The following is a 72,089-nucleotide window of genomic DNA, read 5'->3' as shown; positions in this document are numbered from 1 at the left end:
TGTCTCTCAAAAGTTTTCTGACCGGAAAAGTTTTAGTACTGAGATGTGGCAAGAGGTTTATTCTTGTGTCAGCGTAGCTGAGTGTGATGATAACGACATGAAGCTTTTGATTGAAAAACTGAGAGATATTAGATTGGATATGATTAGTAACAGAAGAGTTCCAGCAAAGAAGAAAGACAAGATGAAATAAATAGAAAAGTATGTGGGCTGCAAAATACCTGAGATGTTGGTGATTCATATTCCGAAAAAGTCTAAAAACAAGGATAGGACCAAGGGCAAGAGAATTGAATCACAAATGTTAAAAGCCCTAAAGAAGAGAGGAAAAGAGAAGAGGTACTGTAAAACATGTGGCTGCCAAGGACACAACTCTAGGACTTACAAAGAAACAAACCATCTGACAGGTATGTATAATTTGGTTTCTTGTTAAAGCATATTACATTAATGTTAAATAATTATTAAATTATACAAGTATAGCGCATAGTGTTTACCTTCCAAAATCATCACTCTTATATGGAGGCACATAAGCTCTTTGTGCAATGAACATTATGGTTGTTCTGAAGGCACAGATGAGAATTTCAGCAATGTATATTTGGTTAACATTAAATCTATATCAATTTAGTTGTTCATTTTGGCCATTTTCTCCTTATAAAAACTAATATTTAATTTACATTTTGTTCCATATTCACCAAATACTACCATGAAGATGACGACGATGAAGGAGATGAATCTGATGATGTGGAGGACGATGATGAAGAAGATGAATCTGATAATGAAGTGGAAGGTGCAAATTTTTTATTCAAGGATAGACATCCATTATATACACTACGAGAACATTCTTAAAGGCTTGTATGTACAATTCGATTTTACTGCCAAAGTACATTACTCTTATAGGGAAAGTATATTACATTTGTATTAAAGGATAATTATTGTTGTTCTGCAAGGAACATTCTTAAAGGCTTGTATGTACAATTCGATTTCACTGCCAAATTACATTACTCTTATAGGGAAAGTATATTACATTTGTATTAAAGGATCATTATTGTTGTTCTGCAAGGAACATTCTTAAAGGCTTGTATATACAATTCGATTTCAGTGCCAAAGTACATTACTCTTATTGCCAAAGTATATTACATTTGTATTAAAGGATCATTATTGTTGTTCTGCAGGGACATCATCAACTTGATTGGAATTGTTTTCCCAGAGTACAATAATTTTAAGGCGTTTTGCACAATAAACATTATTGTTGTTCTGCAAGAACATAATAAACTTTATTGAAATTTGTTTTCGGAATATTACACTCTCTTGAAATAAATTTTTTTCAAACTTCAGGTTGTTCGACTCGCAGCTTCCTCAATATATGTTACATTACTCACACACATGTCACAAACGAAACTAAAAAAGTTTTTACGACTTCAATTCAGCATCTTCCTCAACTTCATCGTTGTATTCTTCCCATGGCAGTGGGTTTGAACGGAAATCCATTGCCTTCTTTAGTACAGCATCAAAACATACATTGCCTTCTGTTGAAATCATATATGAAATGTATTTCTTCCGCAGAATCAATAGGGGAGCATCCTAGGAAAGTAAAGAAAACATGGGGTTAGAACATGTACAAATGTGTACTGAATTATGTATTAAAAATAATTATATTACTTCTAAAACTCACATCGTCGTTTTTAAGCCCACAGGTCCAATTTAGATTACCCTTAAATGTCTCCATATGTCTCATAACATAAACACCACAATCAGTCTTGTTAGTGTTGTTTCTCCACTTCATCTTTGCAAGAATAGGCTGCAGTTTTTTGATGCAATCAACTTTTACCTTTGAAACACCGATGTCTTTCAAGTATTCTGCTAGAACATTACGCTGGCGGAGAAGGGGGGGAATAAAACATTAGGACACTAATAATTATGAGCTACAATATCACAAAAATAAGAAAATTAAGACAGACACAAAATTTTTGGGGAAGGTACACTCTATGTAAAGTCACTGTACATTCACAATAATGAATAGGAACAGCATGTAGTGCTGTTAAGCAAAAGAGAGCATAAAATCTTACAAAAGACCGTGGTCTATCGTGGAAAAATTCTTCTGGTTTTCCGTCACGATGCACATTATCAATGATGATGAACTTATACTTGTTGCTGTCAATGACTAGTAAATGGTAATGCCTTTTATATATAATCGGGAAGAAGAATCGTAGATTTTAAAAGATTTAATTAGGCAACAAGCAAATTAAATATAACATGCAGAAAGAGTGTATATTGTCGATGCTAACCAAATCAATTCTATCTGGGTTAACCGAGAATTGGATAAACTCTTCATTCATTATATCCTTAATCACCATAAAATTTTCAACAGTGTCCAATTCTCCTTGAAGCATCATCTGTATGCAAGACAAGTAAAGTTTCTGATGTTAATCAAGGGAAAAAACATTACAAAATTTACTTGTTGAAATAAGTTTATATAAATATTTGACTTACACACACAGCTGTGGTGAAAAAAAATCGATATGGCTCTGAAGAGTTTCTTCTATATTCCTTGGCATTCAAAAGTTTTGCCCAACAATCGATCACATCACTCGTTAAATACTTAGATTGTCGTAGCGTTGCCATTTCAATACGCCGAAGAGAAATTTCACCTACATGCACAAGAAGTTCCTTGGTTCAGGACTACCAGTGTTAATTCAAAACAGGATACAGAACATTTTAAATTTAAATATTGTACATTAGTAGAGATATATATATATATATATATATATATATATATATATATATATATATATATATATATATATATATATATATACCTAGCTAAATCGGTATGTTTTCCTCTACTATACGACACATAATCAGCAATGCAATTCTGAAAGTCAGTAAGAGGAGTAATAATGCATGTATCTGTGCTTAGTAAATTACGATTTGCAAGGATGCTCAGAGACTCTGGTTGACTTCTTTCATGTTCATGAACATTTTCATTGTTGATGACTTTGCCCTTGGTAGTGTCAGACTTTGTCAGCAGGACTATGCTCATTTGTACTCTTGTCTTTTATCCTAGGTATGTCGTTTGTATTACTCACATCTCATCATCTTTGTCATTGTTCTCACAAGCATCATAACCATCTGGTATATTCCCTTCTGTACAACCTACCTCCATTGTTCTCTTCTTAACCCTAACAGTCTCATTGTTGTCAGGGACACCAATATCATCGGTACTCTTCTCTTTCTTTCCAACTACCTCCTCTCCTATCTTCTCATCCCCAACAGTCTCATCACCCTCGTAGAATTCTTCATCAGACGAATCCAGTTTCTTTGGGAAGGGCTTCTCTTGATACTGCTTCACCTTTGTTAAAACGTCATCACAAACAATAATGCATTTGGATGAAACCAAATTGCAAAGATATTTGATTCTCAATATTCGAAGTCCATCCATCTACAAAAGTTAGAATATCTTCAGAATAGGTAACTTATAAACAAGAATGTGCTTTTAATACTTTAAGAAAGATCATTTAATTAAACCAAAAGTACATTTACAATTATTGGATATGAAACTTACGTTATTTTTTGTCAACCCACAAGTCCAATACTGACCCCCCTTGTACATTTCCATGTGTTTCATTGTGTAAATACCACAGTTAACAACATTTTGATGGTTTCTCCAAGGTATTTTCAATACAGCGGGCTCCATTGCTCTTACTCTTTCCTTCAAATCACCAATGTCATTGAAATATTATGCCAAAGCATTACGCTGCATGCAAAAATTCAGATCAAACTGTCTAGAGAGACCGTGCAAAAAATATGACATTGTAAAAAAAAATAACCAATGAAAGGCAACTGAACAATTACCATATTCCAAGGTTTGTTTCCATAACGAGTTTTTGGGGTTTCATCATTCTGTTGATTATCAAGAATGACAAACTTGTTCTTCTCCATATTGAATACGAACACGTAAAAATGCTTGTCGGATATTATTGGGAAAAAAAACTGTTTTATATAAGAAAATATTGGAAGATACACAGACAAAAAATTTGTTACGAGAGTAAATTAGCATCAGAAAACACTATGTATTGACTATATATATTGTTTGAGCTAACCATATCAACTTTTGTCACATCAATAATCCCAGCATGATTTAACTCATTTCTAAGACGCCTCTTGAATACTTCCAATTGTCTTTCAAATTTGAATTCTTTCCTTTGCCCTTGAAATGCTTGCTGCACACACAGAACATAATATTCTTCTATTAATATACACTTGTATAACATAAAATTATTGTAATATAGAATGAAATAAAATTTTACTTACAAATACGAGGGTTGGAGCAAAGAATCGACGTGGTGCTGAAGATTTTCTTTCAAGTTCAATGAAATTCAAGTAAGCTGACCAACAATCAACCACAGCATCTGCTATATACCGAGGTGGTTTTAGAGATGCAAAAAGATATCGGGTACCCACGACATTCTTAAACTCAAAGAGCTTTTCACTAGTTCAGACATTACACAAAACAAGTCAGTTAATTACACATATGTACATTATCTTTATTAAATAATGCACATAATACCCAAACGAAATGTACAAAATGATTAAATAAAAGAAACATAATGAGTAGAATAAAATATACCTAGCAAGAACAGTGCCTTTTCCCTTAGTGTAGTAGACGTAGTCAGCAATACAGTGCTGAAACTCAGATGGCTCTGTACATGGGTCAGTGCCTCCTCTTAGTAAATCAAGTTCAGTACTAATATCTAAACTTGGGTTGGGATTGGTTGCCTTGGGTTCTTCACTATAATCTTTGGATAACATGCTACATACAAGGGTATTTATAAGATTATCCGTATTGGCTTCTTGCTCATTCTCCCCGTCACTATCAACATAAAGATGGTTCAAATCATTTCGTACATTCTTGTCATTATTAGACGTTTTGGTTTTATCACACTCCCCTTATGACACCTCTTCCTTGTTGTCTTCATTCCCCTTTTCAACTGTTTCAACTTTGTTTTCCTCAAACTCCCCTTCCGACACGTCTTCCTTGTTATCTTCATTCCTATTTTCAACTGATTCAACTTTGCCTTCCTCTGACTCCCCTTTTGACATCTCTTCCTTCTTGTGTTCATTTCCATTTCAAACTGCTTCAACTTTGTTTTCCTCTGACTCTCCTTTTGACACCTCTTCCTTGTTATGTTCATTCACATTGTCAACTAATTCACCTTCTTTTCTCAATACACAAGGCTTATGGAGTAGTTGAAATGTATCAAATTAAAGAACAATACACTTATGCACGAAGTTAACATAATATAACAAAAAAATATGATCAACATATTTACCTTTTTGTATGTATAAAAAATCGGCCTCTTCAATGACATGCTTTCAACCTGAATACTATTTTTTAAAGTTATGTTTACATTATTCAAAGCTTCAAGAACCAAAGGATGATTACTAACATCATTCTCGGCGAGAACAACATTTGGAATATCAAGCAACATTAGTACCAAAAGAACTTTCACTATCAGCGGAGCTGTGCTCATTTGACAAATTGAGTAAACTAAATGCATGATCACAGAGCTTCTTAGCAGTCTTGTTCTCCTTAATTATTGATGCTCCTTTTTGTAACTTAGCCTTTACAGATGATATGTTCTGAGCTAACTAGTTATACATTTAGCAAGATTAAGAATATACTCCTCGGTGTAGTCCGTTGTTTCATAGACAGATTCGACACCTATATTGTCAACCACCTTTTCCATTGGTGCTTCCAACTTACCATTTCCAAACATACCGCTTTTTATCTCATCCTTCTCTCTGGATGATAACAAACTACTAGTCCAACCTACCAACGTATAATAATCTCTTTCAACTTTTCGTTCCACATGAACAACGCGATCAACATAGATGAGCTGCAAAAAATAAAATAAAATAAAAAATAATTAGAAGAGAATGAAAACGTACCTTGCAATGTTAAATTAATTTATGAATTTCAAATATATTTTTTGAGACTTCTTACAGTGGCCCGCCGAAGTGAGTCTCCTTTTCCACCCACTCAATCTTGCTTTCTTGGAGACTTTTTAACAAAAAGGAACACCAATTGTAATCTTTGATTTCATCAACATTCATCAACAATTTCAAAACATGATGATTAACCAAAGGCTTTTGGGTGTTTCTCATTAGCAAAGAAACATCAAACACAACAAAGTTAACCTTGAATTCATCACCACCATGATCATGATTTATCAACCAATTCTCAAGCGTTTTGAGTGGAACTTGTCCATCTTTTATACCAAATTGTTGTTTCCATTTGCCATAAAACTCTTGAAAGTCTTCTGATTCAGTATGAGTATTGGATAATTCAACTGTTTTAGGGCCTATTGGAAATCCAAATGTTGATCTTACATCAGAAACCATCAAGAACAGCTTCTCACCATCAAGAAGATCAATACAGTTTTGGTATGGGTTATACTGCTTAATTAACCAGTACCCAAGCTTTAAAGGAATGGAACAAACTCTTAACCAAAACAGCCCACTAAATCCAATCTCTTCTAGCGCGCACCACTGTTCGTATGACAAACGTTCAACTACTCCAGTAGGAGACATCCTCGTATATGCACTTTTAAACGAAGAGAAATCAAACTTCTGCTTACACTTGGAACCCAACACCATCTTATTACCTACTTTACCCTTTTGAGGATTTTGTTTCTTTGCAGTAACAATTTGTTTATCATCAGAAACAATTTGTTTCTTAACTGCAAGATCATCGTCACTTTCTTCATTTATCTTCTTTGCGAAAGATTGTATAGACTTAGATTTACTGTTAATAGTAGCTGATTTACGCTTTCTTTTAAATGGACCACACTAATTTTTACCATGAGTGCAACTTTCAGTTGGTGGAAAAATAAAAGTAACTTTTCTTCGCTTTTGAGATTTTTTACCTTCCTGCTCCATAGTCTGTAATTATAAAATGAAATTACAAAACAAGTAGAGATAATCAGCAGTTACTTAATTTTAGGAAATGTACATTAATCACAAATATAATGTTCTTTTAGATGATTCAGAACAATTTCTATATTAATAACAAACAGCACATTAATTTAAGCTGAATGTACATTATATTATTACCTTCAATTAAAAATCAAAAAATTAACACGTAGAGATAATCAGTGATACGTGCATATTGTATAGTCTTTTTAGCCTACTTTAGCACGTATTTCTATGCATTTTTGTACTGTTTATATAGTATTATGCCCCGAATTGGCTACTTTGGTTCGTTTTGTCCGTTTTGTAGAAATGAACGCGAAAGTAGTGGAATCGTACCTTTTTTCGTCCTTTTTGCATGCATTTTGAGGAGACGGGATTTTCCTGAGTGAGATACTGCATTGGAATGCGTGAAGGCACGGTTTATGAGGCAGTCGGTGACGACTTTAGGCTGATTTGAAGGAAGAAGACTCGATCGAGTAGTTTTATTACTCGATCGAGCGGTTTTTATGGCCTCAGTTGATCGATCGAGCAGTTATTTACTCGATCCAGAAGTGCTGAAAAGAGAGGTTACTCGATCGAGTAACTATTCTGCTCGATCGAGTAGATTTTCTGGTGTTTTGCTCGATCGAGTGGATTTATTCTACTCGATCGAGTGGTTTCTGTTGGCGTGGGCTTTAATTAGCCCGTGAGTTGTTTTAAGTTGATAAACTTAGTTATTTTCCTATTTAAGCACGCATTAGCTAGGTCATTAGTACCTATTCTTTACTTAGCTTTTATCTATTCTTCACAAAAAAAAGACTGCGTTACTTTTCCTCTTCACTGTAACCTTATTTTCGGGATTATTTCGCTTGGGTTTTGTCGTTCTTTACGCCGGATTCGCACGATTGTAATCTCTTTCTCCTTTCTTAATAATAATCGCTCTTTTGTTTACTTTAATTCTTTGTTTTACTTCATTTAATTTCTGCCCTAATTTACTTTTATGCAATTTAATTATAGCTTTAATATGTTGAATGTTAGCCATTTATCTGCTGTTAGGTTAGATAATATTAATAGCGATATGAGTAGCTAAATCTATTTCATGTTGGGATTAGGGGATCTACGGTAGAAATGTGACGATGTAGTAAATAGGTTAGATGAATTAATTGTGAAATTCTGTCACCATAGCAATTTAATTGTATTTTACCGACTTAGTTGAGTGCACGATTCTGAGTCACCCTTTAATCTGGCTAAATTTAATCCTGGATTGGAAGATTGGACTAAATAGGCCTGCTATGAACAGTAGACTACCTGACGAGGACGGAAGTTAAGTTAGTGGAAGTTTAGGGTAGAAAGTGGACCGGAAGGACCTTTCCATATCCGTCTCGCATTAATTTATCTAAGTTGTTTACAGTTGAGTCACTGGACTACCGTAGTGAACCGAAATCCTGACATGTCCTTTCTCTATCTGATAGTTTAATTCTATTTTCTTGCCTTTATTGCTCTTATCTCTGCTTCTCTTTCCTTTTAACCTTTTATTTTAGAAAACCAAATTAAACACCCCCCATTTGTGACCAAATAGACGGACTTCTACAGATATCTTGCCTCCCTGAGGAGATCGACCTGACTTCCCTAGCTATACAGATATTTTTGATAGGTACACGACAGACGTATCAAATTTTGGCATCATTCATGGGGAAGCAATTGCCCTATCTGTCTTTCTTTAGTTTATTTTATCCGTCTCAGGGAATTTTTTTATTCCTTGAGGCAGTTCTTATTTATTTTCTTTCAGTGTTGTTTATGCCCAGGTCAGACAGGTTTGAGTTAGTTGCAGCTGATTTAGAGCCAGAGAGACTATTTAGGCATAGACGTCGTCTGCGAAGAGAAACACGAAAGGAAGCCTTGAGTACTTTCGAACCAGAGCTACATCATTTTCTTTTCGCAGAAGACCAGTCTTTAGTAGAAGACATTCCTATTTCTGCCGATCAACAAGTAAAGATGCCGAAACTTTCTAGTCACTCGGAGCCTAAAGCAGCCTCAATTCCAAAGGGTTTCAATCTCCAGACTCAGGATGGGAATACATTCGACATCCGTCCTTCCTATATCAATCTAGTGGAAAGAAATATCTATAGAGGTGTGGCAGGTGAAGACCCGAGAATGCACATGAAGGTTTTTACAGACTACTGTTCTACTATCCCCGCTACAAAGGGGGTAACTCAAGACAAGATTAAGGAGGTTCTGTTTCCTTTTTCTTTGACTGACTCAGCCAGGGAGTGGCTGACTGATCTGGACCGCACAGCTGCAGGGGTTACAGATTGGGAGTCTCTTGCTCTTGCCTTTTACAAGAGATATTTCCCTCCACAACGCACCAATCAGCTGAGGGCCAAGATTACCAGTTTCAAGCAGGCTCCCGATGAGACTTTATATGAAGCATGGTCCCGATTCAAGAAGTTGGTGAGGTCTATTCCTCACCATGGTTTTTACCCGTGGTTTCTGTCTAACCAGTTCTAAAATGGGTTGTACGATGATCATAGAGCCATACTTGATGAGTCATCTAATGGGAGATTCCAGGAAAATACCGATGATGATAAGGGATGGGCCCTTATTGAAGAGATGGCGAATCACAATGCTGAGTATGGAAACCCGAGGGATGGTATTAGAACAGTTCATGCAGTTAATAAGCAGGTTGTGGCTCAGCTGGAAGCCATGAATGCTAGATTTGACAAGTTGGAGTTATACTCTGCTGGGGAGCCTCAGACGGTCCATATGCTTACTAGAGGGGAGACCGTAACATGTGAGAGGTGTGGGAGCAATGACAGTCACATTGCTATTGGCTGTCTTACGGAGAAGGAACAAGTCCTTGCCTTTCAACAATGTAGGCAAGGAGGGGGTTCTATTACAACAACCAAGGGGCGATCCATCCCAATTTGAGGTGGACTAGTCAAAATGTGCTCAATCCTACCCCTCCTCCGCACCAGCAGCAGCCGTACGTTCCTCCACATAAGAATCAACAAGGCTTTCAGAAGCCTCCTTCCTTCCCTCTTCCCAATCACAGAGCATCATCTTCTGGAGGGGTGAGTGAGATTGGTGAGCTAAAGACTATGCTGCAATGTTTTACAAAGCAGTGGCAGTTGAGTGATCAACAAAAAGATGCATCCATCACGGCACTTGAAACTCAAGTTGCCCAATTAGCCGCGAACCAGTCTACAAGGAAACCGGGTCATTTACCGTCACAAACAGAGAAAAATCCACATGAGACGGTAAATTTAATTAATTTGAGAAGCGGTCGTTCATATGAGGGACCGGAAGTGTTGAGATCAGACTCGAGGAAGGAAACAATAGCTGATGAACAGTGTTCTGTCAAAGGAAATGAGCTGACGGCTAAGAAAGTACTCGATCGACTAGTTTCTGGAGGTCGATTGAGTAGATTTGCTGAAGAAAGTGCTCGATCGAGTGGAATTTCTACTCGATCGAGTGAATAGGAAAATACGACTGCTCGATCGTGAAATTTCTACTCGATCGAGTGATGCTGTTGAAGAAACTACTCGATCGAATGGGAATTTTGATCGATCGAGTAGTATGGATAATGGGCAGCTTGATCGAGAGCCTGCTAGTGCTCGATCGAGTGAAATCGCCTGAAAGACCTCGTTCGAGAGGAAAGAAGCGTCCAAAGGATACAGAGCTTGATCTGGCTGACACGTTGGAAGAGAGAAACAAGGGACTCGAGATACCCATCACGGTTCCCTTCCTGAGGCGTCTGCAGAGTACTAAAGCTAATCAACAATTCGGCAAATTTGCCGAGATCTTGAGAAGCTTGCAGGTCACTGTGCCATTCGCCGAACTGCTGACACAGGTACCCTCTTACCTTAAATTTATAAAAGAAATTTTATCGCGTGAGAGGCACATTAGTGATAATGAGACGGTAGCCTTGACTGAGGTAGGGACGGCCCTAGTTCAGAATAAGTTACCTCCCAAACAGTTAGACCCGGGTAGTTTTTCGATTTCGTGTCATATTGGTACCTATTTGATTGATAACGCGTTATGCGATCTTGGCGCTAGCGTGAGTGTCCCACCGTTGTCTCTGGCTAAGAGACTTGGTTTGACAAAGTTTAATTTTTCCAACATGACTGTTCAGATGGCCGATCGTAGCATATCACGACCACTAGGTGTGATAGAAGACGTACCTGTTAAGATCGGGAGGTTCTTTATTCCCATTGACTTCGTTGTACTTGACATCCCCGAAGATGCACATACCCCTATTATTTTAGGGAGACCATTCTTATCTACTGCCCGTGCAGTAATAGACGTCGGGGGCAAGACACTGACTTTTCGGGTTGGGGACGAGGAGCTGATATTCCATCAGTCTAAGTTCCGGAGGGCTCCCTTGCAAGCTCAGCCTTGCAATGCCCTCTCTTCTATTGACCCTATTATTGACACTCCAATTGAAAATTTGGAGCATTGTGCTGCTATTGTGACCCCTCCGCCTCAGGTTGAGAGCAAAAAGGAGGAAAGTTCGTCTGTTTTCCTTGCTGCAGGTACAGATGAAAACAATGAAGGAGCTGTCAAAGGGCATTGTGCAATTAATGTCAGTCAAAGTGGGAGTGACAGTGTTAAAGTCGGTGAAAAAGGAGCAAGGGTGAGAAAAGTTCGCGCATACGTGGATGTGAACTATTCTCCTCCTAGTGATTTAGGTTCAAACTCATGGAAGCTGAAGAGGACGATCAATGTTGCTGAGGTGACGTCCTCTACTCAGGAGCCCTTCGAGGGGCTACTGAATTGCTCTTGGAAGTGAGCGGGGAAATGCCCCGTGTACCATCTTGTATAAACGAGTTTTGAATTTCTGTTGAATTTCTTTTATTGCTTTTAATTAGGACAATTAGAATTTAGACAATTTTTAGCGTAGATAAAGACTATAGACTGTTACTTTGCGTATTTGGTATTTTGGGATATTTTTGCAAGTGTTTTTATGCAGGTTTGGGGAATTTTACGCAAATTTAAAGGAAGAATGACGAATTCAAGAGCTTACACGAGAAAAAGAGCTCGATCGAGTACTTTTGTACTCGATCGAGTGGATTCTGTTCGATCGAGTAATGCCATATCAGTCGATCGAGTAAAGCAGAAATGGGGAGTTCTCGATCGAGTAAAATTATACTCGACCGTGTAGATGGATCCATAAAGTCCTCGATCGAGTAGTTCTAAACCACTCGATCGAGTGAAATCGCAAGAGACGCAGGGATTTTTTCCTTTAACTCCTTTACTTTTGATTCTTATTTCATTTTTCCCCCAATTTTTCGACCTCCCTTCCTATTTGCGATTAAAAACACCCCAAATCCCCCATTTTTCTTGCCCTTTTACCAAATCCGTCACCTTCATTGTGTTCATTGTTAATTAATCGACAAAAGCCCTCTACTTTCCCCTTTATTCGTGTTGCTTTACTCGGTTTATTGAAGGAATTAGGGTTCCGCGGTTTTCGTTCAAAAATCGCCTAATTTGCTTATTTCTTTTCGATTAATTGTTCTTTGTAGGACCTCTAGCATCAAGTAAGTAATTCCTACACCTCATTGCATTTTAATTTCATTTATTTCGAATTTTTATGAGGTGAATTAGGTTAGGGTTTCGAAATTCCTTGCTTAGTCGAGTTTTTCGACTATAACTGTCATTGCTTGCCCTTCTTTATATTACTGGATGATCAATCCCCATTCCTCGTTGCTTTTACTTGATTAATTTCGAATTTTGCGAGAAATATGCGATAAAGGTTCAGTACAGTCGAACCTTTTCGACTGTCAGACTGGGTTTTCATACTGTCAACTGGGTTTCATGCTTTCATGCTTAATTTACCTCAGTTGTTGCTTAATTTCATGCTTTGATGCCTGCTACCTCGTTCTATCGCCGTTTATACGCTTTTATTCGAATTTCTTGAGGAAAGTTGGGAATATTTGTGCTGTAAGTCGAATTTTTTCGACTGGTTGGGGAATTTTCATGCCGAATTCATGCTGTTTCACGCTGTTTCATGTCTTATTCTTATCAAATTCTCCTGCCTAATTTGTTTAGGATGGACTCTAGCTCAATGCCTTCGTCGAGCTCTTCTGCCAGTCCATCCTTATCTCTGTCTGAGACGGTAGTCCCTGCTGTTACTACCGTCTCCGCACCGGCCAACACTTCTGTGTTCTTAGTTTCAGCTACCGGTACTGTTTTTACACCAGCTAGCACTGCTGCTAGCTCTGTTTCGGCTGCCACTTCAGTCACAACCACCACCACTGCTACCACTGCTGCTAGTCTTTCTTCGTCAGTGGTGGTCACAACAGCCACAGCCTCTACTCCAGCCACAGTGAGCACACCTGTGGCAGACTCACCTGCAGTTGCAGCTACCTTTAGAGCGGCCCTAGTTCCTCGCACCGTCTGGACGGGCTTCTACTTCGGGTTCTAGAGGCCGGGGCCGAGGTCGTGGACGTTCCCGTTCTACACCAGCTCCTGCTACCTCTACTTCCGCCGCTCCCTCGACTTCAGCTGCTCCTTTTGGCACGGTCACTGTTCGAGGGGACAACTCCCTCGACTCTCACCCAGACTACCCGCATGTAATTTTCGTTAACGGTGTACATCGTAAGAGGTTTTATAACCTCCTAGGCTGTGAGTTTTTACCTACCCGGTTTTTAGATAAACGGGCACTTGAGAGACTCGGCATCTACGAGTCAGTTTGTGAGCTTTTACGGGGCACGAGGATGGCCGGACTCATTACTATGAGTGGCCATACCTTTCTGGAGCTGAGTCTTGAGTTCCTCAGCTCCTTCACCTTCTCCTCTGGGGCACACGACGCTGCCCCCACTAATTCTTATGTGTCTTTCCGGTTGTTCAACCGGACTTTTTCGATGACTTTGGAGGAGTTTGGTAGCAAACTTGGACTTTCCTCTACGGGGGACGCTACTGCCCCTAGGAGTGTCATTGTCCAACTTTGGCGGACCTTGGCCCAGACCACCTTTCCCGAGCGAAAGCTCGCACAGGTACACCTTCCCCCTACCCGTTACTTTCTTAGACTGATGGGGAGCACCATTTTTGGCCGAAAGGAGCCAATGAATTGTCTTTCATTTTTGTTGTATGCATGCTATGTAGGACGCAGTTAGGTGAGTGACTGTCTTGCCTTCTCTCTTTCACATATAACATTCACCCTTTGCTTCATGAGAGAAGAGTGACCACGAGAGAGTCCGATTTTGTTGGTCTTGTAAGGTCGATAGGTTGGCTATATTTCTGAACAGCTTATAACTCGTTTGCGTATTGACTGCTTAGCTATAACTGTTAGTTTTTGTTGCATGAAATTGGTTCAAGTAGACAAGTTAAGCTAGCTCTGAGTTATCATTTCCGTTCCAATAGTTTCATTTTAGTTTAATCGAGGACTAGTAAAGGTTCGGTTTGGGGAGATTTGATATGTGCATATTGTATAGTCTTTTTAGCCTACTTTAGCACATATTTCTATGCATTTTTGTACTGTTTATATAGTATTATGCCCCGAATTGGCTACTTTGGTTCGTTTTGTCCTTTTTGTAGAAATGAACGCGAAAGTAGTGGAATCGTACCTTTTTTCGTCCTTTTTGCATGCATTTTGAGGAGACGGGATTTTCCTGAGTGAGATACTGCATTGGAATACGTGAAGGCACAGTTTACGAGGCAGTCGGTGACGAGTTTAGGCTGATTTGAAGGAAGAAGACTCGATCGAGTAGTTTTATTACTCGATCGAGCGGTTTTTATGGCCTCAGTTGATCGATCGAGCAGTTATTTACTCGATCTAGAAGTGCTGAAAAGAGAGGTTACTCGATCGAGTAACTATTTTGCTCGATCGAGTAGATTTTCTGGTGTTTTGCTCGATCGAGTGGATTTATTCTACTCGATCGAGTGGTTTCTGTTGGCGTGGGCTTTAATTAGCCCGTGAGTTGTTTTAAGTTGATAAACTTAGTTATTTTCCTATTTAAGCACGCATTAGCGAGGTCATTATTACCTATTCTTTACTTAGCTTTTATCTATTCTTCACAAAAAAAAGACTGCGTTACTTTTCCTCTTCACTGTAACCTTATTTTCGGGATTATTTCGCTTGGGTTTTGCCGTTCTTTACGCCGGATTCGCACGATTGTAATCTCTTTCTCCTTTCTTAATAATAATCGCTCTTTTGTTTACTTTAATTCTTTGTTTTACTTCGTTTAATTTCTGCCCTAATTTACTTTTATGCAATTTAATTATAGCTTTAATATGTTGAATGATGGCCATTTATCTGCTGTTAGGTTAGATAATATTAATAGCGATATGAGTAGCTAAATCTATTTCATGTTGGGATTAGGGGATCTACGGTAGAAATGTGACGATGTAGTAAATAGGTTAGATGAATTAATTGTGAAATTCTGTCACCATAGCAATTTAATTGTATTTTACCGACTTAGTTGAGTGCACGCTTCTAAGTCACCCTTTAATCTGGCTAAATTTAATCCTGGATCGGAAGATTGGACTAAATAGGCCTGCTATGAACAGTAGACTACTCTGACGAGGACGGAAGTTATGTTAGTGGAAGTTTAGAGTAGAAAGTGGACCGGAAGGACCTTTCCATATCCGTCTCGCATTAATTTATCTAAGTTGTTTACAGTTGAGTCACTGGACTATCGTAGTGAACCGAAATCCTGACATGTCCTTTCTCTATCTGATAGTTTAATTCTATTTTCTTGCCTTTATTGCTCTTATCTCTGCTTCTCTTTCCTTTTAACCTTTTAGTTTAGAAAACCAATTTAAACACCCCCCCCCCCCCCCATTTGTGACCAAATATACGGACTTCTACAGATATCTTGCCTCCCTGAGGAGATCGACCTGACTTCCCTAGCTATATATTTAGTTTAGTTAGTTTATTTTTAATAGGTACACGACAGACGTATCAATCAGCAGTTACCTAATTTTAGGAAATGTACATTAATCACAATTATAATGTTCTTTTAGATGATTCAGAACAATTTCTATATTAATAAAAAAACTGCACGTTAATTTAAGCTGAATGTACATTCTATTATTACCTTCAATTAAAAATCCAAAAATTAACAAGTAGAGATAATCAGCAGTTACTTAATTTTAGGAAATGTACATTAATCACAAATATAATGTTCTTTACATGTTTCAGAACAGTTTCTATATTAAAAACAAACGGCACATTAATTTAAGCTGAATGTATTATATTATTACGTTCAATTGAAAATACAAAATTGACAAGTAGAGATAATCACCAATTACCTAATTTTAAGAAATGTACATTAGTCACAAAGATAATGTACTTTTAGATGATTCAGAACAATTTCTAAATTAAAAACAATACGCACATTAATTTAAAGCTGTATGAAATATATATTGTTACTTTCAATTAAAAATCCAAAATTAACAGAAACTAGAAAGTAAATGTTGAAAGAATACTTCAGAGATATAAAATTGGGGAAGAACAATGGGAATGTATTTCTAAATGTAGAAAAATTAATTCATGCACATTAATCCGAATGAATTTTTAACAGTAAAGCAGTATAAATATCTGAAATCAAAACATCAAAATTATACTGTTGTTGAACAATTAAGTGATCCAAATTAAACATTATATTAGAGTTATGATAGAGAAGAAACGAAATTGAAAAGAAAATACCTTAGTATAACGGAGGAAAATTGGGCGTAACGTCAAAATTATACTGCTGTTGAACAATTCTCCTATGACAACGTCTATACTGGTAATGTAAAACGACTGAGCTAAAACCTGGTTACTACTTTTATTTTTTTACTCCGTTTCTTTTTTCTTGTAGGTAGTTAATTACAAGTGTACTGTAACTGTTTAAAAATAAGGGAAATGATAAATTCATTTAATACACTAAAATATTTGGCATTAGTTTTGAAATTAGAGAGTAAATTACACATAAATCATACAATTAATGCATATATTAACTATTTATTTCCTATTTTAGTTGTTACTTGCTTTTTAATGTATGTTTTCGTTTTTCTTTTTTTTTAAGCCTTAAATAGCTTTGTAAATATTTGTAATATTGATAAAATGAAATATGTTGCTAAATCAGGGTTAAAAGTACGAAGTTGGGTATCCTAAAACGGGATGGGATTAAAACTACGAGGTCCGCAAGATAAAAAGACACCCGACGGACGAAGTAAATCCTTTTTTTTAGGGGGGGGGGGGGGGGGTGTATCCTAAAACGGGATGGGAAACGGTTTAGGGTTCGATTAGGCGGACCGCTACCGCGGATCCGCCTAATCAGCGGCAAGACAAAAAGACACCCTAGAGGGACCGAGTGAACCATTTTTTTTTGGGGGGGGGGGGGGGACGGGTATCCTAAAACGGGACGGGAAAGGGTTTAGGGTTTGATTAGGTGGACCGCTACCGCGGATTCGCCTAATCCAACCCTAAACCCTTTCCCTTGCTTCTCATTTGAAGTCGGCAAGACAAAAAGAACCCTTAGAGGGGCCTAGTGAACCCTTTTTGGGGGGCCGGGTATCCTAAAACGGGACGGGAAAGGGTTTAGGGTTTGATTAGGCGGACCTCTACCGCGGATCCGCCTAATCCAACCCTAAACCCTTTCCCTTGCTTCTCATTTGAAGGCGGCAAGACAAAAACATACCCTAGAGGGGCCGGGAATCATAAAACGGGACGGGAAAGGGTTTAGGGTTCGATTAGGTGGACCGCTACCGCGGATCCGCCTAATCAAACCCTAAACCCTTCCCTTACTTCTCATTTGAAGGCGGCAAGACAAAAAGACACCCTAGAGGGGCCGAGTGAACCCTTTTTTTCGGAGGGCCGGGTATCCTAAAACGGGACGGGGAAGGGGTTTAGGGTTTGATTAGCCGGACCGCTACGACGGATCCGCCTAATCCAACCCTAAACCCTTTCCCTTAATTCTCATTTGAAGGCGGCAAGACAAAATGACACCCTAGAGAGCTGAGCGAACCCTTTTTGGGGGGGCCGGGTACCCTAAAACGGGACGGGAAAGGGTTTAGGGTTTGATTAGGCAAACCGCTACCACGGATCCGCCTAATCCAACCCTAAACCCTTTCCCTTGCTTCTCATTCGAAGGCGGCAAGACAAAAAGACACCCTAGAGGGGCCGAGTGAACCCTTTTGGGGGACGAAATTAAAACTATGGGGCTGAGTATCGTAAAATGGGACGGAGAAGGATTTATGGTTGGGTTAGGCAGACCGCGGTCTGCCTAATCCAACCTTAAACCCATTCCCTTATTTTAAGAGGATAATATTTGAAAGAAATGCGGGTTTAAAGCTTTGGTACATCGTTACATAATAATATGGACATTTGTAAAATGTTGAAGGTACATTATAGTTGCTCACCTTTGTAACTGTCTTTAAATTAGAAAGGGTCAATTCTAAACAGTTAAAGCTTAGGTACATGATAATAATTTAGATTCAAATAAACATTCATAATAAACTGCAAATATCTTCTGACAATAATAGTTAATGAAAACGCATATGTTTCTAAACTTAACTGTAGAATATAATTATACATAAATTAACATCAAAGTTCTGAACCCTTTCTGGGTTTACTGCAAACAGAAGCATGAACACTGCTCTCACCCTCAAGCAACTCCTCCCTTAAAAGTTTCTTATAACCGTCCATTAATTCCATAGCCTTCACTACTGCTGGCCAAGGTATAGTATTTTCACGATCAAGAAGAGCATATGATTCTCGTACAGCTGTGACACCGGTGAGAAACTGACGGTCCATGTCAGCCTCTGTGTACTGTTTTTGTCTATTAGCTTCAAGTTGTCGGGCTATGCTGTCTCTTTCAGCCGTGATAAACTTCATCTGCGCTTCTGTAATGTCCAGCCTTTGTTGTAGTGACTTTCCATTCACTTCAGCTATATCCAGCTTCTCGTACAACCCTTCCTGATGTTCTTCTAATACTTCGTTTTTACCAAGCACCTCAATAAGATATTGATCCAGTGAATCTCTTTCGTGTTTCATTTCAGCGAGATCATACTCAACGTCAGCGAGTTTTTGCTCGATATCCGACATTATTTCCACATTGGTAACAGAGCTCAGATTCTGGTTCAGGCAAAAAATAAATGTATTTTAAAAAGAGTGACAATAAACTTAAGGCATTATGGGAAGTACCAACTTCAACCATATTTAAGGCCATACTATAGGGTAAAACAAATTAACGTGGGCTTTGACATTGTATAATCTTGCAAAGAGCAATCAATGTTATTTTACAAATAGATTACAGCAAAAGGTAAAATAATCTTCTCCTGCAAATATTAAGCACGTTGCCAGATTGAAATATTTACTATACTTAATTTTGGCAAAATAATCCAGCCACAAATGCAGTTTGATTTTTAGACCTGAAGCAACTTTTAATTCGTCTGGGGACTAAAGTATATATTTCTTTTCACAAGATAAAAAAACATACTGATTAATCAAATAATACTTATAAATGAAATAATCTGAATGTTATATAGGCTACTATTTACATAAATATATGCATTTCTTTTGAAGGGATAAAATAATAAGAACAAAAAAAAAACCAGAAACCAGAGCACCTTTTCAAGAGAGTGAAGACGTTTTCTATATGATTATTCCATAGATTTTGTAATTAGCACACTAGTTTAGACAAGTATTTATAGTGAGTTTTATATTTAAACTGATTATGACACAGTCTTGAATGGCTTTTGTAAGTATTTCTTATATTAATTAAATAGTATTATGTCGTTTACTGTCATTAACATTCAATACATTTTTTATATATGCTATATCAAAATGCACAACAATATTTCCTATGAACATTATTAATAAAATAAATGTTTCTTTAAAGGCATGACAATGGACATTGGCAGGAATACATTATATATGAACCTTTATTTGTATGAAATAAATTACCAGAGCATATTAGAATTCCATTACTGCATTATTTTTCCAATAATATTCAATATACTTATTTACATAAAGATATTCAATATACTTATTTACATAAAGATATGCATTATTTTTCCAATAATATTCAATAAATTACCAGAGCATATTAGAATTCCATTACTGTATGTTCTTATATTCTGAATAGACGTTGAAAATCAACAGTAGGTACAAGGAGTATGAGGTAAATGTAAAACTTATACTCAAATGTACCTCAGCTGTTTATATATAGTATTACTCGGTTTGATTTAATAGAATAAAAGCAAGTTCGACCGCTGGTCGGGAAATTGATGTCGGGATAGAGTCAAAATCTTCTTCTTCACTGTGTACAACAACAAGATTTCTTAACTCGGGTGCCAAATGATATTGAAACAGGTGCAATGTCCTCCTTGTTAAGAGATTGTCTGTCAAGTAACAAAGACACCTTCGAAAAACCACTATATTATCTCTGGTAGTCGTTCTAACCCCAAATGAAATGCTTGTCTGTAATCTCCTTTCATATTCCTGTCTTAAACGGGCTTTCTCATTGTGTAAGATAAACATCTTAGCCCAACACTTGCATACTGCTTCCATGTTATGTTTGTCAGTTTGATTAACTTTTTGAAAGATTTGTAGCATGTAAGTTTCATCTTGTAGTACTGTGTTTTTTGCATAGTTGTCCTACACCCCTGTAATTATGACGTCCTTCCCATTAAATAGCCATCCTAGCATTGTCTTCTTTGCGCTAAGATGATGTTCAATGAATTGTTTTCTGTCTTCCTCTTCAGAATTTGTTACCAATCCCAAGCAAAATAATGACATGATTTCCTCTGTAGACAGATTAAGAATGGTTATTCCAAAATGTTCATTAAACGATAGCATTTAGAACATCATACTGTAAACTTTAAAAACACTGTTAATTGAATGATGAACACTGTGAGCAATATTCGAAATTGAGTAAATTGTATAATTAGTATTTTAATTTACCTATTACTCGTATTTCATATGTTGTACACAATTTTCCTACTTGCCCCAATTACCCCAACACACGTAAATCTCACACAATTGTAATCAATAAATAACAAATCTAAACGAACATCCCATTAAACTTGACATGAACATCCCACTAAACTGAAAACGACGAAAATGTAACCAACAAAAGAGGTGGGATTTTCAGGTGATTTTGTCAATGATTTAAATCAACCAAGAATAATTACCTAAGAAATACACCAAAATAATGGACGAAATTCAGGACAAGTTAGTAAATGAACGTGATTACCTGGCAATGAAGAAGTATTGAAAACGAAGGTGGAGTATAATCAAAATTTATGGAGAAGTTACCTAATACACCGTAGTTGAAAGAAGTATTTTCTTTGGAAAGATTGTTTGAAAGAAGTATTCCTTTTATCTATTTTAGATTTACACCTAATTGTTTGTTTTATAATTGAACATAAATTGGTTATACTTACATAATAGGTATTATTAGGTCCACCTTAGATTTACGTGTGTTGGGGTTATTTGGGCAAGTAGGAAAATTGTGTGCACCATATGATATAGAAGTTATAGTTAAATTAAAATACTAATTGTACATATTCACTCAATTTCGAATATTGCTATTTCCCTTCTCTTTTCTGCCCTCTTCTCATATGATTTGTTTAAATATTAGTGTATACGGAGTATATTTTTTTGTTTTCCTTAAAATGAACATTCTCGTATTAAAATGACCACGCACGATATAAATTAATTGTATCAATTGTGAGATCCTAAAGCAAGAAAGTTACACAGGATGTAAATTTGTTTTCCTTAAAATGAACATTCTCGAATTAAAGCAAGAACATCATTGATTTTGGTGAACATTTGTTTTCCTTAAAATGGACAATTGATCAATATAGAATGTACATTATAACAAGTAGCTTGGGATGAATGCACAACCAGTACAACTTTGGTGTACATACGCCAAAGATCAGAAGTACATTATCAATACAGCAAACCCAATAGACATCAACTAACGCCAGATATGTCGACAGCATAAAAGAAAACTAATAAATCATATTCAGGAACTATTTGTGAGTGTTGTGACACGCTAATGCATGTCTAATAATACTGTTACGATGTTTGTTGTGCTCAAATGTTAGTAGCGTGCATAGGTACTTGAATCTCAGCATTGTCAACGATCTCATCTGCAAAAAAAAAAACAAAAAAAAACATGAAATTAGAATTTAATAACCAACAAGATAACATTGATTTGGTCTAAATAAGTCAAAATTGAAATGTAAAACTCACATCAAGTTTGGACAGTCCACAGTCCCAAGTGGCTATTCCTTTAAATGTTTACATGTGCCTCATGGTGTAAATACCACAGTCAAAAATATTTCTATTATTTCTCCATGAAAGCATTGCTATTGTAGGATCCATGCCCATTACTATATTACTTTTCTCCATAGTTGATTAATTTTCACCCAAAAACCGTGCAAAAGCATCACCCTGTAACACAATAATAAAAATTAGACGAGATGAACCATAATGTACATGAATTTACCAATGCAACTGAACTATAATAATTCATATTTGAGGAGAATGTAAATTTACCAGTTCAAGTACACTATCACCATACTCTTCTAAGACACTCCCCTTTCTAATGTGATTGTCAAGAATCATGAGACATTTCCTTGGCAGGTCGAAAACGTACAACACAAAATGATTCTCAAGTGCAATAGGGAAGAAGAATTAGCATCAGGGAAAGAAACAATTGTAAGATCACTGACAGGTAAAGGTTAATTTCATGTTAAGTAATAGCACATTTTGAAAACTTTGACAGTACATTCACTGACTTTTATTCAAATAGACTACTACAGTAATACTGAATTTAATTTCAATTACTAAATAAAGTGAGGGACTGACTAGTTCAATGGATGGTAGATCAATCCAATCAAACTCATTTAATTCTACTTCGATGCGACGCTTGAAAGGTTTGTAACGATGATCATCAATAGAAGCACCTGTGTTCTTCATTAATAACAACTGCACAATGAAGATAAAATTTTAGTAATGTGAAAATGTTGGAAATAGTAAACTGAAATACATGAAAACAATGACCAAACTTCCATACGTAAGTGTACTAAAAAAGAATCGTGTGGGATTGGTTGGATTCCCATCCTTTTCTTTGTAGTTTAGATATGTTGACCAAGAATCTATGACAAAGCTTGAGATATAGTGATACGGTTTTAATGACAACAGTTGATCCCAACCAATGACATTATATTTGAACTCAAATAACGTATTACTGCACAAAAAACAGTAATAGCATTATGAGAAGATATGTAAACATGAACTATGTAAATGAATATAAAATATTAAATCATCTGTATGTAATTACCAACTGTTATCCACAGAGCCCTAGCCAGTGAACACATAATTTGAAATCTAATATTGCATTGATGTCAAAGGTTTGAAGGGATTCGTGTCATCAATAGCATCAAGGAGAGGTTCACAGGAAGAACTCCTACTAAAATGATATTGATTCCCTGTTTTCGGATATAAAGGTGGACGATCAGTAGACAATTTCTTTCTTTTTTTATCCCGCTCTGGTGCTGCATAAACAGAAGAGTCTTCATCTTCCGGGAAGACACCTAAACTGAATGACACATCAGCGTTTGTAGGCGCATCCTTATTCCTCTGAGCATTCAATTTTCTCAATTTACGAAGAGCCGCTATGTGTTTGCTAGCAGAAGTGGGTTATTTGTTGAAAACCTGGTCTGTTTGATATGACGTTTGAATTGGTGTTTCAGTTAAATGAGCAAGAATTTCTATCGGTGGCACTTTTGCACAACTTGTTCCTAAGGTGGCCCTAACAATGTGATGTTTAACCCTCACAATCTGTTTAATGCGTGGCCAGTTACAAGATAAATCAACAATCTCATCTTCAATAGGGCTGTCAGGAACATCAATCAACAAAGGATAAGAGGAGTTTTTTAAGATGCTACACGAAGTGCGGCGAACTCTAGGACGATTATCAATCTCTTCTATTGTAGGGCTATCAGGAACATCAATTATCGCAACAGAAGAAGAGTTTTTGTCAACTGTATGTAAAGTATGACAAATGCTAGGATGATGTACTACTCCCATTGTAGGACTGTCAGAAACTTCAATTATCACAGCAGAAGAAGAGTCTTTTGTGAATCTCGATGGAGGTTGACAAACAGTAGGTGAATCCGGACTGATTTGCACAACCATAGTGACATCTGTGTTCTTCAGTTTTAAATGTTTTTTTAAAAAAAAAAACATATAAGACAGAAACATAAAGCCATTAAAAATACAGATATCCAGAAAGCACATGCTAAACATTAAGAAAGTACATGAAGAAAATACATCCTAAATATTAAGTCATAGCAAAGAACATCAAAATTATTAGGAAATAATGCGTACAAATTCCGTCATATTGATATGAAGCACAGGTATCAAGAAAGTAAATGCTAAACATTAACAAACTAAATCAAAATCATTAGCAAACAATGCGTATAAATTCCGACATATTGATATGAAGGACACGTATCCAGAAAGTAAATGCTAAACATTAAAAAAGTACATGAAGAAAATAAATCCTAAACATTTAAAAAAATTAAGCCATAGCAAAGTACATCAAAATCATTAGGAAACAATGCGTATAAATTCCGACATATTGATGCACCTGAGAAATAATATTAGGACTGATTTATAATGAACCTTCATTCCGATAGAGAGCGATAAAGAGTAAGTGAACGATCTGAGAATGAGAAAACGTGTAGCTACAATTTAATTGACAGGTTTATCAAAAAGTAGTAAGATGTTAAAGAGAAGAAGTTTAAAGTGGCGGTATTTTTTTTAAAAAATTGGGTCATACTATAATGCTATAAGTCCATTCTTTTTTTTTCTTTTTTTGTTTATTCCAACTGCTAGAACCGTTTGAACTTCTACTTTTATATACCCATTTTATACTTAAAAACTTCAGAATAGGTCAAATTAGGATATATGGCCATTTAACACAATGGTAATGTTATAATTTGTCAATGTATTTTCTAAAAGTTCTAAATGTGCTTTTTCGACATTCATAATGTACAAATTAGCTCAAGTTGTTGGATTACGAACGGCCACAAGATCGAAAGACACCCTGAGGGGGCGAGTGAACGCTTTTTGGGGACGGGATTAAAACTAGGGGGCCAAGTATCCTAAAATGGCATGGGAAAGCGTTTAGGGTTGGATTATGAACGGCCACAAGACCAAAAGACACCCTAGAGGGGGCGACTGAACCCTTTTTGGGGACGGGATTAAAACTAGGGGGTCGGGTATCCTAAAACGGGACGGGAAAGGGTTTAGGGTTGGAGTAGGCAGACCGCTACCGCGAATCCGCCTAATCCAACCCTAAACCCTTTCCCTAATGTGTGGTTTGTACGGCCGCAAGACCAAAAGACACCCAACAAGGGGCGAGTGAACCCTTTTTTTGGGAAGGGACTAAAAATAGATCTTTGACAGTTTATTAAACAGGTTTTCCTATTTACACTGTATTTATTACGTAATTTATGTAAACAGTTTAATTAAATTGTCCATTATCTATATTCATAATGTGCATGTTCTGATAATTAGGTGCAACTAAAATATCATTAAGCATTGTTTCGCAAATGTACATTATATTATATTTAAAGATACATTAAATTATTTTTAAAAGAACATGAAACATTAATTAAATTGTAATGCATGTGATCGTTTAATTAGATGGAAAACTTCAAAAGTTCATTCATATACTTAGATTATGATGTCGCTATAGATAGATCTTTGACGTGATTTTAGACCTATTTTCCTGTTTTCAATGTATAAAAGAAATAAATGTGCTTTCAATTTAATTCAAATGTCCGTTATGTATGTTCATAATGTGCATGTACTATTTTACATAATAGATTTAAAAGCAGACCTGAAATGTACATTATATTATTTTGCTAATTCAGTACATCATAAGTCGCTATTCGAGGAGATATTAACGTTCAAATAAATAGCACGCTTAAAATAGACAAAGAAGTACTTTAATTAAGTGCAATTGCAAATCATTACACATACTAACGTACATTAGAATTTAAAACATCATACTACATGAACAGGGGTGTCATCAGACAAATTCTAACGTACTGCGTAGATAATATTTGAACATTAAATGTAATCACTAGCTTTAGAGAAATGACCCTTCTTCACATGATCAGCGACAGTTTCACGGCAATCGTTGTGGTCGAACATTAGTAATGTGCATAGATATTTGTATTGTAACACTTTAAGCACGCTCCGCTGCAAAACAGAAGCCAACAATTAACGAGATAGGCTAAACACAATGAACATGAATTTCTTTAAAATAAGAACCAACACTCACATCATTTTTCATCAGCCCACATTTCCAAGAGATTAATCCCATAAATGTTTCCATGTGTCTCATTGTGTATATACCACAGTCATCAACATTGTAGTTATTTATCCAACTAAGCTTTGCAACAATGGGATCCATAATCAACACAACGTTGCTAGAGTCAGAAGTTTTTGGGTTCTCACCCAAAAACCTTCCAAGAGCATCAATCTATGACAAAACATTTTAAACCAGTGTTAAGCATGACTAATAGTCCCAATTCAATACAACAACAAGAATGTGTCAAATTCAAACATACTGTTAACAGTGGAGATACACCATATTTCTTAATGGCGTCTTCATCTGAGAATGAGTTGTCAAGAATGATGAAACGCTTCCTCACCAGGTCAACCACGTATAAGAAGAAGTGTTTCTCGTGTACAATTGGGAAAAAAAACTGAAATTGCAAAACAAATGACGTACAACCATAAGTACAGTCAAACTCTTGGAAGGGTACATTTTAACTAATCGTGAGGCACATGTAAAAAATGAGAACGGTACATTGCAATATAAAGTGACCTCATTTAATACAAATGCAAAGAAAATTCCCTTTGACTCAAATAGTTGAAATAAAACAAAAGCAGAATGCAGACATGTAATGATAGTATGACTCATGGTCTATGTTCTCCACGTGTGCATATAGTTGCAACTGCTCTTATACATATTAGATATTCCCCACATTGAGAAATTACAACATTAACATTGTAAATGTTTAAAAATTACATTTAGTACGTTTAGAAAGTTCATTGAGAAATTATACCATTAACATTGTGTTAAATGGCCATTTATCCTAATTTGGCCTAATCTGAACTTTTTTAATATAAAATGGGTATATACAAGTCGAGGTTCAAATGGGTTTAGTAGTTGGAATTAAACAAAAAAAGAAAGGACTTATGGGATAATAGTATGACTCAATTTTTCAAAAATGCAATACAACAATGGCAAAGAAAATTGCAAAGTATTTCAAGCAAACAATAACAACTTACGAGTGCGATTGAAGTTATGTCTATTCCCGGGAAAAGCTGCAACTCTATTTTTACACGAGCCTTGAATAATTCATAAATATTTTCATCACTTAAACATGGGCTGGGTTTCGCTAATACAGACTGCATAGGAAAGTAACGAAAGAAGGAAGTACAATATTTCAAAATACATATTACACTCAGAATTTAAGAGTGTATGTAAATGTACTTACATGCACAAGCGTGGTAAAAAAGAACCGCTTCGGAGTACCAAGATTATTTTCTTCCTCTTTACAATTCAAATATGATGACCAGCAATCAATTACAACACTCGAACCGTGTTCAGACGGCTTTAATGACCACAAATGCATTCGCGTTGCAAAATAAGTCTTGTACGAATATAAGTGCTCACTAGAGCAAAAAATATATCAAATTACTTGTCAGGTGTGAAACAGTGAAAATGACCTTCAGAAAATGGTAATTTAGCAAGTAAACATTTTAGATTACCTGGAACGACGATTGTTAGTGACCCGGTCACTGAAAACATATTCAGCCACTTGAAGGTGCACCGCAGTAAGAAGTGTTAACACATTGGTGTCGTCTTGGATAGCAGAAAACAGCGGATCAAAACGAGATGACTGTTGCTTTTTCCTGGATAGAGGTATATAGGAAGGACTTGCCATGAAATGAACCCTTTTGGCAGGTGAAGAAGATTCACTAGTGACAGGGCAATCCCGTTTAACCCTTTTAGCTGCGACTAACCTTGCCTCACTCTCAGTAAATTCTTTCTCCAACCCTAAATCGAACGAAAATTCACCAGTGACAGGTACTGATTAATTTCTCCACTTAGCACATTGTTCTCTGTGTTTCGCACGAGCAAGTTTCAATCTGTACGCTTTCTCCGCTGTATTTTCTACAGCAATAAACTGTTCATCCTCATCCAGTGTGCTGGATTCCCACGGCGATGCACACGACACATCTTCGGTACCACCACCATATGTCAAATATACAAATTCAGTTGCTGAATGGGCCTATTTGACACACTCTTCACCTGGGAAACATTGCAAACCAACCGCGTATTTCTCATATAACACAACCATATCTTCCATGACTCTCTTTGTTGAAGCAGTGTAGTCATTTGCAAACTCCTGGACAAGGGACAGTATGAAGGTACATCTTTAGTACTATGAAGGTACATCTTTAGTACTATGAAGGTACATAGAAAATATTTCAAAGTGAATCTTGAAAAGGAATAGTGAATACTTCTAGAATCAATGGATATACCTCCGGAGACGAGTACGAAATTGGAGATTTTGTATCAGTACTAACATCCCTCGACACTCTCCGCACTTTTTCAACCACTTGTCTACATGGATGAGAAAATCTAATTCTTTCAATAAGTCGACCTTTTACACGACCAAGACCAAACTGACCAGCTTCCATCTCCTGCTTTTCCCTTGAGAAAAGTGCAGCAAATGTCCAATTCAAAAGAGTATAGTAATCTCTTTCTACGAATTGTTTTTCATGGACAATACGGTCAACATAAACAAGCTGCAAGTAAAAATAGGATTATGACTGGAAAATGGCAGGTTTTAAAACCATAATAACTAACAATAGATGTAACTCAGAAGATTTGTACCATTAGAAATAGGAGAGGTCCACCAAAGTGATTCTTCTTCCCCTTCTTGACCCAATCCTTTGTGTTATACCACAAACTCTCCATGACAAATTGACACCAATCAAGCTGACCAATGGCAGAAACATTCCTCAGTGATTTTAGTACATGGTGATTGACGAACGGCTTCTGATTGTTGCGCATTAACAAAGAGACAACAAGCACCACAAAATTAATCTTAAATTGATCACTGTAATCATCATGACAAATAATATGCTCTGCAAGGGTCTTGATATCCACTTGACCATCAACATGAAATTGAGCTTTCTAATGCGCGTAAAACGCATCACATTCTGCATCTTCGTCACTACAGCATGAAAGTAAAACAGGTTTTCCTCCAATTGGGAGGCCAACAACATCATGAATACAAGAAGCAGAAACACGAAAGCGTTGTTTATCAGGTAGAATGATGAAATCCGAATACGGATTGTAGTTCTCAATTAACCAATAACCAAGGCGTAAAGGAAGCCTTGTAACCCTTAGCCAGAACAATGAAGAAAAACCAATCTCTTCCAGAGCACACCATTGATTGTAATCAAGGTGTCGAAGGACATCAACAACACTTTTAGGTGACATCCAGGTGGTAATATGGGAGAACGTTGGAGTAGGATCATCAGCAGTAGGACTGAGGTTGTTCAACCTCGGAGAAATACGGCGTGTAACAGTTCCAGGATCGCTTTTGCGCTTCGATAACTGAAAATTGTTTTGCATGTAATATTAATGAGTTGTGTTGTATTGTACACGTTTCACGAAGAAATGTCCTATCAGTTTTATTGTAATGTGCATGATCTACAATAATAATCTGCACGCAATTATGACCTTTTGCATGTGGTCTAAAATTCAACAAAAATCCAAAAAAGCACAAATTAGATCAGACTAAAAAACAACAAACAAATCGAAATGTATAAGCAAGGTACGAAATCAACAAATAATACGACAAATACAAATTCCGATAGCATGCAAATGAAAACGCAAATTTCGATTTTAACAACAATATTGAACTCAAAATTCATCAATAAATGAATAATCCGGCAAAATGAACATAAGAAACATTAATTTAGGTTACAGTAGAGTTACATAAAACGGACTAAATAAATTAAGGACGAAATCGAAAAAGCTTGAAGCTAAACAGTATATACCTTCATGACGAAATAGGAAAGAGAAAATCCAACAGAAAGACAAAAATGCAACTCTACAGAGAATAAAGAGAGAGAAATAGTTGAAAGCTTAACAAACAAGATCGGAATCCATGGTTGAAAGCTTAACGAAGAAGCGCGAGGTAAATTTCAGGAAAAAAGAAAGACAAAGCCCTCAAGTCTTGGTAAAGGAGCGCGCGGTGTAGGCCCTTAGATTAGCCGCGTCAGACAAGATCCAACGACTGACGCGCGTTCTCACGGTTCTCACGCTTGTGCCATTCTCATATGATCCAAAATCTTCTTCTTCTTCTTCTTCTTCTTCTTCTTCTTCTTCTTCTTCTTCTTCTTCTTCTTCTTCTTCTTCTTCTTCTTCTTCTTCTTATTATTATTATTCTTATTATTATTATTATTATTATTATTATTATTATTATTATTATTATTATTATTATTATTATTATTATTATTATTATTATTATTATTATTATTATTATTATTATTATTATTATTATTATTATTATTATTATTATTATTATTATTATTATTATTATTATTATTATTATTATTATTATTATTATTATTATTATTATTATTATTATTATTATTATTATTATTATTATTATTATTATTATTATTATTATTATTATTATTATTATTATTATTATTATTATTATTATTATTATTATTATTATTATTATTATTAGACTAGTTAGCTTATATTTTCTCTGAACATTTTAGAACCCTAGAGGGGCCGAGTGAACCCTTTTGGGGGGGGGGGGTATCCTAAAACGGGACGGGAAAGGGTTTAGTATTTGATTAGGCGGACCGCTACCGCGGATCCGCCTAATCCAACCCTAAACCCTTTCCCTTGCTTCTCATTTGAAGGCGGCAAGACAAAAAGACCCCCTAGAGAGGCCAAGTGAACCCTTTTTTTTGGGGGAGGGGGGGTATCCTAAAACGGGACGGGAAAGGGTTCAGGGTTTGATTAGCTGGACCGCTACTCCGGATCCGCCTAATCCGACCCTAAACCCTTTTCCTTTGCTTCTCATTTGAAGGCGGCAAGACAAAAAGACACCCTAGAGGGGCCGGGTATCCTAAAACGGGACGGGAAAGGGTTTAGGGTTCGATTAGGCGGACCGCTACCGCGGATCCGCCTAATCCAACCCTAAACCCTTTCCCTTACTTTTCATTTGAAGGCGGCAAGACAAAAAGAAACCCTAGAGGGGCCGAGTGAACCCTTTTTTTTTGGGGGGGGGGGGGATGGGTATCCTAAAACTGGACGGGATAGAGTTTAGGGTTTGATTAGCTGGACCGCTACTACGGATCCGTCTAATCCAACCCTAAACCCTTTCCCTTGCTTCTCATTTGAAGGCGGCAAGACAAAAAGACACCCTAGAGGGGCCGACTGAACCCTTTTTGGGGGGGCCGGGTATCCTAAAACGGGACGGAAAAGGGTTTAGGGTTTGATTAGCTGGACCGCTACCGCAGATCCGCCTAATGCAACCCTAAACCCTTTCCCTTGCTTCTCATTTGAAGGCGACAAGACAAAAAGACACCCTAGAGGGGCCGAGTGAACCCTTTTTGAGGGGGTCGGGTATCCTAAAACGGGACGGGAAAGGGTTTAGGGTTTGATTAGGCGGGCCGCTACCGCGGATCCGCCTAATCCAACCCTAAACCCTTTCCCTTGCTTCTCATTCGAAGGCGGCAAGATAAAAAGTCACCCTAGAGGGGCCGAGTGAACCCTTTTGGGGGACTGGATTAAAACTAGGAGGCTGAGTATCGTAAAATGGGATGAGGAAGGATTTATGGTTGGATTAAGCTGACCACGGTCTGCCTAATCCAACCTTTAACCCATTCTCTTATTTTAAGAGGATAATCTTTGAAAGAAATGCAGGTTTAAAGCTTAGGTACATCGTTAAATAATAATATGGGCATTTGTAAAATGTTGAAGGTACATTATAGTTGATCACTCTTATAACTGGCTTTAAATTAGAAAGGGTCAATTCTAAACAGTTAAAGCTTAGGTACATGATAATAATTTAGATTCAAATAAACATTCATAATAAACTGCAAATATGTTCTGACAATAATAGTTAATGAAAACGCATATGTTTCTAAACTTAATTGCAGATTATAATTATACATAAATTAACATCAAAGTTCTTAACCCTTTTCGGGTTTATGAAATGAAGCATGAACACTACTCTCACCCTCCAGCAAGTCCTCCCTTAAAAGTTTCTTATAACCGTCCATTAATTCCATAGCCTTCACCACTGCTGGCCAAGGTATAGTATTTTCACGATCAAGAAGAGCATATGATTCTCGTCAAATTTGTGACACCGGTGAGAAACGACGGTCTATGTCAGCCTCGTATCTTGGTTTTGTCTATTAGCTTCAAGTTGCCGGGCTATGCTGTCTCTTTCAGCCGTGATAAACTTCATCTGCGCTTCTTCAATGTCCAGCCTCTGTTGTAGTGACTTTCCATTCACTTCAGCTATGTCCAGCTTCTCGTACAACCCTTCCTGATGTTCTTCTAATACTTCGTTTTTACCAAGCACCTCAATAAGATATTGATCCAGTGAATCTCTTTCGCGTTTCATTTTTTGAGATCATACTCAACGTCAATGATTTTTTTGCTCGATATCCGACATTATTTCCACATTGGTAACAGAACTCATATTCTGGTTCAGGCAAAAAATAAACGTATTTTAAAAAGAGTGACAATAAACTTAAGGCATTATGGGAAGTACCAACTTCAACCATATTTAAGGCCATACTATAGGGTAAAACAAATTAAGGTGGGCTTTAACATTGTATAATCATGCAAAGAGCAAACAATGTTATTATGCAAACAGATTACAGCAAAAGGTAAAATAATCTTCTCTTGCAAATATTAAGCACGTTGCCAGATTGAAATATCTACTATACTTAATTTTGGCAAAACGATCCAGCCACAAATGCAGTTTGATTTTCAGACCTGAAGCAACTTTTAATTCGTCTGGGGACTAAATATATATTTCTTTTCACAAGATAAAAAAACAAACTGATTAATCAAATAATACTTATAAATGAAATAATCTGAATGTTATATAGGCTACTATTTACATATGGATATGCATTTCTTTTGCAGGGATAAAATAATAAGAAAAAAAAAACCAGAAACCAGAGCACCTTTTTAAGGGAGTGAAGACGTTTTTTATATGATTATTCCATAGATTTTGTAATTAGCACACAAGTTTAGACAAGTATTTATAGTGAGTTTTATATTTAAACTGATTATGACACAGTCTTGAATGGCTTTTGTAAGTATTTCTTATATTAATTAAATAGTATTATGTCGTTTACTGTTATTAACATTCAATACATTTTTTATATATGCTATATCAAAATGCACAACAATATTTCCTATGAACATTATCAATAAAATAAATGTTTCTTTAAAGGCATGACAATGGACATTGGCAGGAATACATTATATATGAACCTTTATTTGTATGAAATAAATTACCAGAGCATATTAGAATTCCATTACTGCATTATTCTTGCAATAATATTCAATATACTTATTTACATAAAGATAAGCATTTCTTTTGCAGGGAAAAAATAATAAGAACAAAAAAAAAATAGAAATTAGAGTACCTTTTTAAGGGACTGAATACGGTTTGTATGATTATTCCTTAGATTTTGTAATTAGCACACTAGTTTAGATAAGTATTTATAGAGAGTTTTATATATAAACTGCTTTGGATAAGAATAGGAGAAGTTACAATTTATGAGTGTTGTATTATTTGTCTTTTCACATGCATTAGTTTACAACTGCCATTTGACACATGTCTCATTTAATCAAATAATCATGAATAGTGGTGTCTTTTCACCTGAATTATTTTACAACTTGCATCTGAGAGTGTAATTATTAGATACATTAATTTATATTATTTAATTTAAATGGTACATTATTAATGCACGTAATGGACAATGTAAATACAATGATGGGGCAATTCTTTTCATGATGTATCGAAAATCCAAAAATTACAAAAGGTACTACGTCAATATAATGAAATATCATTAACAAATTAGAGAATGTACTTATATTCTTATATTCTGAATGGACATTGAAAATCAACAGTAGGTATAAGGAGTATGAAGTAAATATAAAAGTTATACTCAAATGTACCTCAGCTGTTTATATATAGTATTACTCGGTTTGATTTAATAGAATAAAAGCAAGTTCGACCGCTGGTCGGGAAATTGATGTCGGGATAGAGTCAAAATCTTCTTCTTCACTGTCTACAACAACAAGATTTCCTAACTCGGGTGCCAAATGATATTGAAACAGGTGCAATGTCCTCCCTGTTAAGAGATTGTCTGTCAAGTAACAAAGACACCTTCGGAAAACCACTACATTATCCCTGGTAGTCTTTCTAACCCCAAATGAAATGCTTGTCTGTAATCTCCTTTCATATTCCTCCCTTAAACGGGCTTCCTCATTGTGTAAGATAAACATCTTAGCCCAACACTTGCATACTGCTTCCATGTTATGTTTGTCAGCTTGATTAACTTTTTGAAAGATTTGTAGCATGTAAGTTTTATCTTGTAGTACTGTGTTTTTTGCATAGTTTTCCTCCACCCCTGCAATTATGGCGTCCTTCCCATTAAATAGCCATCCTAGCATTGTCTTCTTTGCGTCAAGATGATGTTCAATGAATTGTTTTCTGTCTTCCTCTTCAGAATTTGTTAGCAATCCCAAGCAAAATAATGACATGATTTCCTCTGTATACAGATGAAGAATGGTTATTCCAAAATGTTCATTGAACGATAGCATTTAGAACATCATACTGTAAACTTTAAAAACACTATTAATTGAATGATGAACACTGTGAGCAATATTCGAAATTGAGTAAATTGTACAATTAGTATTTTAATTTACCTACTACTCCTATTTCATATGTTGTACACAATTTTCCTACTTGCCCCAATTACCTAAACACACGTAAATCTCACACAATTGTAATCAATAAATAACAAATCTAAACGAACATCCCATTAAACTTGACATGAACATCCCATAAAACTGAAAACGACGAAAATGTAACCAACAAAAGAGGCGGGATTTTTAGGTAATTTTGTCAATGATTTAAATCAACCAAGAATAATTACCTAAGAAATACACCAAAATAATGGACGAAATTCAGGACCAGTTAGTAAATGAACGTGATTACCTGGCAATGAAGAAGTATTGAAAACGAAGGTGGAGAATAATCAAAATTTATGGAGAAGTTACCTAATACTCCGTAGTTGAAAGAAGTATTTTATTTGGAAAGATTGTTTAAAAGAAGTATTTCTTTTATCTATTTTATATTTACACCTAATTGTTTGTTTTATAATTGAACATAAATTGGCTATACTTACATAATAGGTATTATTAGGTCCACCCTAGATTTACGTGTGTTGGGGTTATTTGGGCAAGTAGGAAAATTGTGTGCACCATATGATATAGAAGTAATAGTTAAATTAAAATACTAATTGTACATATTTACTCAATTTCGAATATTGCTATTTCCCCTCTCTTTTCTGCACTCTTCTCATATGATTTGTTTAAATATTAGTGTATACGGAGTATATTTTTTTGTTTTCCTTAAAATGAACATTCTTGTATTAAAATGACCACTCACGATATAAATTAATTGTATCAATTGTGAGATCCTAAAGCAAGAAAGTTACACAGGATGAAAATTTGTTTTCCATAAAATGAACATTCTCGTATTAAAGCAAAAACATCATTGATTTTGGTGAACATTTGTTTTCCTTAAAATGGACAATTGATCATTGTAGAATGTACATTATAACAAGTAGCTTGGGTGAATGCACAAACAGTACAACTTTGGTGTACATATGCCTAAGATCAAAAGTATATTATCAATACAGCAAACCCAATAGACATCAACTAATGCCAGATATGTCGACAGCACAAAAGAAAACTAATAAATCATATTCAGAAACTATTTGTGAGTGTTGTGACACGCTAATGCATGTCTAATAATACTGTTACAATGTTTGTGGTGCTCAAATGTTAGTAGCGTGCATAGGTAATTGAATCTCAGCATTGTCAACGATCTCATCTACAAAAAAAAACATGAAATTAGAATTTAATAACCAACAAGATAACATTTATTTGGTCTAAATAAGTTACAATTGAAATGTAAAACTCAGATCAATTTCTTGACAGTCCACAGTCCCAAGTGGCTATTCCTTTAAATGTTTCCATGTGCCTCATGGTGTAAATACCACAGTAAAAAATATTTCTGTTATTTCTCCATGGAAGCATTGCTATTGTAGGATCCATGCCCATTACTATATTGCTTTTCTCCATAGTTGATTGATTTTCACCCAAAAACCGTGCAAAAGCATCACCCTGTAACACAATAATAAAAACTAGACGAGATGAACCATAATGTACATGAATTTATCAATGCAAGTGAACTGTAATAATTCATATTTGAGGAGAATGTAAATTTACCTGTTCAAGTACACTATCACCATACTCTTCTAAGACACTCCCCTTTCTAATGTGATTGTCAAGAATCATGAGACATTTTCTTGGCAGGTCGAAAACGTACAACACAAAATGATTCTCAAGTGCAATAGGGATGAAGAACTAGCATCAGGGAAAGAAACAATTTTAAGGTCACTGACAAGTAAGGTTAATTTCATGTTAAGTAATAGCACATTTTAAAAACTTTGACAGTACATTCACTGACTTTTATTCAAATAGACTTCTACAGTAATACTGAATTTAATTTCAATTACTAAATGAAGTGAGGGACTGACTAGTTCAATGGATGGTAGATCAATCCACTCAAACTCATTTAATTCTACTTCGATGCGACGCTTGAAAGGTTTGTAACGATGATCATCAATAGAAGCACCTATGTTCTTCATTAATAACAACTGCACAATGAAGATAAAATTTTAGTAATGTGAAAATGTTGGAAATAGTAAACTGAAATACATGAAAACAATGACCAAACTTATATATGTAAGTGTACTAAAAAAGAATCGTGTGGGATTGGTTGGATTCCCATCATTTTCTTTGTAGTTTAGATATGCCGACCAAGATCTATGACAAAGCTTGAGATATAGTGATACGGTTTTAATGACAACAGTTGATCCCAACCAAGGACATTATTTTTGAAGTCAAATAACGTATTACTGCACAAAAAACAGTAATAGCATTATGATTAGCAGCAGATATGTAAAGATGAACTATGTAAATGAATATAAAATATTAAATCATCTGTATGTAATTACCAACTGTTATCCACAGAGCCCTGACCAGTGAACACATAATTTGAAATCTAATATTGCATTGATGTCAAAGGTATGAAGGGATTCGTGTCATCAATAGCATCAAGGAGAGGTTCACAGGAAAAACTCCTACTAAAATGATATTGATTCCTTATTTTGGGATATAAAGGTGGACGATCAGCAGACAGTTTCTTTCTTTTTTTACCCCACTCTGGTGCTGCATAAACAGAATAGTCCTCATCTTCCGGGTAGACACCTAAACTGAATGACACAGCAGCGTTTGTAGGCGCATCCTTATTCCTCTCAGCAATCAATTTTCTCACTTTACGAAGAACCGCTATATGTTTGCTAGCAGAAGTGGGTTGTTTGTTGAAAACCTGGTCTGTTTGATATGTTGTTTGAATAGGTCATGTTTGTCCCTCACAATCTGGTTAATGCGTGGCCAGTTACAAGATGAATCAACAATCCCATCTTCAATAGGGCTGTCAGGAACATCAATCAACAAAGGATAAGAGGAGTTTTTTAAGATGCTACACGAAGTGCGGCGAACTCTAGGACTATTAACAATCTCTTCTATTGTAGGGCTGTCGGGAACATCAATTATCGCAACAGAAGAAGAGTTTTTGTCAATTGTATGTAAAGTATGACAAATGCTAGGATGATGTACTACTCCCATTGTAGGGTATCGAAACTTCAATTATCACACAGAAGAAGAGTCTTTGGTGAATCTCGATGGAGGTTGACAAACAGTAGGTGAATCAGGACTGATTTGCACAACCATAGTGACATCTGTGTTCTTCAGTTTTAAATGTATTTTTTTTTTTAAAAAAAAAAACATATAAGACAGAAACATAAAGCCATTAAAAATACAGATATCCAGAAAGCACATGCTAAACATTAAGAAAGTACATGAAGAAAATACATCCTAAATATTAAGCCATAACAAAGAACTTCAAAATTATTAGGAAATAATGCGTACAAATTCCGACATATTGATATGAAGCACAGGTATCCAGAAAGTAAATGCTAAACATTAACAAACTACATCAAAATCATTAGCAAACAATGCGTATAAATTCCGACATATTGATATGAAGGACACGTATCCAGAAAGTAAATGCTAAACATTAAAAAAGTACATGAAGAAAATAAATCCTAAACATTTAAAAAAATTAAGCCATAGCAAAGTACATCAAAATCATTAGGAAACAATGCGTATAAATTCCGAAATATTGATGCACCTGAGAAATAATATTAGGACTGATTTATAATGAACATCTTTGAACAATAATAACTAAGGAAACTATGTAAAATTCGAAGCAGATGAAAAGTAAACACAGTTGTTTTTAGCAAATAATTAAAGGCAAAGAGTATAACCTTCATTCCGATAGAGAGCGATAAAGAGTAAGTGAACGATCTGAGAATGAGAAAACGTGTAGCTACAATTTAATTGACAGGTTTATCAAAAAGTAGTAAGATGTTAAAGAGAAGAAGTTTAAAGTGGCGGTATTTTTTTAAAAAATTGGGTCATACTATAATGCCATAAGTCCATTCTTTTTTTTTTCTTTTTTTGTTTATTCCAACTGCTAGAACCGTTTGAACCTCGACTTTTATATACCCATTTTATACTTAAAACCTTCAGATTAGGTCAAATTAGGATATATGGCCATTTAACACAATGGTAATGTTATAATTTGTCAATGTATTTTCTAAAAGTTCTAAATGTGCTTTTTCGACATTCATAATGTACAAATTAGCTCAAGTTGTTGGATTACGAACGGCCACAAGATCGAAAGACACCCTGAGGGGGCGAGTGAACGCTTTTTGAGGACGGGATTAAAATTAGGGGGCCAAGTATCCTAAAACGGCATGGGAAAGGGTTTAGGGTTGGATTATGAACGGCCACAAGACCAAAAGACACCCTAGAGGGGGCGACTGAACCCTTTTTGGGGACGGGATTAAAACTAGGGGGTCGGTTATCCTAAAACGGGACGGGAAAGGGTTTAGGGTTGGATTAGGCAGACCGCTATCGCAAATCCGCCTAATCCAACCCTAAACCCTTTCCCTTATGTGTGGTTTCTACGGCCGCAAGACCAAAAGACACCCAACAAGGGGCGAGTGAACCCTTTTTTTGGGAAGGGATTAAAAATAGATCTTTGACAGTTTATTAAACAGGTTTTCCTGTTTACACTGTATTTATTACGTAATTTATGTAAACAGTTTAATTAAATTGTCCATTATCTATATTCATAATGTGCATGTTCTGATAATTAGGTGCAACTAAAATATCATTAAGCACTGTTTCGCAAATGTACATTATATTATATTTAAAGGTACATTACATTATTTTTAAAAGAACATGAAACATTAATTAAATTGTAATGCATGTGATCGTTTAATAAGATGGAAAACTTCAAAAGTTCATTCATATACTTAGATTATGATGTCGCTATAGATAGATCTTTGACGTAATTTTAGACCTATTTTCCTGTTTTCAATGTATAATAGAAATAAATGTGCTTTCAATTTAATTCAAATGTCCGTTATGTATGTTCATAATGTGCATGTACTATTTTACATAATAGATTTAAAAGCAGACCTGAAATGTACATTATATTATTTTGCTAATTCAGTACATCATAAGTCGCTATTCAAGGACATATTAACGTTCAAATAAATAGCACGCTTAAAATAGACAAAGAAGTACTTTAATTAAGTGCAATTGCAAATCATTACACATACTAACGTACACTAGAATTTAAAACATCATACTACAGGAACAGGGGTGTCATCAGACAAATTCTAACGTACTGCATACATAATATTTGAACATTAAATTTAATCACTAGCTTTAGAGAATTGACCCTTCTTCACATGATCAGCGACAGTTTCACGGCAATCGTTGTGGTCGAACATTAATATGTGCATAGATATTTGTATCGTAACACTTTAAGCACGCTCCACTGCAAAACAGAAGCCAACAATTAACGAGATAGGCTAAACACAATGAACATGAATTTCTTTAAAATAAGAACCAACACTCACATCATTTTTCATTAGCCCACATTTCCAAGAGATTAATACCATAAATATTTCCATGTGTCTCATTGTGTATATACCACAGTCATCAACATTGTAGTTATTTATCCAACTAAGCTTTGCAACAATGGGATCCATAGCCAACACAACGTTGCTAGAATCAGAAGTTTTTGGGTTCTCACCCAAACACCTTCCAAGAGCATCAATCTATGACAAAACATTTTAAACCAGTGTTAAGCACGACTAATAGTCCCAATTCAATAGAACAACAAGAATGTGTCAAATTCAAACATACTGTTAACAGTGGAGATACACCATATTTCTTGATGGCGTCTTCATCTGAGAGTGAGTTGTCAAGAATGACGAAACGCTTCCTCACCAGGTCAACCACGTATATGAAGAAGTGTTTCTATTGTACAATTGGGAAAAAAAACTGAAATTACAAAACAAATGACGTACAACCATAAGTACAGTCAAACTCTTGGAAGGGTACATTTTAACTAATCGTGAGGCACATGTAAAAAATGAGAACGGTACCTTGCAATATAAAGTGACTTCATTTAATACAAACGCAAAGAAAATTCCCTTTGACTCAAGTAGATGAAATAAAACAAAAGCAGAATGCAGATATGGAATGATAGTATGACTCATGGTCTATGTTCCCAGCGTGTGCATATAGTTGCAACTGCTCTTATACATATTAGATATTCCCCACATTGAGAAATTACAACATTAACATTGTAAATGTTTAAAAAGTACATTTAGTACGTTTAGAAAGTACATTGAGAAATTATACCATTAACATTGTGTTAAATGGCCATTTATTCTAATTTGGCCTAATCTGAACATTTTTAATATAAAATGGGTATATACAAGTTGAGGTTCAAATGTATTTACTAGTTGGAATTAAACAAAAAAAGAAATGACTTATGGAATAATAGTATGACTCAATTTTTTAAAAATGCAATACAACAATGACAAAGAAAATTGCAAAGTATTTCATGCAAATAATAACAACTTACGAGTGCGATTGAAGGTATGTCTATTCCCGGGAAAAGCTGCAACTCCATTTTTACACGAGCCTCGAATAATTCATAAATATTTTCATCACTTAAACCTGGGCTGGGTTTCGCTAATACAGACTGCATAGGAAAGTAACGAAAGAGGAAAGTACAATATTTCAAAATACATATTACACACAGAATTTAAGAACGTATGTAAATGTACTTACATGCACAAGCGTGGTAAAAAAAGAACCGCTTCGGAGTACCAAGATTATTTTCTTCCTCTTTAAAATTTAAATATGATGACCAGCAATCAATTACAACACTCGAACCATGTTCAGACGGCTTTAATGACCACAAATGCATTCGCGTTGCAAAATAAGTCTTGTACGAATATAAGTGCTCACTAGAGCAAAAAATATATCAAATTACTTGTCAGGTGTGAAACAGTGAAAATGACATTCACAAAATGGTAATTTAGCAAGTACACATTTTAGATTACCTGGAACGACGATTTTTAGGGCCCCGGTCACTGAAAACATATTCAGCCAGTTGAAGGTGCACCACAGTAAGAGGTGTTAACACATTGGTGTCGTCTTGGATAGCAGAAAACAGCGGATCAAAACGAGATGACTGTTGCTTTTTGCTAGATAGAGGTATATAGGAAGGACTTGCCATGAAATGAACCCTTTTGACAGGTGAAGAAGATTCACCAGTGACAGGGCAATCGCGTTTAACCCCTTTAGCTGCGGCTAACCTTGCCTCACTCTCAGCAAAGTCATTCTCCAACCTTAAATCGAACGAAAATTCACCAGTGACAGGTACGGATGAATTTCTCCACTTAGCACGTTGTTCTCTGTGTTTAGCACGAGCAAGTTTCAATTTGTACGCTTTCTCCGCTGCATTTGCTACAGCAATAAACTGTTCATCCTCATCCAGTGTGCTTGATTCCCACGGCAGTGCACACGACACATCTTCGGTACCACCACCATATGTCAAATATACAAATTCGATTCTTTGAATGGGCTGTTTGACACACTCTTCACTGGGAAACATTGCAAACCAACCGCGTATTTCTCATCTAACACAACCATATCTTCCATGACTCTCTTTGCTGAAGCAGTGTAGTCATGTACAAACTCCTGGACAAGGGACAGTATGAAGGTACATCTTTCTACTATGAAGGTACATCTTTAGTACTATGAAGGTACATAGAAAATATTTCAAAGTGAATCTTGAAAAGGAATAGTGAATACTTCGAGAATCAATGGATATACCCCCGGAGACGAGTACGAAATTGGAGATTTTGTATCAGTACTAACATCCCTCGACACTCTCTGCACTTTTTCAACCACTTGTCTACATGGATGAGAAAATCTAATTCTTTCAATAAGTCGACCTTTTACACGACCAAGACCAAACTGACCAGCTTCCATCTCCTGCTTTTCCCTTGAGAAAAGTACAGCAGATGTCCAATTCAAAAGAGTATAGTAATCTCTTTTTACGAATCGTTTTTCATGGACAATACGGTCAACATAAACAAGCTGCAAGTAAAAACAGGATTATGACTGGAAAATGGCAGGTTTTAAAACCATAATAACTAACAATAGATGTAACTCAGAAGATTTGTACCATTAGAAATAGGAGAGGTCCACCAAAGTGATTCTTCTTCCCCTTCTTGACCCAATCCTTTGTGTTATACCGCAAACTCTTCATGACAAATTGACACCAATCAAGCTGACCAATGGCAGACACATTCCTCAGTGATTTTAGTACATGGTGATTGACGAACGGCTTCTGATTATTGCGCATTAACAAAGAGACAGCAAGCACCACAAAATTAATCTTAAATTGATCACTGTAATCATCATGACAAATAATATGCTCTGCAAGGGTCTAGATATCCACTTGACCATCAACATGAAATTGAGCTTTCCAATGCGCGTAAAACGCATCACATTCTGCATCTTCGTCACTACAGCATGAAAGTAAAACAGGTTTTCCTTCAATTGGGAGGCCAACAACATCATGAATACAAGAAGCAGAAACACGAAAGCGCTGTTTATCAGGTAGAATGATGAAATCCGAATACGGGTTGTAGTTCTCAATTAACCAATAACCAAGGCGTAAAGGAAGCCTTGTAACCCTTAGCCAGAACAATGAAGAAAAACCAATCTCTTCCAGAGCACACCATTGATTGTGATCAAGGTGTCGAAGGACATCAACAAAATTTTTAGGTGACATCCGGGTGGTAATACGGGAGAACATTGGAGTAGGATCATCAACAGTAGGACTAAGGTTGTTCAACCTCGGAGAAATATGGCGTGTAACAGTTCCAGGATCACCTTTGCGCTTCAATAACTGAAAGTAGTTTTGCATGTAATATTAATGAGTTGTGTTGTATTGTACACGTTTCACGAAGAAATGTCCAATCAGTTTTATTGAAATGTGCATGATCTATAACAATAATGTGCACGCAATTATGACCTTTTGCATGTGGTCTTAAGTTGATGCTACTTATGTTAAAAGTACTTAAAATTCAACAAAAATCCAAAAAAGCACAAATTAGATCAAACTAAAAAACAACAAACAAATCGAAATGTATAAGCAAGGTACGAAATCAACAAACAATGCGACAAATAAAAATTCCGATAGCATGCAAATGAAAACGCAAATTTCGATTTTAACAACAATACTGAACTCAAAATTCATCAATAAATGAATAATCCGGCAAAATGAACATAAGAAACATTAATTTAGGTTACAGTAGAGTTACATAAAATGGACTAAATAAATTAAGGACGAAATCGAAAAAAGCTTGAAGCTAAACAATATATACCTTCATGACGAAATAGGTAAGAGAAAATCTAACAGAAAGACGAAAATGCAACTCTACAGAGAATAAGGAGAGATAAATAGTCGAAAGCTTAACAAAGAAGGTCGGAATCCATGGTTGAAAGCTTAACGAAGAAGCGCGAGGTAAATTTCAGGAAAAAAGAAAGACAAAGCCCTCAAGTTTTGGTAAAGGAGCGTGCGTTGTAGGCCCTTAGATTAGCCGCGTCAGACAAGATCCAACAACTGACGCGCGTTCTTACGGTTCTTACGCTTGTGCTATTCTCATATGATCCAAAATCTTATTATTATTATTATTATTATTATTATTATTATTATTATTATTATTATTATTATTATTATTATTATTATTATTATTATTATTATTATTATTATTATTATTATTGTTATTATTATTATTATTATTACTATTATTATTATTATTACTATTATTACTATTTTTATTACTATTACTATTACTATTACTATTATTATTATTCTTTGGATATATATATATATATAAATTAGTCTCACATACATTAGACATACAACATTAGAATAATATTAGACTATCAATTAGACTAGTTAGCTTATATTTTCTCTGAACATTTTAGAACCCTAGATAATTTATTTTCTTCTCTTTAATTTTCCACTGCTCAAGTTGTAATATTTACTTAATATTAGTTTAATTTCTCTTTAGTTTATGCAAGTTCTTCATTTTCTCAATAGTTTACATTTAATCTTTGGGTTGTAATTTGAAGATTAGAAGAAATTCATCTTCTTTTATCATCCAAGTTTGTTCCTTTCCTCTTTGTTGGTACAATTTCTCTCTTATTTACATCGTATTTTCATTTGTTTACATTTCTCATCTTAATTAATTAGTCTTTGTTCAAGTCACCATGTTGTTTGTCATTGTTTGCATATTGTTTTCTCTTATTGTTGAATTCTCACCAATGAACATGTGTGAGTAGTCTTATCTATGGTCTAAGGGGAACTTGGGTAATTAAAGGGGATGAATTATGGCTGTTAACACTTTAGTGTGGGTGATTATGTGGTTTCTACTCTTATGCATATGAAGTGTTCGATGAAATATTTGAATGAAAGTTTGAATTTTTCATTAGCATGTTTAACTTATCTTGGTGCATTATGCTATTGGATGGTTTTAAAAGTGTTTATTGAGATGCTTAAATGAAAGTTGGAGCCTTTCTTAGACATATTTGATCCATCTTGGTGCCTATGCTATTAGATAGTCTTTATGCCTTGTTTGTAGCAAGTTCATCTTAATCAAGTGACAAATTATTAAGGAACTTAAGGTAACTAAGAAATTAGTATTAAATTTTTTACCACTATCATCACTAATCTCTAGTTAGACCTTGTATCTCCCCCTAATTACCCTTTGTGAACCCAAAGGCCTTGGCTTTCCTTCATTAATTAGAAACAACTTCATTTAGTTTAATTTTATATCTTATTTGCATCTTAGTTTACAATCAACCAACCTTACTTTTATTTGAGTAAAATAAGATTTAAACCGACTAAGTATACACCTCTACTATCTTTGTATTCGACCACGATTAAATACTACTTTTTAATTGGGTTTTATAAATTACTTTTGATTCGAAAATGATGACAAAATTCTGGCCAATCGGTAACGGTTAATGAGGAAGACATGCGCATGGATGATAATTAAACGATTTGTACAGTTTGAATTGTCGAGCATGTTTTTAATTATGATAAAGAGTAATAATTGTGCTAGAATGGAGTGTAGTATCGTTTTTTTTTGTGAAATGTGAAAATTATATTAATAAATAAACATTTGCAAGTACATAATCACCATTACATTGAAGCATTAACAACCATAACAGATTTTAGACTAAGCATTACATCCACGGCGTCCAATGCACACCGTGGAACTTTGATGTCCATTTCCATTCTTGACCTTTTCTCTTCACCATCTCTTTAACATTTGTTACTGCATACAAAGGGCGAATAAGCTTATTCTCTAGTCTGCAAATGTTACGAGCCATCCAAATATGGTAAACCATTGCCATAATAGTAGCTATTACAATATGCTTTTTCATTAAGGATCTACATCTGCACGATATGCACCATTCCAAGATCCCAGCAAAAGGCAAAGTAACCTCCAACCAGACAGAAAGCAGTTTCCAGCAGCTTGAACTGAATCTGCAGCCATACAACAAATGATTGTGATCCTCTAGATCAGATGAGCCAAACACATATCACAACTACCCTCAGAGATTACTCCATATCTTAGCAGCCTGTCGTTTTTCGTTAATCTGTATTGAATAGACAACCAACCTATGAAAGAATGTTTACGAATATTAAATTTGTTCCATACTATAGGATACCAAGAGACCTTAGCATGATCTCCCTGCAGCCATGTATATCCCACAGAAACAGTATAAATCCCGTTATTAGTGCTCCAGTTCCCATTACAATATGTTGGCTTAAACTGATCTTTGACCTAGCAGAGTTTCCTCCATGTCCAGCTTGAGCTAGCTGAGGGCACATAGTCAAGCCAGTTCTGGCCTTTGATGTACATATGGTTTACCCACCGAATCCAGTGATGATCAGCCTTATCAGCTAACCACCAGACACACATACTGATACCGTCGTTTTAGTATCAAAAATAATTACCTAGACCAACTAACAGAAGTTAGTGGAAGTAGGGTCGATCTCCATAGGGAGGCTAATGTATCTATCTGCTAATTACGTCTGCCTAGTAACCAATGGTGGGTTTAAAGTTGATTTCTACATTAATGAAGGCAACAGAAACAAAGGAAAGAGCAGTAAAACAAGCAAAAGCAATATATGTGATCAGATAACAAAGATATGCTAGGATTTCGGTTCACCATGGCAGTTCACTAACTCAATCATAAACAGCTCACGATCTACTGTGAGAAGGGCAAGCGAAAGGTCCTTCTGGTCCGCTATCCACCCTAAATTACAACTAACGTAACTTTCATCCTCATTAGGGTAGTCTACTGTTCATAACAGGTCTGTTCATTCCAATCTCCCGATCCAGGAGTTAATTTAACCAGATTAAAGGGTTTAGAAGCGTGCATTCAACTAAACTTATTACAGTTATTTTGGTATAAGACAGTTCTCACAATCAATCGTCTAACCTATTCACGGCATCATCAATTTACAACCATGGCCCCCCTAATCCTAACATAAGGGAGTTTAGCTACTCATGCTATCGATGATAATAACAAGAACAACAGTGAATATGCTAAACAAAGACATAGTAAAGAAATTAAAGGAATAAGATTGCATAAATTAATGGCGATGATTAAACAGAAATTAAAGAACAAATAATTAAGAGCAAAGAAGATTAGATTGAATAAAGAGTAGAGAAAGATTACAAAGAAGTGAATCCGGCAATAAGAATGAGTTTACGTCGCAAAGATAAAAGTAGAAGCAGTGATTAAGAGGAATTAAGTGTAGAGTAAGTATGATAAGATGTGTTTATTAACCTAATGACGTCTTCTCTTATATAAGGAAGATATTATTAACTAAAATAAACCTAAACACGGAATAAAAATCCCGAGTATTATAGCAAGTCACTCGATCGAGGCATTTCATTCCTCTCGATCGAGTGATACTTCAGCAAAACCCTTCGATCGAACAAGTAGGGCTCTCGATCGAAGGTCTTCAAATAAACATATTTCGATCGAGTACAGCACGGACTCGATCGAACACCAGCAACCGCCAAATCTACTCGATCGACCTCAAAAGCTCTAAATCGAGTAGATAACCACTGAAAACAGCTTGAACTCGTTTGGTTAACTTCTAAGGACCTCTTTCACGCTTCCCGAGGTACGACACTCTGCTCTAAATCTTCATCTACTTGAAATGCATGCTAAGAGGAACAAATAAGGCATGATTCTACTACTTTAGGGTTCATTCCTGCAAATGAGACAAAACGAAACAAAGTAGCAAATTCGGGGCATTTTGCAATACAAAGCAATGTAAATGACATAAAAATACGTGCAATAAGTGGCTAAAAAGACTGTATAAATTGCACGTATCAAATCTCCCCAAACCGAACCTTTACTCGTCCTCGAGTAAAATAAATGCAAACTAATGGAACGGATAAGAAAACTCAGAGCTAGCTATAACTTGTCCACTTAAACCGTTAATGCAATCAAAACTAACAATTATAGCTACAACAGTCAAGCGCAAACGAGTTATATGATGTCTATAAATAAGCTGACCTGTCAACCTTAAAAGACCTTTAAAACCGGACTCTCACGGGCCACTCTTCTCTCATGAAGCAAAGGGTAAGTGAAAATGTTTAAGAGAAGAAGAGAAATCAGTCACTCACCTAAACTACGACCCACATAAACATGCATGAACAAAAATGATAGACGATTCTAATCACCATACACACATTCCAACCAAACAGTGTCCGTCACAACCGAGGGCTTACAAAAGTTATAGGAAAGTGAGACAATGGGTAAGAAAAGGCAAAACAATTATGGGATATAAGGAGGTAGAGCGTCAAGCTAGCACTTAAACAGTACCATATAAGAACATCCAATTCTCAGCCGATTGTGAAGTCAAACACAAGCGCCCTTCTTTGGCAAAAAACTCACTAATCAAGGAAACAACAACTCCTCAAATGATATAAAGAAGACATAGGTTTAAGACCGTCACAAACTTCCCTTTTTTACACTATCTATTCTTTTTCATTTTCCTGCCCAACTTTTTCTTTCTTTCTTTTCTTTTTCTGATTTTTCACGGTTTTTTTTCTTTTCCACTTTTTTTTTTTATTTCCATGTGTTTAGGTCTTTTTTGCCTAAGTCGATTTAGGGTCAATGTAGTCTATATTCGTTGGTCGATTATATGATGATTTGTATGTTAATAAGTAAACGGGAAATAAAGTGCGTAATGTAAATTGACACGTAAGATTTTGGTGACGCGGTAAACCCAATGTGGGAACAACCGCGGGAGGGACGGTACCCTGCCAAGTATTGCACTATATGAATTGGAGGATGATTACAATTATGGTACGAAGCTAATCCTGCTGGCCCTAGGTGTCAGGCCTCCAAGATCAAGAATGAACGTGTATTATTTGCCGAGATGTGATCTTGAATGTTGATGTACGAATGCGGGTGTTTTTTGAATGTCCTTCTTGATTTCCTTCCTTTGCTATTTATAGGGTAAGAACCCTAGATATACTCTATCTCGAATATGGAAAGAGAATATTATTTCCATAAAGACTTCTTTCCTAATCCGGATTCCCTTGCCAATTCTCCCCGATCTCCCTAACTTCTCCCTAACTTCTCCCTGACACTCCTTTCCTTAACACGGGCGCCTACTCTGATGGGCTCTCGATCCTTCTTAAGCCCATTCCCCCTTCTCCTGACTGCGGGCTCCCATCCTCCTCACCTCTTCTCTATAATCTTTATTTCACCAAGTGGGCTTTCTTTATTACGCTATTTTTAGCCCAAACAGTTTGCCGCAAATTTCTTGCGAAGTACGCCTTCAAGTATCGAGCAAGGAATTTACGTAACCAAATATTTAAAACCCTACGCCGCCCTTTTACTCCTTCCCTTGCAAGCCGCCTTTCTCCTCTTTCTCCGCACCCAACTCCCTCTCTCCTCTTTATAACCCCAACGTCTCTCTTCCACTCTCATTAATCACTCCAAATCATTTAAAAAAACTCTCTTCTCTTAAACCCTCAATCTTCTTCCCTTTAATCTTCATCAGCTTCACTGTTCCCTCTCCCGTCTTCATCATCAGGTAATCCATCTTCTTTCTTTCTTTCTTTCTTTCTTTTAATCTTCATTTTCTCTTTCCACCATGGGCAAAACCCGACAATCCTCGGCAACCCCAACATCCTCCGACCGTAATCCTGACCCCATTTTCCCTTCTCGGGGACTTTTTAGACATCCACATGATTGTGATTCCGCCCTAACTCCGGCCGACATTCCTAGGATCAAGAGTCTGCTTGGTCTTGGTGACGGGGTGGATATCGCCATCTCGAACCGGGACGAGAAAGCCGACGCCCTCCGTCCGGGGTGGGTTTGTTTCTATCTGTACCCATTTAAATATGGCCTCCGTTTCCCTTTCCCTAAACTCGTCCAAGATTTTATCTTCACCAATAATTTCGCCATGGCACAAATTTTTGCTGCCATATGGAGAGTTCTTCTCTATTCTCTGGCCGCTGGTCAGAGTACTGGCAAATCTATCACTCTGGGCGATCTGGCCCATATGTATAGCATCAGATCCCTGGCCAGGGGTCAGTTCTCATTCCGGGGCCATGGAGAGGCTCCCTTCAAACATGCGTCAAAGTCCCGTGATGAGAAATGGTTTGAGGACTTCTTCTACATGAGGAAGGACTCCATCCAGCCTCCTGCTGATTATATTTTTGAGAAGTGAGCTCTAACTTCGAGTAAGTAGCCTCCCTGTCGCCTGAATTATTTTATCTCGCTGCTTACTAGCTTACTTCATCGTCTTCGTGCAGGCCCCTGTGACATTACCCGTATTGGTGCCAAGATCCCGGCTTGCAGCAAGCTGTTCTCCATCTCTGAATCTGAGAGAAAGTTTCCAGACCTGCTTCCTTGTTTTTCGCATGCTTCCTCCTCCAATCCTCCTCAATCAGCCCACAATATGTCTTCTGGTAAGGTTTCTGTAACCACTTTCGTTTGCGTGCTGTTGTTGCTGATGTTTTAAGCATTCTGTCGTCTGAGACTGTGTATGCTTGCAGGTTCAAAAGTTGATCCACTGGAACTCATCCTCCAAAGTGCTAAAAGAAAGAGACCTTCTACCAGCCCTGATGTGGCCTCTGCCTCCAAGAGGAGTGCTCCTGATGCCTCTTTTCAGACTCCTCCTGCAGTTTCTAGTTCCGCTGCTCGCGTGCCCCTAGAGGTCGATCCGCTATCTCGTCATCCGCCTACTCCTCCTGCCAGTCCCCGTGCTTCTACTAGTGGAGGCATAATTGCTCATTTTCCAGAAGGCTTTGGGAATGTGGACAAGGTGCCCTACTGGCCGGAGATTGATCAACTGCTCTTTCCTCCTGTTGAGGAAACGTTTTCGGATTTCTCTCCAGAGGAGATGGCTGAAAATGACGTGCACAACGCTTTCATGGTAAATATTCTTCATTTTCTACCTGTCTGTCTGTCTGTTTCTTGCTTAAATTCTGCTTCCCAACTCTTTTGCTGACTTCTGATTATTTATGCCCCAGACTCGTCAGTCTGCACTCTACAACAGGAAGATGATCAACATAGTGCAGACCACCAGTCGTGCTACCAGCGCCAAGAACCAGGAGCTGAAGGAAACTGTTGCAGATCTGGCACAACAGCGGGTTGATCTGAAGGAGCGTGTGGTGGAGCTGAAAACTGAGCTTGCTGTCACCAAGAAGAAGTTGAAGGAGGGAGCTGATCAGCTGGCTCGAACCCAGGCGGTGTGCAAAGACTTTTTCCGACTCTCTGGCGATCGAGGAGAAGATCCGAGCTTATCTCCTGGCCACCAATGTCGTTGCTTATGCCACCTGGCAGGGAAAGATCGATGGGATGCGTCGCCCTCGAGGAGGCTCCCACCAAGCGAAGGCTATAGAGGAAGAGGAGAAGCGGTGGAGATGCTCTACCTCGCTCAACCCGATCCGAGCATGCGATGCCCGAGGTTGGTGAGGTGAATTCTCTGCGTTTGGCCGAGCAGTTCTTTGGGGGTGATCTTTGGAATGTCCCGGGATCTTTCCGACGGAGCTCGGGGAGCTATGGCGGCCGAGGATATGTAAGTGGTGCAAAGACACTCGAAATGAGTGGTCGCAGTGCGAGTAGGTACCAGAGGTGGAGGTCATTAATGTGACCGATAATTAGCTTTTTATATTTTGATGGATTTTTGGCAGTCTGGCCCAGAGGTGGCAGACATTGTAAGTTTTTAAACTTGTTCTTGTGTTTGCTCCGCCCGGGTGGCGGTTAAACTTGGGGCCGTATTTTGGCCACATTTTGAATGCCCCTTGTCATAGTTTGGCAAGGTTTTTACATATCGTGTACTTGTTTGTTTATTCTCCCTGTTTTAGGAAGTTTATGTCGTGTCAGCCTACTTGACTGATTTAGGCGAGTCTGTCACCCCGAAAAGGCTAACGTTCGACTCGGCTAGCTAGTTGTCGTGTCACCGATGGCTGATTTAGGCGTATCCGCAATGTAAGGAGGAGTGGCGAGTCGACCCAGGGGTCGATTTAGACCAGCCAGTCACTGAAAAAGACCGATCCGGACCAAGCAAGCTGCCGTGTCACCATTTGGTGATTTAGGCGTATGCCGCGATTTGTGGACTACTTAACCTTGTTCATGACGCAAGGTGTGTTCGTCTCGTTTTATGCCGCGGTGGCGTCATTGAGGCAAGTTTATCGTCATTCTAGGACCAGATGGAGACGCTGCGGGATTCGGTAGCGCGAGATATCCCTACGTTCCATGTTCGTTTTTGCATGCATCTTTGGGGCCCCGATTAATTGCGATTAGTGCGAGCTACGTCTAGGGGTGGTATCGGGGTATTTGGATAAGCGTATTCATTGTCGCCCAGGTTCCCTTTCGTATGTTCCACGGTCACTTTGGTGAGGGTGCTCCTTGTGGAGAAAATAGGTTAGGCATGTTGGAGTGCCATGTGCCTTGTCACCCCGCGTTGGCGGTTGTGATCTGCTAGACATCCTTTCAAAGTACCATAGATACGAGAATTCAAAATGATGTACTTAGAGAAGCCGAAAATAAGAAAATCTATCGAGAATGATGTGAAGTACTGTCGCCATCTCATAGGGTACAGAGCAATTGTGGTCCCAGTGTTTGCGGACCACACCACCCAATAGTAGTTTAAAGTTTTAAAACAACTAAAGACACCAGAAATAAGAGTGGCGGTAGTATGCCTACTCTTTGGATTTTTATTTTATCTTTAAAAATGATTTGGCTCCTCATAGTACATTATTCTGAAAGCTAGAGTCTACTTATTATCAAAAGTAATATCTCTTGGGTGAAGTATGTTCAATGGGCGTTGTATGATTTGACCGTCCATAGTCATCAGTATGCACCATGGCCAACAACTCCTTCTACCTGGTATGGTCCTTCCCATTTGTAGGCGAATTTGCACTTTTTTCGATTCTTGGTGTTGGAACACCTCTCGGAGAACAGGTCTCCTACCTCCGAGCCCGACCTTTACATTCTTGTTGTAACTCCCGGCCACTGATGTTTTAAGCGGCCAGGACGGATTTTTGCGGCGGCTCGCGGCTCGTCAATTGTGTCCAGGCTTCGGTCATCTCTCGCATTGTTCGGTTCCTCGTCATATTTTCATACCCGTGAGTGGGAACTAGAACTTCTGATGGAATGACCGCTTCCGCGCCAAACACCAGGCTGAAGGGTGTTTGACTGTTGCTATCTTTGGCGTCGTCTGTCGACCATAACACTAGTGGCAATTCATCCGCCCACTTTCCTCCTAACTCCCCGTAGCCTCCTTCTTAGATTGTCCATAATGATTTTATTCTTTGGATTCAGCTTGTCCATTGGACTTTGGAGTCTGGTGCCGACTTTTTAAGGTGATATTCCACCGGCACAAAGTATCCTTCGGTATCGTTTGAGATGAATTGTGAGCCATTGTCACAAATGATTTCTGATGGGATACCAAATCTATGACGATGTTTCGTTTTATGAATGAGATGACTGTTTGTCCTTTACTTCCGTGAATGCTTCGCCTCTATCCACTTGGAGAAGTAATCTGTCATTGCTAGCATCCAGTCCTGTTTTCCGTGGCCCGTGGTAGGGGGCCTACTATGTCCATGCCCAATGCCATGAATGGCCAAGGAGAGATAATAGGGTGCGAGGCTCTGTGGCCGGTGGATCATAGGCGCCGAGCGCTGGCGGGCATCACATTTTCGTGCATACTCTGCCGCATCCGCTTTCACCGAAGGCCAATAATATCCCCTGTCTCGAGGGCTTTGTTTGCAGGACTCCGCCCCCGCATGGTTTCCATATTCGCCCCGTGGAGGGCATGCAACACGATCTGTGCTTCTTCCTTGTCCAGGCACCGTAGGTAGGGACCTGCTAGCGATTTTCTGAATAATATATCATCAATGAGTATGAATCTGGAAGCCTTTATTCTAAAAGCTCTCACTTCCTTCTTATCGTCTGGTAGCTTGTTGTGGCGCAGCCAGTCTAGGTAAGGTGTGCGCCAGTCGTCTGCTGGATCCGCTTCCTGGTCAGGCGCCTGCCTGGTGACCGAGAGCTCTCATCTTCCTCTGTAACTGCTTGGATGTCCTTTTCGCTTTGCGGATCTTCCAGTTCGCCCCTGTCTATTTTAAATCGCTTCTACGGATAGAAGGCTCCAAAGATATGTGCTATTGGTATCTTTGGATAGCTCTGTTGGCTTGAATGTTGCCCCCAGGGTTGCTAGGGCGTCTGCCTCCACGTTCTGATCTCTGGGGACCTGTTTAAGCTTGCAAGTCTCGAATTTTTGTTTTAATTCCTTTGCTACTTTCAGGTATGCAATCATCTTCGATTCTCTGGCTATAAACTCATCATTCACGTGGTTAACTATCAACAGAGAGTCACTGGATATGAGCAGGGGTTTGACTCCTAATTCCAGAGCTAGCTTCATTCCCAGTATCAAGGCCTCGTATTCTGTTTCATTGTTGGTTGCCTTGAATTCGCATCTTACAGCTTGTGCTATCAGGTCTCCCTGTGGTGATCGCAGGATTAATCCTACACCCCGCCCCCTTTGGTTGGAGGCTCTGGTCGATATGCATCCGCGACGTCCGTCTCGCTTGCTTCTTTCTAGAGTGAGGATTTCAGTATCGCGGATTCGGATGCATTTGGATCAAGTCGACACAAAATCGGCCAGGGCTTGTGATTTGATTCTGTCCTAGGGTCGTCTTTGGATGTCTTATCCATCGAGGTGTACAGACCATTTAGACATTCTTCCTGATAGTTCAGGCTTCCTCATGATAGCTTTTAGCGGGTAGTTTGTCACAACATGTATGATGTGTGACTCAAAATAGGGACGTAGTTTGCGAGATGCTACTACCAATGCTAGTACTAATTTTTCAAGGGATGTGTACTGGTCTCTGCCAGAATGAGAGACTTCGACGTAGTACACGCGCCTTCTCGCTCCTTTTCTTGCTCTCGACTAGGACAAAGTGCTTACCGCCACCTCGTGACGGCTAGGTATAGGAATAATGGTTCTCCTGGTTTCGGCTTTGTGGCGAGTGGCGGGTGCTTTGAGATAATGCTTGACTCTACGAAGCCTTGCTCGTGTTCGGGGTCCATTCAAACTTCGACTCTTCCTTAGTACGTCGTAAAATAGCTTGCACTTGTCTGAAGATCTTGAAATGAACTGTTGTGGCTGCTACCTTCCCAGCCTAGCCTTTGAACATCTTTGGGCTTCTCGGGTGATTCGGTTTGTAAGATGACTTTGATCGCTCGGTCTTGGTTTCTATCCCTCTTTGAGTCACGATATAGCCCAAGAACTTGCCAGAAGATACCCCGAAGGTGCATTTAGATGGCTTTAGTTTCATCTTGTATTCCCTGAGGGTTCTGAATGTTTCTGCTAGATACCGCATATGATCTTTAGCTTTTTCTGACTTCACCACCATGTCATCAATGTACACCTCCATGGTTCTTCCTATTTGTTCTTTGAACATGCGGTTAACCAGCCTTTGATATGTGGAGCCTGCGTTCTTTAGGCCGAATGGCATGACGTTGTAGCAATATATTCCTCTCTCGGACATAAATGCTGCCTTCTCTTGATCTGTAGGATCCATCTTGATTTGATTGTATCCACTCCATGCGTCCAGAAATGTTAGCATTTTGTGTCCAGCTGTTGCATCTACCATTGCATCAATATGAGGCAGCGGGAATGGATCTTTGGGACACGCTTTGTTGAGATCAGTGAAGTCCACACATACTCTCCACTTCCCATTCTTTTTAGGCACCACCACTACATTAGACAACCATTCTGGGTATTTTACTTCTCTTATCTTCTTTCTTTGCCGCAGATGTCTACTTCCCGGTTGATTACCTTGTTTCTTTCTCGCAAACTTTCTCCTTCTCTCTTTGGATGGGTTTACACTTTGGGTCCACGCTAAGCTTGTGTGTTATGATGGATGGATCTATTCCTATCATATCATCGTGTGACCATGCAAAGCAATCCATGTTATCTTACAAGAACTTGACTAGCTGCTGTCGTAAGCTTCCTGTACATCCTGCTCCAATGAGCACGGTTCTTTCCGGGTGCAGCCTGTCCAGGTTGATCTGATCCAGTTCTTCTGCAGGGGGTTCTACGTATTCGTCCTGGATAGACTGCTTCTGTAATTGCTAGGGGCTGGTAGTGCACTTGAGTGCCTTCTTATAGCAGCCTCTAGCTTCCTCCTGATCTCCTCTTATCGTTTCTACTCCCCACGGGGTGGGGAATTTTATGCACTGGTGGTACGTTGAGGGGACTGCCTTCATTTGGTGCAACCATGGTCTTCCTAAGATGACATTATAAGTAGAAGGGCCATCTATAACCAGGTACCTGACTTGCTTGTTGACTCCCCCCACATAGGTTGGGATGATTATCTCGCCTAGTGAGCTGGCTGTTTCTCCACTGAAGCCTACTAGCGGAATAGACCACTGAGCTGGCTGTTTATGAATAACGGTTGGCTTGCTAGATAAGTTTGACGTTATTGTCATACAGATGGCGGTGATCAACTGGTCCCTAAAATTCACACCTATAGGATACGTTTGACAGATGTGACGGTATGAAAATACAGTCATATTGATGCCTAATATGACTAAGCGGTTAGTCGGAGTTATTGACTAATAATTAGTCAAACGCGATGTTGAGATATTTATTTAATACGGATTAAATAATACTGGCTAAGGTGAATTAAGCGGTTAATTCATAAATTGAATATAAACGGTTATATTTAATTAATGTATATTGAATTAATTAATTATACAATATTGTCAATGTCGGACAAGTATTAATATGTCGACTGTTCCATGTTACTAGTCGATATTTTAATATCCGATATAGGATGACGATTTATAATTAAAACCCGTCATATACATTTTAGCAAAACGAGTTGGACCACAAGTTAAATAAGGAAAAAGTGGAAAGCCCACTCCCCCCTTTGAGCTCACGGTTTGGCCGAGAATAACAAAAGGAGAGTCCCTCTCTGCTTTTGACCTAATCCTTCTCATTTGCAAGAAAATTAGGGTTTTGGAGCATTCTTCTCTGAAATTCTAGATCTCACATCAGAAAACTCACAAAAGCTCTCTCAATATTGCAAGGCAATCAGAGAGCAATTTCTAGCATAAGGGGCATAGTCTGAGACGATCTTGGGTGCAACATTTAGGAGGAAATCTACGTTGATTTCTGTTCTTAGGCCGATTTGCATAGGACCCAAGGTTGATTCTTATTCTTTTATCGTTTTCTCTTGTTTTTCGTTTATGACAAATAATCACATGATAAAATTACGTTATAGTCCTTAATTTTAAAGGGTTTTATACGGATATTACCCTACAAGTGGTATCAGAGCGAGGCCACGTAAATTTTTCATCGTGATTTTCATAAAACGATTTGAATCGATAATTTTTTTTTGCCTTGAAAACCGTGACAGCCTTGAAAACCGTGTCATACGGTTCCCGTCTGATCAGTCGATCGAGGACTGTTAGTGTCTCGATCGATTGGTTTTGTTTTCGATTTGTTTTTGCATATTGTTATTATAATCGGTCTTCATAGCAATATGTTAAGGTTTTATCAATTGTAGATTTAATTTTATGCGAATTAGGTCGAAATTGCAATTGGTTTTATTTTGTCAAATCGATTTCACGAAGGTTTTGGCCGCGCTGAAAAATTGAGCCGCTGAAATTTTTTTTTTCGTGTTTTATTTTTTTTTGCTCTCGGTCCAGCAGCTATAAAAAAAAATTTGGTGTTTTAATTTGTCTTTTGGCCATAAAATGTACATTATACGGATGTTGTACACTCGCTTGATTGTGAAACGGTTCACACATGTACCATTTAGTTATTTTAAAGCGATTTAAAGTAACGAATTGTAATGGATTAAAAAATTTAGATGATAAAAGCGGTTTGTCACATAATTTTAATCGTTAAAAGGTGGTTTGGATAAATTTAACATAATTACAAAATTATGTCACGAATAAATTTTGTTTTAGTTGATGCATCTTTTATTTATCGTTACTTTTGAATGCCATGCATGTTTTTATTACGTATTTAATTTTACAAACGGTTGTAACTTAGTGTGGCCTTAGTAGAACGTGTTACAGTAATGATGGAACACGGTCTTGGTTGTATTTTGAGATCTCGCATCTCCGTTTTGGATTTTTCTTTGTAATTACAGTTTTAATTTAGAATGTAAATAGGTTTATATTTTGTAAATTTTAAATTGTAATTTTGAGAAGACCAAAGATGGAGATCGGATGCTCACTCCCGCTGCATGGATCAAGATGGAACATCAAGACAAGCTTCGCGGGTCCAACGGTGGATTCCAAAGTTGTATTATGTTTATTTTGCTAGAATAGGCCACACTAGGACTTTTATTTACGTTTTGCATTTTTTTTTATGTTTTCATCGTAACGATAGTTTGCATCATATTCCGCCTAAAACCAAACCACCTAATATTTGCATGAAAAGTGACTCATATAGAGGTTACGCGTTAGTTTTCTATGACATACAGATGTCACACGGAATTAATAAGCCATCACCTAAGTTAATTCATTCACGTAATGCTAGACTTTCTTTCACTTTAAATGAATTAAAACTAAGTTGATGGGATCTTCCTCGTATAACCAAAAATTGAGAACAGTCTTTATAGGTCAAACTCTAATGAATCCCTTCTTTGTCGGTAGGCATAATATGACCCCTTCTACGTCGGGTAAGTTGGAACTGATTGACCTATTTTATCTCAACACTATGGTCACTCGTACGATCCTGTGATTATGGTGGACTACAGATAGGATTTACGGAAATCTATCGACCGAGAGTTCTAACGGTAGAACTAGCCAAACAGTTGGCTTATCAATTTCTGTAAATTGAGTCTTGGGATCATTTGTATAATTCTTGAGGTAGATCGATTATACAAGTGCAATGAGTCTACACGTTAAAATGAATTTTAATTAGACTTAAATCACCTCGATGAGTTGCTTATTTCGTTTTGTTTTTCTTTCTTTTTCAGTGTAGAACACGATCATTTAAACTGTTAATAACAAAATGGCTGGCCGTATGAACGACCCAATGCCAAGTGCCACATTGGACCGTGAGTCCCGGCTTCGGATCTTCATGAATCGATGAATCAATCTACTCGATCGAAGAATGATGGATCAAATCGCGGATCGGGAGGCGGCATTACGGAATGCCGCCATTGCTGACGGGAAGCTCAAATATCCGACGAGCCCATCCCGCCAAACCCAGGCCCCACGGCCGAGCTAACGAGATCGCCACGATAGCGATTTCGTCATGGAAGCGGATGCGATAAAGAACGTACTCATTTTTGCAATGGAATCCAATTTGCAGAAACGCTTCATAGCCCAAGGTGCAAACAAGATTTTCACCACGCTCACTAAGGAATTCTCGAAAGCACCGAGAATCGTGACCTATGAGCATACCTGTCGCTTCTTTGAGGCGAAACTCCAGAAGGGCCAACCGGTTAGCCCACACATTCTCAACATGATTGAGAATGTTGAGAAACCTGGAGGCACTTGATTGTAAGATCGGTGAGAACATCGTGATTGACCGCATGCTTCATTCACTCCACGATGGTTTTGCGCTCTTTAGAGCCAATTACTATATGAATGATTTGAAGAAGAGTCCTCATGCACTACACTCCCTTCTTGTACAGACCGAGAAGGACATGAAGTTTAGTGGGAGACTGAAACAAGATGTTCTCGTTGTGTCAAACAAGGGCAAGGGTAAGGGCAAAGCTCAGGCAGACCTAGCAGTAGGCAAGCCGAAGTTTAAGAAGTCGGGATCGAGGTAAGAGTGGGCTGGTGAGTCGAGCACCTCACCGGGCGCGACAAAGAGCAAGACCGGTAACATGGAATGCCACCATTGCCACAAGACTGGGCATTGGAGGCGTACATGTCCTGTATACCATGAGGACATAAAAGCAGGTCGCGTTACTCCTGTTGGTATGTCTTCTTCTTCTTCTACTTTTGTTCATATGATTGAGATTAACCATGCAAGTTACAGAACTTGGGTACTAGATACTGGTTGTGGTTCTCATCTATGCAATCATGTGCGGGGCTCAAACATCGAACCCTCGTAAAGGGTGAGGTGGACCTGCGTGTCGGGAATGGAGCGCGAGTGGCTGCCGTCTCGAGGGGAACATATGTGATCCAGCTTCCTAGCGGATTTAAGTTATTTTTATATAACTGCTATTATGTACCCAGTCTGTCTAAAAACATTATTTCAGTTTCTACACTTGACGAACTTGGTTTTTCATTTGTAATAGAGAATAATAGCTGCATTTTCTCATTACACGATATGATTTATGGCAAGGCAGTCTCCAAGAATGGAATTTATGTTTTAGATCAGACCACTGAAATATTTCACGTAATGAATAAAAAGTTAAAGGTTGGTGACAAAGATCAAACTTATCTATGGCACTGCCGTATGGGACACATTAATGAGAAACGCGTTAAACGACTCATAAAGAATGGAGCTATCTCGGCCTTTGATTTTCAATCATTTGGCACGTGTGAATCATGTCTCATTGGTAAGATGACTCGAATTTCCTTCAAAGGTGTTGGAATGCGCGTTGCTGACCTATTAGGACTCATACATACGGATGTGTGTGGACCTATGTCAATCACCGCACGACAAGGCTATAGGTATTTTATCACTTTCACGGACGATTTAAGTAGATATGGCTATGTCTACTTAATGAAGCATAAAAGTGAGTCCTTTGAGAAATTCAAAGAATACCAGAATCGGGTAAGAGAACCAATCGGGTAGAAAGATTAAAACACTATGATCAGACCGTGGTGGCGAGTATCTTTCACACGAGTTTGATCAACACCTTAAGGACTGTGGGATTGTCTTACAGTTAACTCCACCTGGAACACCTCAGTTGAATGGTGTGTCCGAACGGAGAAATCGAACACTACTTGATATGGTTCGATCCATGATGAGTCACACCGTATTGCCTGATTCATTGTGGGGTTATGCTCTTCCTTCATTGCTGCTCTAATACTTAACCGAAGTCCGTCTAAAGCTATTGACAAGACTCCATATGAACTATGGAAGGGAACGGTCCCTAACTTGTCCTTTATACGGGTTTGGGGCTGCGAGGCTTATGTCAAGTGGAGACACGAGGATAAGCTCGGCCCGCGATCGGTCAAGACATACTTTATAGGTTATCCTAAAGGAACATTTGGTCATTACTTCTATTCGCCAACCGAACAACGTGTATTTGTTGCGGCTAGTGCGACATTCTTAGAGAAGGAGTTTCTCGAGAATGCGAAGAGTAATAGAACCTTCGAGCTGTCGGAGGTTCCATAACCAAATGCCGAGCAACCATTGGAGGAACCAGTTCCTTCAATCCCGGCTGCGGTTAGTATTCCTGAGGAACCTAGGAGGTCGGGAAAAGTCTCTATTCCTCCGGACAGATACATAGGTATGGTCGAGGAACATGACATAGATGACATTCTGCTCTTAACGAGTAGTGAACCCGCAACCTATAAAGGTGCCATGACTAGTTCCGACTCAAAGCTATGGCTTGAGGCCATGCAATCCGAGATGTACTCCATGTATGAGAACAACATATGGGATCTTGTTGATTTGCCTGCTAAGGTTCGTTCCCTTCAATGCAAATGGCTTTACAAGATAAAGCATTCTGTGGAAGGTCAACAAGACATCTATAAAGCACGACTAGTTGCTAAAGGTTTCACCCAAGTGCCAGGTTTGCACTACGATGAAATTTTTGCACCCGTGGTCATGCTGCGTTCCATTCGGATCATCTTAGCGATTGCCGCTTTTCATGACTATGAAATTTGGCAGATGGATGTGAAAACCGCCTTCTTAAACGGTTTTTTGGAGGAAGAGTTGTACATGGTACAACCCGAAGGTTTCATCGATCCCATACATCCTAAGAAAGTGTGCAAGCTTAAGCGTTTCATTTATGGACTTAAGCAAGCTTCTCGGAGTTGGAATCATCGTTTCGACCAAGTGATAAAAGAAAATGGATTTACTCGATCGGTCGAGGAACCATGTCTATATATCAAGTCGAGTGGGAGCAAGATTGTCTTCCTAATATTGTATGTTGATGACATACTCCTGATTGGGAATGACATACCTCTCTTAACTTCGGTAAAAGTATGGTTGAAGAACCATTTACAGATGAAAGATCTGGGTGAGGCACAAAGAATTTTGGGCATCCGTATCTATCGAGATAGATCACGTCGGATGTTATCTCTCAGTCAGGAATCTTATATAGACAAGATTCTAGAGAGATTCAGCATGACCAACTCTAAAAAGGGTTTTCTTCCTATGGCTCCAGGGGTGCATTTGAGCAAGTCTCAGGCACCAGAGACACCAGAAGAGAAAGAGCGCATGACACGGATTCCTTATGCCTCGGCTATAGGATCAATCTTGTATGCCATGATATGCACACGTCCGGACGTGGCATATGCATTGAGTATGACAAGTCGATTCCAACAGCATCCAGGTGAATCACATTGGATGGCTGTCAAGAACATTCTTAAGTACCTACGGAGGACTAAAGATTGGGCATTGACTTATGGAGGCGATCAAAAGCTATGCGAACCTAAGCATTCTGCAGATGCTAGCTTCCAAACGGATCGAGATGACTCGAAATCTCGGTCTGGATTCGTTTTTACTCTTAATGGCGTTGCGATCAGTGGAAGAGTTCCAAACAAAGTGTTACAGATTCTACGACCGAGTCCGAGTACTATGCCGCGTCCGAGGCTGCAAAGGAAGCGATATGGATGCGTCAATTCTTACAAGGACTATCAGTAGTGCCTAGTTCGAATGACCCGATCACCATCTATTGCGACAATAGAGGTGCCATCTTCCAAGCTAAGGAGCCTAAGTCTAGCAACAAGTCTAGACACGTACAACGAAAAGCTCATCTAATCCGAGATTACGTGGAGCAAAAGGAGGTAGTGATAGAAAAGATTGCTACAGATGATAACATAGCAGATCCTCTCACTAAACCATTACGACAAGATAAGCATGAAGGGCATGTTATTTCCATGGGAATTAAACGTGTTCCTGAGTTGTAGTACTCTTTTATGGACTAGATTCGTTTTCTCGTGTACTCTATACGACATCATCGTTTTGATATTTATATATTTTGTTTTTCATGTGGAGTTGTACGACAATTTTGAACACCACAAAGTGAACTGAACAAACATTATATTTTTAGTCCTTAATTGCCCACGTGAGTTGATAACTCTGGCAATTATTTTGTGACGTTGGTTGATGGTGGGTTCAACGAGCCATAAGTCAAACGGTTGACTGACCAATCACAGAGGCGAGTTGTACGGATATCTCGTAGGACACAATTGTGACAACGACGTGGAGTCCTAAATGTTTTATAACATTCGTTGCCAGGTCGTGGATAGGACCTCCATGGTGATCCTAAGAGTCGATTCTTTTGACTATCGACTGTCTCTTGAGATTAAGGCAGATTTTGGGTGACTTTGGTTTCCATCCATAACAGGGGGCCAAGCAGATTTTTTCTGGGTCATTTCATGCTGTGCTTAGATCGGCAGGAGTCGAGTTGAAGGAAATATTCAGCCTTTATCCGGTACTCGATATTTCTCGGGCCACTCGAGGAGTCAGAATGAAATGCATGGCCATGCTCGAATACGGATTCGTTTTATCAATTAAGTTACTCTCTAGTCGGGGAAACCACTCTTGATACAGATCGATTGTAAAATACGACATTTGCGGATACGGATCTGCAAATTGTTTTACATTGAGTGGGAGAAATTTTAAATGGATATGAGAATCGGTTATCGCACATACACTTGTACGGACAAGTGGGAGTTTGTTGGAGCCGGTGTCCTCCAGTTAGTGCGGATAACGTTATTGCACGTACACTTGTACGGACAAGTGGGAGCTTGTTGGGGCTGGTGTCCTCCACAGTTAGTGCAATAACATATAAATCTCTAAAAGGATCAAAGGGTATACTTTTGTATTATTATCAGTTGGTCCACGTTTATCAATAACGGTTGGCTTGCTAGATAAGTTTGACGTTATTGTCACACAGATGGCGGTGATCAACTGGTCCCTAAAAGTCACACCTATAGGATACGTTTGAGAGATGTGACGGTATGAAAATACAGTCATATTGATGCCTAATATGACTAAGCGGTTAGTCGGAGATATTGACTAATAATTAGTCAAACGCGATGTTGAGATATTTATTTAATACGGATTAAATAATACTGGCTAAGGTGAATTAAGCGGAAGAAATAAGCAAGTATAAGAAATACTCCCACAATTAAAATAAATTTTATTAAAAAAAACCCTAGAGAGAGAAAGCCGATGACTGCATAGAGAGAGAAAGAGAAGTTTGACCTAGTTTCCGCGCCAATGGCGAGGAAAACTAACCTACAACGACAGCGGGAGATGTCTCTTCGTGGACGGAGCATCCCTGCAAAGGAAATAGAGACGTCCAGCACTGTTGAAGAAGTGAAAGAAACAGTAGAAGAAAACCCTACTGAGATACATGCCGGTCCAGAAGATGATGCAAATGGAAAAATGAAAAACATGAGCGAAGTTGTTGGGATCCCTGAATTAGTTGTTGAAACAGAAAGTGAGGACGAATCAAGCCATGAGGATGAAGAGGAGGTGCATGAGGAGGAGGACGACGTAGTGTCTGAAACGCAGGAAACAGAGTATGAAGAAGAAGATGACACTAAAACAGAGCCCGAGGAGATGTTGCAGATCCAACCAGAGGATGTGGAGGAAGAGATAGTGTATTGGAACCAGGCGGTGATGTGCTTCATATTGGGGGCTAATCCGCCGTGGGAGGTGGTGGAGGGATTTATTAGGAGAATTTGGACGAAATTCAATATTGACAAAATTTCATTCCTTCCAAATGGTGTTTTCTTGGTTAGATTTAAGTCAGTGGAGATGAAGGAGAAGGTTCTATTGTCAGGGCACTATTTGTTTGATAACAAACCAATGATAGTTAAGGAGTGGACGAAGGATACTGAGTTAACCAAAGCAAATGTTAAATCTGTCCCTGCTTGGATACGCTTACATAATCTTCCTATTAAGTTCTGGGGCAAGAGTCTGCCTAAGATATCTAGCTTGGTGGGTAATTATGTGAAGAGTGATCAGGCTACGCATGAAAAAACGAGATTAGGGTTTGCAAGAGTGATGGTGGAAATGATGGTGGATCAACCTCTTCCTTCAGAAGTTGTGTTTAAAGATGAAAATGGAGATGTGATTAAAGTGGAGGTAGAATATGAATGGAGACCTATAACTTGCAGTAAATGTCAAGGAATAGGTCATGATGGGGATCATTGCAAAAGAGTAGAGGAAAAGAAGAAAGGTGCTGTGGCAGCTAGGAAGGTGTGGAGGCCTGTTGCTAAGAAAGCTCCTGAACAGTTGAAAGCGCCAGAGAAGAAGGTACAGGATGTTGTTGCTGTAACAGTGGTGGTGGAGAAAGTTGCGGGTACAACTCCTGTCCAGAAGAGTCAAATTATAACTACACCTATCAAGAGATTGACTATCCTAAATAGGAGGAATGTGGAACCTGGTGGATATAGTAAGGTGGATTTTGGAGCTCAATCCTACAAGGATGTTGCTTCTCCTCCCTCAATGAAGTCAGGTGTAAATGGTAATGGTCACTCCCCTACACATTCAAATGGATAGTATAGGTTTTTGGAATATTAGGGGTATGAATAGAGTAGGGAAGCAGAAAAACATAAATTTCTTCTTACAAAATAAAGGCATAGGTTTATTTGGTTTATTGGAGACAAAAATCAAGAATAAAAATTATTTAAAGGCTGTTAATAGTTTCAATAATGGTTGGTGCATTTCTACTAATAATGGATATCATAGTGGAGGAAGAATTTGGATTTTGTGGCAACCAAAGAGGTTTAGGGTGAATTTTATTGAGTACAATGCTCAGTTCATTCATATGAAGGTGGAATCTTTACTTGATAAAAGCATGTGTTACTTGACTGTGGTCTATGCTTTCAATAGTATTCAAGAGAGAGTCCCCCTTTGGAGTCAACTGAGGAAGATTGCTGGAATGACTCATGGTCCATGGGCTATAGCTGGGGATTTCAACTGTATCCTAGCTGCTAGTGAAAGACATGGGGGAGCTTCATCTATGGCTGAAATGGAACCATTCAGAAGATGTGTTGAGGATTGTGAGGTGGTGGATATTGCTGCTACTGGTTCTTTGTACACCTGGAATAACAAGCAGAGGCCTGAGGAGAGAATCTATAGCAGGATAGATAGATTCTTGGTTAATAGAGAATGGTGTGATTTATACCCTGACACGTATGCTCATTTCTTGCCAGAGGGTCTCTTTGATCACTCTCCTTGCCTGATAAGGAATTCTACTAGTGGGAGGGATAAAAGTAGCTTCAAATACCTTAATATGTGGGGCAGTTCTAAGGAGTTTATTAATACTGTCAGGAAGCATTGGGACAGAGGCATAGAGGGCACTCCTTTATTTAGATTAACCACTAATTTGAAGGGACTTAAAGCAGGCCTGCGTCAGCTGAATAGGGATGACTTTAGTGATATTGAGAAGTCTACTGCAAAGCTGCAGCAGGAGGTTGAGGAGTTGCAGGCTCATCTGGGCAGGGACCCTAGCAATCAAATGCTACAGCAACAGGAGTTTGAGGCCTGCCAGGAATTGAAGAGTAAGAGTTTAGCCAGAGATAGCTTCTTACAGCAACGAGCTAAGAGTATATGGATTAAGGAAGGGGACTCTAACTCTGCCTATTTCCATAATTCTATCAGAAGCAGGAGGAATAAGAATAGGGTGATAATGATTGAGGATATGGATGGCAATTTGTGTGAGTCTCCTGATAAGGTCCAAGCTGCTTTCTTGAATTATTACAAACATTTGTTGGGCTCTAGTCAAGGGGTGAAGAAGATACACAGTAGGATTATTGATCAGGGTCCTAGGTGCACTGATGAACATGCTACTGCTTTACTCAGGCCTGTTACTGGTAAGGAAATCAAGGATGCTCTCTTTGGTATTCCTGATGTCAAGTCACCAGGACCAGACGGGTATACAAGTAGGTTTTTCAAGGATGCTTGGGGAGAGATTGGCAAGGAAGTGGTTGCTGCTGTGACTGATTTTTTCCAGCATGGAAAGATCTTGAAGCAAATAAATACAACTACTCTTACTATGGTGCCCAAATGTGATAGGCCTAAGTCTGTTCTGCAATTTCGCCCCATAGCTTGTTGCAATGTGATCTATAAGGTCATATCAAAGCTTCTTTGTGCTAGGTTGGCTGAGGTTCTCCCTTGCATTGTTGATAGGAATCAAGGAGCTTTTATACAACACAGGAGTATCCAAGAGAATATCTTGATATGTCAAGACTTGATTAGACTGTATGAAAGGCCTTCTTCCTCTCCTCGGTGTATGTTTAAAATTGATTTACAAAAAGCCTATGATACTGTTGAATGGGAGTTTGTGGATAAGCTGTTGATAATGCTAAAGTTCCCATTGAAATTTAGAGTTCTGATAATGCAATGCATTACCACTGCTTCCTTCTCAGTTTCCCTTAATGGGGAATTGTTTGGGTTCTTTCAAGGGAAGAGAGGTTTGAGGCAGGGAGACCCACTCTCCCCTCTTATCTTCACCCTATGCATGGAGTACTTGACTAGGACACTTAAGTATGCAGCTGCAAAGTATGACTTTGCTTATCATCCTATGTGTAAGGAAATGGGTCTGACAAACTTGATGTTTGCTGATGATGTCTTGATGTTTAGTAAGGGGGATGCTAAGTCAATGATGTTGATGTTGAGATCCTTCTCAACATTTTCTAAAGCTACAGGACTTAAAATCAGTGCTGCCAAATCAAATGCTTACTTCTGTGGAGTTTCTGATCAGGTAAAGCAAGAGATTCTGAGTGTGTCTGGGTTTACAGAGGGGGAGCTGCCATTCAGATATTTGGGACTGCCTATTCAAACAACCAGGCTGCAGAAGAATGATTGTGATTGTCTAGTGGACAAAATTTGTTCTAAAATTCATGGCTATGGAGCTAGGAAGTTTTCCTATGCAGGGAGACTGGTATTGGTTCAAGCTGTCCTAAAGAGTTTGTGCTCATACTGGGCCTCTTTGTTTGTGCTGCCCAAAGGGATAATTAAAAAAGTTGAAGCTACTTGCAGGAATTTCTTGTGGGATGGGGGTCCTGAGTATGTGAGCGCTCCTTTAGTGGCATGGGATAAGGTATGCAGAACAAAGGAGGAAGGGGGCCTAGGTTTACAGGACATGGAGATGTGGAATAAAGCTCTTGTTGGGAGATTAGTGGACTGGGTTTATGAAGGAAGGGACTCTGTTTGGGTCAAGTGGGTGGAGTGTAATCATCTGCGAGGTAGATCTTGGTCTGAATATGAGCCTAGCACTAATACCAGTTGGGTATGGCGGCGTATATGCAGGGTTAAAACAGAACTAGCAGCTGGTTATTTGAATGGTAAATGGCATGAGCAACCTGATAGTTACTCTCCTGCAAGATGCTACAGGTGGCTAAGAGGGGTGCAGCCTAAGGTTGGGTGGTATTCTGTGATTTGGAATCCCTGGAACACGCCTAAGCATAGCTTCTTGGGGTGGATATGGGTTCGTGATGCTCTGAAAACAAAACATAAGCTTCTGCAGTTTGGTGTTACAGATGATGCTGAGTGTTTGCTGTGTGGACTTGGTGTTGAAACTCAGGAGCACTTGTTTTTTAATTGTCCCTACAGCAGAAGAGTTATACAAGCCATAAATCAGGTGATGGGAGGAATTCTAGCTACTCATGATCTGTTGGAAAGGAGTATGCAGCATCCTGGTTCTCTTGTTCAGAAGAGAGCTTTGTATGCTATGCTTGTGTGTATGGTATACCAGATATGGCAGCAAAGAAATAGATGCAGGGAGGAAATGCAGTTGCTCAGACCTGAGAAGTTGTGCTCCCTGATTATGCAGGAAACTAGAGCGAGAATAAGAAGTAGAGATTTGACGATGGTGAAACAAGATGATGTTGATTGGTTACATAGCATGGCTCTTTTGTAAAAATCTATAATCTTTTGTACTTTGATATCCTTTGATTAATACACACTTACATTTTACCAAAAAAAAAAAAAGAATTAAGCGGTTAATTCATAAATTGAATATAAACGGTTATATTTAATTAATGTATATTGAATTAATTAATTATACAATATTGTCAATGTCGGACAAGTATTAATATGTCGACTGTTCCATGTTACTAGTCGATATTTTAATATCCGATATAGGATGACGATTTATAATTAAAACTCGTCATATACATTTTAGCAAAACGAGTCGGACCACAAGTTAAATAAGGAGAAAGTGGAAAGCCCACTCCCCTCTTTGAGCTCACGGTTTGGCCGAGAATAACAAAAGGAGAGTCCCTCTCTCCTTTTGACCTAATCCTTCTCATTTGCAAGAAAATTAGGGTTTTGGAGCATTCTTCTCTGAAATTCTAGATCTCACATCAGAAAACTCACAAAAGTTCTCTCAATATTGCAAGGCAATCAGAGAGCAAATTCTAGCACAAGGGGCATAGTCTCGGACGATCTTGGGTGCAACATTTAGGAGGAAATCTACGTTGATTTCTGTTCTTAGGCCGATTTGCATAGGACCCAAGGTTGATTCTTATTCTTTTATCGTTTTCTCTTGTTTTTCGTTTATGACAAATAATCACATGATAAAATTACGTTATAGTCCTTAATTTTAAAGGGTTTTATACGGATATTACCCTACAGCTGGAAGGTCACTGTGAGAAATTCTGCACGAATTGGCTGGCCTATCTCCTTTGGTCTCTGTAGCGTGTCCCTTGGCTGCTGAATATGTCAATCCGCTTAAGTCTGAGCCGCCTATTATCACGTTTATGATTTTGGTGCATGTGGGTGGGTCTGCCGGCTTGGCGGAACCTACCTTATCCTGCTGCTTGCCCCCACGTGGTAATAGGTGGCTCAGCTTTCCTTGTTCGTACAGGCGCTTGATCTCTCATCTTAATGTGTATCAATCCTCAGTGTTGTGCCCAATATCACGGTTAAATTCACACTTCTTCTTGCTATCCTTTCTCCAGGCTTGCTCTCCTACTGGTGGATTGGGCCACCTGACTCCATCTCCCATCTCTCGTAGTGCCTTCAAGATTCCTCCGACACCTGTAGTGAATCCATATTCTGCCAGGGTGGGGAGTAGCTGATTTTCCTCGATTCTGTTGACTCCCCTCCCATATGGTCCGTATCTCTCGTCCTTCTTCTTTGGTGGTTTGCTTTCTTCCCGATTTCTCCATGGTGAAGTACTAGAAAACCGGGTGTGCTCGTAAGCCGGCTCGGCTAGGATATCTTCCTCCGTCGATCGCGCAGCCTACCTTTTCCTGCTTCGAAACTATGGCAGGGATGCATAGTCAGCTGCTTATATAGGTCGGAGTCGTGGTGGAGGCCTCTTCTGAAGGCTTCTACTGCCGTTGAGACGTCACACTCTCGTACTGCTACCTTCTCATTGTTAAATCTCGTATTGTATTCTCCAATGCTCTCTCCTGCCCCCTGGACCATTCTGTATAAGTCTCCTGCGTGCTTCTGTGGCTTTTTGCTGCTTGCGAACTATTGAGTAAATGCGTTCACCAACTCAGCAAATGTAGATATCGACCTGTTGGGCAGGCTGACAAACCATCGAAGTGCTGGTCCCGTTAAGGTGGACCCGAATCCTTTGCACATGCAAGCCTCCTTGACCTGCCCTATAGCTGTTATCGTCATCATTTTCTGCTTGTATTGGCTGACAGGATCAAAGGGATTTGCTGTGCCGTTAAAGAGAGGCATGTTTGGATTTGTGAATCCCTTTGGCATGGCTGTGATGTATATGGTGTCCACGAATGGTGAGTCGGCATAGCTGTCTAGAGCCGCTTTCTCGAGTGGGGGTGGTAGCCCTGGAACCCTGCTCAGCATCTCCTTTAGCTCCAAGTACTGCTGGTTAGTTATATTGGCTGAATCTGGGGTGCGCCTGTCAGCTGTCTGCATATCTCCTCCTGATCCTGGTTCTGGAAGGTTCTGGTAAGTTCCAGCAGCCAGGGGGGTTGTGGTAACGATTGTCCCCTGCTGCCAGTTCACTTGCTGGCTTGACCCGGATCCTGCTGCAGGTGTCTGATCGATTGCTGCAGGACTGCTGACGGAGAGGCCACCTGTTTGTACCCCCACGCAGCCGGCTGGCTGCCAGCTATCTGGCGTGAGGTATCCTAACCCTCGTGGGGTTATCCTTCCATCTGATGGTGTCGTAGCCAAATCCAATCTTGTGATTATTTCAGCTGGTATCTGCCTGCTGCCTGATGCTCCTTGCGTCAGATCTACCAAAGGAAATCTTCCTTCACCTGTCTTGTTTGCTGGAGTGTTGGACTGCTGCTTTAGGAGATCAATTTGTGCCCAGAGCTCTCTGTCTCTCCTCCTTACCTCAGCATCTGCTCTCCTTTGGTCTTCTCTCATGTTTTCCATAGCTTTCTGAAGATTTTCCACGCCGGCGAGCAGAATCTGTGTGGGACTGGGCGGTGGAGTGACGCCTGAGCTTGATGTTCCTTTGTCTGATCTGGACTGCGTTGAGACAGCAGGGGTCTTAGGAGGTAAAGTAGCTTTTGTTGTTGGTATGACTCTTGAGGTATGTCCGGGAGCCTGCGTGGCCACTGTTGATGTTGGATTTC

The 72,089-nt window shown here is 38.3% G+C and overlaps 1 protein-coding gene across 1 annotated transcript in view; it reads left to right on the top strand.

Annotated features, from left to right (window-relative positions):
• LOC141590063 (protein FAR1-RELATED SEQUENCE 5-like) overlaps positions 1-190 on the top strand; it is a 1,385-nt gene extending 1,195 nt beyond the window's left edge. The window contains exon 2 of the mRNA XM_074410678.1: positions 1-190. This exon is cut by the window's left edge and continues 123 nt beyond it. Within this exon, the coding sequence (XP_074266779.1) occupies positions 1-190 (190 nt within the window).
• The last annotated feature ends 71,899 nt before the right edge of the window (positions 191-72,089 follow it).

Source organism: Silene latifolia, chromosome 7 (assembly GCF_048544455.1).
Source record: "Silene latifolia isolate original U9 population chromosome 7, ASM4854445v1, whole genome shotgun sequence".
NCBI classification, from domain to species: domain Eukaryota; kingdom Viridiplantae; phylum Streptophyta; class Magnoliopsida; order Caryophyllales; family Caryophyllaceae; genus Silene; species Silene latifolia.
This window is presented reverse-complemented; position numbering and strand designations above follow the sequence as displayed.